At 55.1% G+C, this 68979-nt stretch overlaps 3 protein-coding genes across 5 annotated transcripts; 1 reads left to right on the plus strand and 2 right to left on the minus strand.

Annotated features, from left to right (window-relative positions):
- Positions 1-18693: 18693 nt before the first annotated feature.
- On the plus strand, positions 18694-32839 carry GALNT5 (polypeptide N-acetylgalactosaminyltransferase 5). 2 transcript variants are annotated; one of them, XM_086615793.1, is made up of 10 exons: positions 18694-19931; positions 22926-23092; positions 25257-25376; positions 25833-25968; positions 26346-26465; positions 26932-27049; positions 27215-27568; positions 30175-30255; positions 30966-31127; positions 32699-32839. In XM_086615793.1, exons 1-10 carry the CDS (start codon positions 18694-18696, stop codon positions 32837-32839), a joined length of 2637 nt encoding a protein of 878 aa, XP_086471919.1. The 2 variants fall into 2 exon arrangements, with proteins under 2 accessions (XP_086471919.1, XP_009980068.2); XM_009981766.2 differs by having other exon boundaries at positions 27215-27538.
- A 5815-nt stretch (positions 32840-38654) lies between these two features.
- Positions 38655-42151, minus strand: ERMN (ermin). 2 transcript variants are annotated; one of them, XM_086616019.1, is made up of 3 exons: positions 41890-42151; positions 41469-41572; positions 38655-39092 (listed from the first exon to the last, which is right to left on the minus strand). In XM_086616019.1, the coding sequence occupies exons 1-3, from the start codon at positions 42143-42145 to the stop codon at positions 38655-38657; spliced, it is 798 nt and encodes a 265-aa protein (XP_086472145.1). In that variant the 5' UTR covers positions 42146-42151. The 2 variants fall into 2 exon arrangements, with proteins under 2 accessions (XP_086472145.1, XP_086472144.1); XM_086616018.1 differs by having other exon boundaries at positions 38655-39106; positions 41486-41572; positions 41890-42133.
- A 7688-nt stretch (positions 42152-49839) lies between these two features.
- Positions 49840-60444, minus strand: CYTIP (cytohesin 1 interacting protein). The gene is made up of 8 exons (XM_086615803.1): positions 60289-60444; positions 57485-57534; positions 57099-57153; positions 54225-54327; positions 53998-54091; positions 53217-53286; positions 50838-50904; positions 49840-50312 (listed from the first exon to the last, which is right to left on the minus strand). The coding sequence occupies exons 1-8, from the start codon at positions 60442-60444 to the stop codon at positions 49840-49842; spliced, it is 1068 nt and encodes a 355-aa protein (XP_086471929.1).
- Between the last annotated feature and the right edge of the window lie 8535 nt (positions 60445-68979).

Consider the following 68979-nt stretch of genomic DNA (forward strand, 5'->3'; position numbering starts at 1 on the left):
AGGGGCTGCGCTGGTGGAGCAGCACCCAGAGCAGGGGCCAGGGGGTCCCACGGCTGTGCTGGTTTGCGGTGCAGGGTGCTTCCTGCTTTCAGGGCTGTGAAGGCGAGCTCCGGCTGCCTCTTCCTGCGCTAGCTGGGTTGCAAAGGGAAGAGGGGAATGCTGCAGCCATAACCAGTGACTGCAGCCCCTCGCACAGCACCGGCCGGGCACTGGGGTGCCCCGGACAAGCTGTGGCAGGTCGAGCCCTTGCCACCCACCGCACCCATACCAGGGCACCGGCATGTGCTGTGCAGCCTGGCACATCGCCATCAGCAGAAGCTGGTTTCTTCACAAATCAGACCTGTTGCCTTGGCCCAGGATGAAGGCAGAGCTAGGGACTGATTGAGATCCTGGAAGAGGGGCGGGCAGGTGGAAATCCACGGGAAACCAAAGTCATGGCTGCTGCAGGTGAGGGCTGTGGTGTGAGTCCTGCCGGGGGCTCTGCTCCTAGTGGGGGCTGCTCCTGATAGAAAAGCAGCTGCTACCTGCACTGACTTCATTTCTCAATGGTTTTAAGGTGTAGCCCCATGTCGAGCCTATGGCATTAATCTGTCCTTAATGGCCCTGCACACGCAGGCATTTCGTTAGTGCCTTCCTGTTATCTCTGTGACCGTGGTGGGTCTGAGAAACTTCTGTGAGAGCTGTCTGCCTCTCTCCGTGTGAAACACTGTCTATTTTCCAGCAGCTATTAGAAGCAAAGATTAAGGTCCAGGCTCGTGCTTTCCGCATTTCTCAGCGTTCCCAGAGCTGGGCTGTGCTGGGCTCAGCAGCAAGCTCAGCACTGGGTGGGACGGGAGGGTGTGGGGGGGGTTTCAAGGGGGTGGAGGGGATGAGCAGAGGACGGCTCAAGGTTAGGGGCTGCGAGGCGGCCTGGGCTGTAGCGGGGAGACAGGGAAGCCACATACTGCTCAGCTGCAGCCTCTGCCCACCCATCCTCCCCCAGCTTTGCTCTGCAGCCTCAGCTCTCCATGGCATCCATCCCACAGCCAGGACCCCCGGGGCTCCTGCAGCCCTGCTCTGCGCCAGAGCGAGCGAGGGGCTTGTGCAGCGCCGCAACCTTCCTGGCCACCCATATCCGTAGAGGAAAACAGGAACAGAATAATGCAGTTTGCTTAATTATCACATGGTGGGGTTAGAACACAAAAAAGTATGTCATCTTTTAACACACCTTCTGATGCTTTTAATTTCCCCTACTGATGTCAGTAATGTGCGCAAGGAATGACACTGCAGTCAGAGACTGCGGGGCTGCAGGAGATAAAGCCAGATGCCCTTTCAGAGGAGCCAAGCAAAACTGGCGTTAGAGGCCAGCTTGGCAGCTACAGACCCGGCAACGTCCCCACGGGCGGCGTCTGGAAGCACTCACCCCACGAGCGAAACACGATGGGCACCCAGTGTTCCTCTAAAAGAGGGGAACAAGTAAAGTTTTAATACTTCTTTCTTGAAGTCTGGATGCAGGTTACACTCAGGTCGCAGCATCACGCTGTTTCTCTCAGGCTCAAAGGGTGTCACTGGTTTGGCTGTAAGTGATTCTGTCGCTCGCGTGCATGAGGCACATCCACTTCCAGGGGCTGACGGCACCAAGAAGGCTTCAGTCAGCTGCCGGACCCCTTCCTAAACTAAAGTAAATACCTGGTTTGAGTCCCCAGGTGACACTGAAAGCACAGAGGAGCAATTGTGGCAGGCCAGCCAAGCGTGCCGGAGCTGGCGCTGCCACGTCCAACCACAGAGTGCCAGGGGAAATGCCTGGTCCAGCTCTGACTCCAGGGCAGTTGCGGTGCACTCAGTCAGTAGGGCCCAGGGTACACAGAGCAAGGAGGGAGGAGAGAGCGAAACGGAGTCACTGCCCATGGGGCACAGGGAGCAGGCAGGAGCCTGGCAGCACAGCAGACTTTACCCGACACACCAACCCTGTACAAGGGGTCAGGGTGAAACCTGGGTGCCCAGCCACCGCTCCAGCCCCTGTGGGGTCTCTGAGCACCTGCAGGGCGCGTTGGCAGCGCCAAGCGGAGGGACCGCAGACAGGGCCCGTGCCCCGCAGCCGGCAGCAACCCTGCTGGGTGAGAGCATCAGGGCCGCTTTCTCGGCACCAAGCCGGATGCATGGCGGCGCAAAATCCCAGCAGGGATGCTTCGGCTCCAGAGTCGCGTCAGAACCTGCGGAACCGGAGGGAGGAGGTGGGGAGTAGTGATGGGGTCTCAGTTTTGGACCATCCCCCTGCAATGGCCACTTTCACCGCCGTGTCCCCACGGCACGGCACTTACTGACGGGTTGTGACCCCGCTAAGGACGTGCACCAGTACGAGAGCAGACGAGGAGCCGTCGCCCACACCGTGCCCGCATGACGCTGGCAGCACCCCAGCTGCCCCAGGGCTGCATCTCTGTTCTGTTGTGGCCACACAGACTTTACACTGCCTTTACACAGGCCGTCCTCACCAAAGGAACATGCGTGCAGATACGTGCCGGGAAGTCTACGAAGAAAGAACGCAATTTTATACTAATTCCCTTAATTTATTCACATCAAATGTCAGTGCAGTGTCATATAAAAATCTTTAATGATTTTAAAACAAATGGTCCCTGAGGCAGGAAAATAGTTATAGTGCCATTTCTAAAATTAATTTAATTCCTGCGGAATAGAAATATAAAAAAAAAGCGCCTGCTCAGTTGCGTGTGCATTACAAATAGCATTAGGAAGTATCTGAAGAGTCTTTTCGCCTGATATCCCACAGGGTTTCCCAGCCTTTCAGCTGACTCTCTCGACATGCCGGTGTGGGGAGCACCTCGCTCTGCTGCCCTGCACCCTGGCACCGCGCCCAGGGCAGCCCTCTGCCCGCCGCACCCCTCCTCACCGCTCCCCGCAGCCAGAGAGAGCACCCACACTAATTAGTACCCGTTATTTTCTTTACACAGTAGCAGAACCTATTTTTATTCCGTTTCTCAATGACTCATGATAGTGTATCTTCTCTGCCATATGCGCACAGGCTCAGGACAGCATCGCACCGATATTCCGGGCCTGGAATCCTTCCTCCCGCAAGCTCATGGGATGATCATATACGGTCCCGCTTCGCTGCCCACCACCCCGCTCAGATGCTGTCATACCTACTCACCATATGGTACGTTGGTTTCACACTGGGACGCCGCTGGCAGCGGCTCCGATGGGCAGCCAGCACTGTCTCCGTGCCGCCGGCTGCCCCCGTCCTTCTGGCAGGGGGGGGCCACACTGCCGCCGCACCCCGCTCAGCTCTGCCCAGCCGTCTCCCAAGGGAGGTGGTGCGGAGCTGGCAGAGGGCAGCCAAAAAGCTGCTTAGGTCCCACGGCTCTGGACGCGATGTGCCAAACTCAGAGCCCAAGAAGCGGCATGAGCATCACTGTGCAGGGTGCCAGGCTGCCGCGGGGCCGGCGTGCTTGTCCCGGAGAGCCGGGGGCCCGCAGAGCCTGGCTGGTGGTGGGCAAAGAAGGTCTCAGCCCGTTTGTGTCAGGGACCATGTGCTTTCCAGAAGAAACCAGGTCAGTGGAGCAAATGTTGCTAAATTTAAGCTCAGCCCAAGAAATGGGCAGCAAATCCAGTAGCTCAGCCGGAGGTGCCACGGAGCAGAGGCTGGGCTGGGTCTGCACAACTCCACCTGACCAGCTGGGACCTCAGGGGCCACAGCAATAAATTGAGTGTAGGCATCAAACATCCAGGTCCGCCTCCGCCCCCAAGCCATGAGTTTGTCTCAGAAATCAAGCATTTTTATTTTAAGGATGATAGTGTGACATTGAATTTTCATCTGCGTTTTTAGATCATTTGTGTATCCCACCAAGTCTGAATTTGTTGCCAGACCTCCTAAGCACCCTGAATGAGATGAATATGGAGCCAGTAATCCTCCATGGTGCCTATTTGTACAAATTTCCTAGTCTCTCCCCAGACTTCCAGATCCTAACTACGGATCTTTCCCCTTCCCCAGCCCTGAAATGAGTTACGCGCCTCTGTGGTCCCTCACCAAGAGGCAAAGCAACTCTGATATTTCCAAAGTTTGAAGTGTTTGACTTTGCAACCTAAAAGAACTAATCTTCCGGGGAATGTGGGTCTCTGCTGGAGCGGCGTGGATGGTCCAGCAGCAGTGGGGATGTTGGTCTGCACCTTTTGTGCTGAAGTTGTAAAGGGATTTCCAGAATTTACGAGTTGTTTTGGCTCGTGAACCCACAGAGAAAATACAGAAAAGCAGCACCCAGCAAGGAGCCCCGCACTGAGAGGGGCTGTTGGGAGGCTGCTGGTGCACCCACCTCCCACTCCCCCGACCGATGAGTCAGTCGGGACATTGGGACTTGGATCGCAGCCTGAGATCCGGTCCTTGCACGACTAAGGAGAGGCTGGCGTGTTAGGGAAGGCAAAGGGAAGAGCTGCCCATAATAATTTTCAGCCCCTTGAATGAAGAAATGTGTTTGCCATTTGAAAAGCACTTTTGCTGAAAGGGTTTCTCAGTAATGCTGTGACCAACGACGTCGCTGGGATGTTGCTGTCTGCAGCTGGGATGACACAAATGTGCAGTGCTTCCTTCCAGGTGCAGAACAGCACCCTTACCCATCCTTTTATCTCTTGGACCTCTCGGACACTGAAGCCTTCGTGCACAGTTGCAGCGTAAGACCACCTGTATGAGGCAGACTAATATTAAATCCAGCAGCCTTTTTATGCAAAGGTGCCTGTGATTAATAAATCAGCCATTTGTTCTGTGATTTCCCCTTCTAAATAAACCCCGGGGAGGGCGCAGGGCCAGGCTACCCGGAGGACAAGTCTTGCCCAGCCTTGTGTCACGGCCGTGCTCAGCCCATGTCTGGGGCCAGGAGGGCAGGTGGGTAGCTGGCCACGGGCTGTGAAAGCCGGCTGGCAACTAACCCGTGCCTCCCAGTGACACTGGCGGCAGTGCTGGTGCCCAGAGGGGAGCGTGGGGAGGAGAACAAAGGTGGGAGATTTCCTGAAAATTGCCGTGTGGATAATTAAAATAAAACCCAAACACATGAAACTATGTTCAGTGACTCAGTCCACATACTCCCACTCTCCTCCCACACGCCTTCTGATGCTCGGGGAGAAATTAAGCACTTACGTTTTTTTCACGCTTTGTACTTATGGCTTCACATTTTCTCTCTCCTTCTGCCCATCTGAGGCCATCTCCAGTGTGATGGTGGGTTTCCAAACCTACCGGAGATGCCTTCAGCCATCCTGGCTAACCTGAAACCCTTCTGGAGAGAAAACTCAGAGCAGCACAGCTGCATTTTTAAGATAATTATTTTACATTACTTACAGTATTATTTAAAATACCCAATGGGTATAGGCTTCTTTAAAAAACTGAGAGATCATTTAATTACTGGGTTCAGGGTTCAGAGCAGAGCTCGAATTTATTGTGAATTATGCTCTTTATGATTCTGATGGACTTCTGTGGAATAATTGTGCATTCATTTTTCAGACCATCTCCCATCTGCGTGGTAGAAATTCACAAATCCCTCAGGTTTGTGCTGTCTGGCGCTGAACTGTTGGTTGGTGGAGCTGTTCACCTTCTCTTGGTTCTCCGGGAAAACCCCAGAAAATGACATGCAGCGATGTGACACGTGGATGTTCCGGCCGGCACGCAGAGCAGCCGTTCCCCCAGCTTCCACTGACTCCTCGGGGAGAGCGGGTGTGCTAAAAGCCAGGAACCCAGAGGAGGAGAAAAAGAGAAAAATGCTCTTAAATACCTCAGTTTAATTTCAGTTCTACTAAATCAATTACCATATAGGCAGACTCTACTACGGAGCTAACACTATGTCTAAAGGAAAACATTTCCAAAGGCATAAAAGGGAGCCAGGTGCCCAAACCACATTCGCTTTAATTAAGGAAGAGGTAAACAAATCTGTTTAAATGCATATAAAAAATCTGCTGTCAATAATTCAGTGCCCTTATTTCAGCACTGCCGTGAAGTAAGCTCAACACCACGGCTTTGAATTAGTGGCTGTGCTTAAGCTGAGGTGCCAGGTTCTAATTATTAACAGATTCGATAGCATCCACATGACAGTAGATTACATTTCAAATGAAGATTTGACATATTAATTTCAGCTGTGCCTTTAAATTTATTCAGGTGGAAAACAGAGCAAATGACCATCTCCAAATACATCGTTAAGCCACATGTTCTTAGCCTGACTCTCCTCTCCTTTTAGTTTAAAAACTGAGCTGAAATGCAGATGTACTCCAAAAAAGCTCCAGTCCCAGCCAGCTGAAATCACCCAAAGCAGCCACTCTGCCCGGCTCCTTACCAACGGACGTGAATTTCTGAACTTTCTGGAAGCCTGGGGAGAGAACAGAGGTGTTTGAACATGGCAGCACTTTGTATGGTGGGCACGTGTGGTACGGGCAGCCCTGAGCCGGGAGCTGAGTGTCTCGCACGCACTCAGCACCCCGCACGTCTCCTGCCTGCCCTCACCCTGCTCGCCAGCCCTGAGCACCCGCAACAGCACTGGTAACACCTGCCCAAATGAAGTTTCAAGCCACTTAAGGATCAAATCACTGTCAGGTCTTTGAGAAACCTGTCTGTGTAGGACGGGGCTTAGAGCCACAAACTCTTCCGACTCCTGAACCTCCATCGTGGTACCTGCTTATGCTCTGCAATATGCCTTGCAACAGGTCTTGTGTTCCAAGATCTTTCCAAGTATTTTAAAAGATCCGTCCTCAGGGTCATCAGCTTCTTTCACACCAGCTGACCTCTGGAGGATGGGAACCATTCTTTGGATGCGAACATCAGGAAGATTTGAACAAACAGCAGAAATCCTCAGCATCCTGGAGAGATGACTGAACATCATGTCCAAAGGCACCAGTTCCATCTGCAGGATGTGCAATTCAGGTAAATAACAGAGGAATAAGGGGTCAGGGTGTGAAGTGTGTATTAGCTGGAGACACATGGAGGGCCGACAACAGACTTTAACGTTGGGTTTGCATGTAAATAAGCTATTGCAGCTCCAGCCACACAGTCGCACACACCTTTAGCACTCAGATCTCTCTTGGAAGTAACTTTTGCAGGAACGATCTGATCCACTTTAACCCAACCACGGGAAAGTGGCACCAGCCATCACCTGGGAGAGCCCACAAATTGCCTCCTGGCAGAGCCAGAGCCCTCATAAATGAAATTATATTAAGCTCTTAGGAAAATTATAAAGATCGCTAAACTTGGGGCAAGGGGTAGGAGGAAAGCAGGTATCATTCCCACTCTGTTTAACATTTTTGGACAAAGCAAGCCAAACTGTGGAAGCTCATGGCCTGGCACCTCAGCCTCCACTCTACCATCACCCTTCTGAAGCCCCGTGGGGTGGGCACGGCGTCAGTTCGGTGCTCGGGGCAGGCGGGGAGGGGATGCTCCCACGGGGATTTCGGAGGGTTCCACCTCTCGCAGGGCGTGCGCCCGGTCCTGGTGCCCCCGGGTTGGGCGAGCGCTCGGTCCTGTGCCCGAGCGGGGCTGGGAAGGGCAGGAGCCGCCGGGGCGCGGGAGCGCGCCTCGGTGGATGCAACGCGGCTGGGACAGCTCAGGGAGAGCGGGACGGGAAACGGCAGCGCTCACGCCGACATTTACAACGCCCCCGCAGAAAGCGGGGGCTGCGAGGACGCGAAATCGCTTTGCTCGTCCTCGGGCACGCGGGGCGCGTCCCCGACACCCCCCCCCGAGGCGCGCGATCCGGTGGGCGAGAGCGCCACCCTGCGGCGGCGGCGGGGAAAGGCACCGCTGGGCGGGCGGCGGCGGCCGCCGCCGCCGCCGCCCGCCCAGCGGTGCCTTTCCCCGCCTCCTCCCGGCACCGGCAGCCGCCTCCTCCCCGCCGCCGCTTGCTGAACACCCCCGGTTGCTCCCCGTCGGAAACGGGGTGACCGTCACTGCCCCGCGGCTGCGCAGCGACCCCTGCGCCCTCCGAACCCCCCCCCCCCCCCTTGCAGATCCCGCCGGGGAATCCCGGTAAACGCCCCGCGGCACCGGCGGAGAAGCGGCCCGCTCCGCGCCGCTCCTCGCCCCCGCCGCGCCCGCGGAGCCTCTGGGCTGTGCGGGGAAACTGGTGGCGGTGGGTTCGCTGGGGGTGCTCTGATCTGCGGTTGTGTCTTTCTCCCCGAAACGGAGGCGGGCGGCGCGCCCGCGCGGCTGCCCCCCCGTCCCAAAAAAATCATAGAACCACAGAACGGTTTGGGTTGGAAGGGACCTCAAAAAACATCCAGTGCCAACCCCCCTGCCATGGGCAGGGACACCCTCCACTACACCAGGTTGCTCAAAGCCCCGTCCAACCTGGCCTTGAACACTTCCAGGGATGGGGCAGCCACAGCTTCTCTGGGCAACCTGTGCCAGTGCCTCACCACCCTCAGAGGGAAAAATTTCTTCCTTAGATCCAATGGAAATCTCCCCTCTTCCAGTTTAAAGCCTTTGCCCCGTGTCCTGTCACTACACACCCTTGTCCAAAGTCCCTCTCCAGCTTTCCTGTAGCCCCTTTAGGTACTGGAAGGCTGCTGGAAGGTCTCCCCGGAGCCTTCTCCTCTCCAGGCTGAACAGCCCCAACTCTCTCAGCCTGTCTCCGTAGCAGAGGTGCTCCAGCCCTCGGATCATCTTCCTCCTGCCTTACATCCACAGCCTGCGATTCCCTGCCCGACCTCGGTGGGAAGGGTCGGTTTCTCAGTTTGTTATCACCACTATAATGAAGAACAACTTTAAAATATCAACTCCTGGTTATTTGCTCTGTCCTGCCTATGCAGCAGGGCCAGCAGCAAAGGCCTGATGTGCCTGTTCCTACAGGCATCAGCGTGTGATGAGGAGGGACATTTGGGACTGGATTTTGGACACACCAGGAACAAGGCAAGGAATTCATCTTTAAATAAGCTGTGGGGTTTTGAAATTGCTTAGGAAACCACTTTGATTGGCAAGCCCAAAGAGGGTGCATTACACGTTACTGATTGCTCTCCCCGCTTGCAAGAGATTACTGATTATTTTTACTTTCTTATGCATCATGCGTGTGAGCTGCTCAGCGAGACAATGACAGACTGCCTTATGGCGCTCGTGCTGACTATCTTGACATGACATATGGTTCCATGGCTATCAAACTACCAAAACGTTGTCACTCATTCTCAGGACAGGACTGTCAAGCACAGTGACCCTCTGCTTACCTCGGATTTCATGGGAGTTTTTTTGGATTAATCCGTCTCTGTGATCACTCATGTTAGAATATTATATCAGGAATATACATTTGCTATTAGTTCCTTTACCAATTACAGTATTTTTTAAATACTAACGTATTGCATGAGCAATTGATGATACGGAGCACACACTGCCTGGTGTCTTCCAGGAGAGATGAAACAGATAACTCAAAGGGAAGAGTTAAATCAGTGGCGAAGGAGCCGGGGTCAGGTTGAGGCAGAGCAGCACTTGCTGTACCTGAGCAGACGTGCCCTGCCCTGCCCTGCCCTGCCCGCTGCGCTCAGGACAGCATCTCCTCCCACAGATAAGGATGCTCCCAGCACAAGTTGCTCCAAGTAATTGTGCGGGGCTCTGGTGTAACATTGAGGGTTTTCAAACATCTGCTCACCACCAGAGAGAGGGAAGTACTGAGGGAAAAGCATGCAAACCCAATCATTCCGGTTTTGTTAACGAGCCCTTTTGAACTCCCTGCTAGTTTTAATTTCTACCAATGTCCTAGTTGAAGAGATTAGCAAGTTCAATGACCGGAACATTTCAGGAGCATTTCCCAGAAATATGTATGGAGGTAAAAACCCTCCAAGTTCCTAACTATTCACTTTGCACTAGAAAGGAGATGCTGTGCAGAGAGAGAGGAGTGACCAGCCTTAGCCTTACACACCAACCTGCTTCACACACGAGTGGAAAGCTGCTCCTGCCACGCTGGGACGCAGGAGTTGGGAACAAACACACACCCACACACTGAAAAAAATGTCCCTTGTTTCTTAAAAGATTGTGTGCAGAAACTAATACAAGAAGTGATTCATTTTACTATATTTACTCAGCAGCTTTCGTTCCCAAACAGTAAGACATTCTCTCTCAAAGAGAGATGAAGGAGTAAACTGAGACTCAGAAGGGAGACTTTGATTTTACGCTGATAAAGATAAGCAGATGGGCTGCATCGGGGAGCAATCAGGCCTTTCTTCCCCACCTGCAGGAACTGCCCCAGACTTTATTTCCTATGTTACTCACACGCTTTTGCCAGTTTCATCCCACATCACTTGGATGTCAGGGAAATAATCAAAGAGTGGGAGCAGAATCGCTGCACACCAAACCAGCGGGCTCGTGGGGAGCGGGGCGCAGGCAGGAGAGCCCCTGCCAAGGCACTCCGCATCACTTCAGGTGCTGCACGGGCACGGAGCTGCGGCAGTGCCTGGGCAGGGCGGAGGGTGCCCGTGGCCAGCCAGCCACCCCGAAGCAGCACTGGAGACATGGGTCTCAGTTCCCACTGGCGATATAGGTCTGCCATGTGCCCATCCCCTGGTATCTGCTGTTCACTAACATGTGTGTGGCCAGTCCTGCTCAGGCAAATGTTAGAGGAAAGTTGTCGTTGGTGCTAAGGTCCACTGTCACGAGCAGACAGGTGCACACGATTGCACACCTGTGACTCATTCCATAGAACCAGCACTTGCCATCTCTTTATCAATGATTTTAGCCCTTCAGGCAGGAGACAGGGAAAATAATGTATAGCTGGGGTGAGCCATCAAGTATCTCAAATATTAAATAATTATTTTGAACAGGCTTCAAACCCCCTGCCCCGTGAGCTGAGCACATACAGAAGTATATATTTACGAAAATCTGGATGTGTCCATGCATTAATCAGGCTCAAAATGAAAGGTTGAACTCTCCTGCTAATGTATTCGTGGCGGGGCGGCTATCCTCAGCACGCAGGAGCATCCACCTCGAGCAAACGGCTGGTTCCCCCACACCACAGCCACCCCACCGGCAGGGCTGGGGGTCCCCCCACTCCACAGCCACTCTGCTGGCAGGGCTGGGGGTCCCCCCACTCCACAGCCACTCTGCTGGCAGGGCTGGGGGTCCCCCCACTCCACAGCCACTCTGCTGGCAGGGCTATTGTGGGGTACACCCTGCTGATGGAGTGTCAGAGAGCGGGATATGCAGAGAGCAGAAGGGCAGTGGGCAGCTGGTGGCTGCAGAGGCAGGCAGGGGGGGTCCTGGGCAAGGGGGGAAGGTTTTTACCCCTCTGGGAAGTCTAACAGGTGGCTGCTGGAAGGGCTGGGGCAAGGCCAGCTTCTCTTAACTGGCAGGCTGGGGTGGGAATAGCCCATGAAGGTCTTGCAGTGGGTGGGATGGAGAGGTGGGGAGCAGGGTCCACCCTGTCCTCTAGACGCTGTGCACATTTGCTAAAATTTAATGTAGAGAAAAAAAATGATATTATCAAAATTCACATGCTTGTGTCCTTGCTGTTGCAATGTTGTTTCTTTTCTAAATTTCCTCCTTTAATAATTCTGAAAGTAATTTATCCTATATTCTCTTGTATGAAATACCCTATTTTGAAGTGATTCTGTGATAATATTTTTCTGGAATTTTCTTGCAAATTTGGGCACTTTTGATAATAATTTGAGCTCAAAGCTGCTGAAGTCTCAAAATCCTCTGCAGAAGGTAACTTTCCCCTCTAGGAAGCTCTGCTGGTCTGGACAGGGAAAGGCCAGCCCTCACACAAGAGAAAAGCGAAATAATTACACCCCGGATAACACCTTAGCTGGGGGAAGAGGAGGAGTTCCCTCCTAGGGGTGTTACCCCAAGAAAGATAGCTGGACTGCAAGGACACAGCGAAGTTATGTGCTTTGTATTGCTTTGGATTTAGTCAGGTATAAAAGGAAAGAATTCAGGAAGCTTAAACAAAACGCTGCTGTAAATCTGTTTGCACCAGCAGAAATGCACTGCGTGTTTTTGGTGTCTGGGACCTACAGCAACGAAGTGTATTCAGTGCATTAATGCCACACTTGGGACTCCTCACTTGTCCTTACTCTCGCAGCAACACGTATAACCTATTTGTACAAATTTCTGTGGGATGGGTGGTCAGTGAAGCTTTCTAGCTCACAGCATGCAGTAAGGCAGGTAGCTGTCCTGCCTGAGCTCATGGCTCAGGGCTTTCTCTTCAAGCACCCCAGCAGACCTAGGCACTGCTTGTCTAGCACTCGGTTTTGTTTTTATCTTCCAAACTTTCTTTCACGGCTCCTGGTCCAAAAAAAAGAAAGGAAATGTCAGGGTTGTGTCAAGAAAGGAAGGAACCCAGCAGTGCGCTATGGGCTGGACAAAGAGGCTGCAAACCCATTTTGCATTGGTACTGCCAGGCGTTGGAAAAGCCACCTTCACATCACCGAGGTGCTTCTGCTTCTCCCCGAACAGATCTCCTCCTCGCTGCAGTGGGGCGAGTGGGAAAGTTGGAGCCTTTCCTGCTGAAGCTCAGCATCTGCACATCACCCTGCCAGGACTGCTGCTGTCAACGTGCTCGCCGAGTGCTGTCTATCGAGGCTGGTTTTCTTTGGAGAGAAGTGCAGACAACGCAGACGACCTCTGCCATCGCTGCCTGGTAGCACCCTTCTCTAGCAGGCATGTCCGTCTCTTCCCACACAGCTGAGCTGGGCATCTCCTTGCCCATTCCCTGCTGCTCCCAGCCTTCCACCCAGGCGAACCAAACCCCATGAGAGCTGCTGACCCCAGACCTGTCCCTGTGCGGTCCCGGGGCCATGTGTCCGGCAACGGCGAGGCTGCCCAGGGAAGACGCAGGAAACGATGCTCTGTAGGGCCATGAGGAGGAGGAGGCCGACCCGGGATGCAGGTGAGGGGCGAGGTTGGCAAGATCTGAGGTCTGCCAGGAGGTCCAGGGAGGGCACAGGGGCACTGGAGCCAGTGGAGGATGTCCAGAGGGCCCCTGTGTCCCACTGGGAGTTGGGGTTTGGAGCCACGGCGGTGGTGGCTCCAAACATCCCAGCACTTTGCCGACAATTCGACAAATTTAGTTTAACTATTTTGGTGTAATAATGTAATTAGGTAAAAGGGTTCAGCAACCAATTGCGTTTCACTAATTTCAACCATCTGCTTCGACATTTGTTCTTATGTGTACCAGATTTCTGAGTGTCTTTGCTCTAATAGTAATTAATGAAACTGTTAATAAGCTACATATATCATATTATGCTGCAATAATTTATCAAAGGATAATGTTATGAGACAAATTATATATAACAATTATAGAAAATGGCTTACATTACTAAATGTTGCACACTGCTAACTAGTTGCTTTACTCTTCTTAATGAATTCCCTAATTGATTTAATGCATACTTTATGCATTAATTTGAAATTTAAAAACATTGCTGGGTCAGGTTTTAACCATTCTCTTTTACATGCTGTCTGCTTCTACAAGACACGTATTAGCAAAACATGACCTCTATGCAAATTACTGAGCCCCGCTGCTATTTCCATTCCCAATCCGGGTGAAGACACTCCGGCACGCTCCCCCCGGCGTGTGTGGGTACCCCGACCACCCTCGACGGCACCTTCGTGCCCCTCGTGTGTTGCAGTGCATGTCACGGCGGCGTGTGTCACGTAACAGCGGCGTATTTCACGAGCCACAGTGAATCTAGGTCACTATTTATAACAAAAAATAAACATAAATGGCTGTTCTAATCTTTTATTACATAACCAGCTCCATTTTGGGGAAAGCTGCTCTCAATTGTACTTTGTGCAAACAGCCATCTAAAAATAGAGCTCTGCCGCCACTGTACACCGAAAATCACCCCGCCCCCAGAATAATGAGGTCAGCTTAAAAATCTGGAAACATTTAAAAATAGAAATGTAAACTTTAGTTTCTTCATCTTCAGATTTTTAAGTGTCCGACGCACAACTGCCCGCCATTCCCCAGTTTTCCACCACTACCGCTTTGCGGTTTTCCTGTGGAGCACGACCGTAAACTTTTCTTTCAAAGCCCAAGTTTCCATTCTCGTCTGACTGTATAATCGCTGTGTGTGGAGACGTCAGGAAAATCGCCAGATACCCCAGCAGCAGGGCTGAACTGCCAGGGTGCTTTAAGCTCAGCGTTTCCTAAGTTTTCACTGGCTGAATTTCCACAGTAAGAGAAACAAGATATCCCTCCGCGGAGGCTGCAGTTGGTGACTTACGGACCAGACTGTCAATGAAACGCACCGCGAAGGTGAAACTCCTCTCTCTGACATGAGAACCGAGTCTTAATTCAAGTTTTGAGGCTTGTCTGTGATTTGCCAACATACTCTAGGAGCCGTCTGTGTTTAGATAGTGCACATACCTACTACTTCATTACATTATCAACTTATATCTGGAAAGCGATTTAATGGAAGCTCATGAATTGTACCAAGGAGCAGGCTCTCAGCTCTGCAGATGGCAGGTGTTTGCTTCTGCAGCACGAGCGTTTGCTGACACACACATCATCGACTGCCCCGCACTGCAGGGCTAGCGTTTGACACGGGTCTTGCTGTCAAATTCAATTAAAGTTAATCAGCAGATTCAAAAGCCAGCAGGACCCCAGAAAGGACACACAGACACAGAGAGATGGAGAGAAGTATTTATCCTATCACTCTTACTTAATATAATTAATATCTTATGGAACTTAATATCTTAATGAAAAATCCTTCACAAATGATTCACTACTGCTCTAGTAGTTTATTAACATTTGGTGGGTATGGTTGTATTTCAGATACAAAACCATGATTTCATAACTGGAATGTGTACGAAGGCATGATGTGAACTAGATGGAAAGAGCCAGCGCTCTCAGACAGCTGTAACGTTTGAGATACCCGGGGTCCTGGGATGGGGAAGGGAAGGACCTGTCTCGGGGACCTGCGGAGCAGCTCTCCCAGCTCTGCAAGTGCCAGCTGGGCACAGCCCTGCCCACGAGGAGTCAAGCACCTCGCTGGGAAAGTCACAGCTGAGACCGGTGTTTTACAGGCAGAAACCCTCTCCTAACCCCTGCCACAGCCACAGACTGTCCCAGCTGGAGGGCCACGGACCTGATGACGTTTTAACCACCTTGATATGACGGACACCTCGATGCCTGCAGTGCATGGAGGCATCCTGCACCGCTGACCGCCCGGCACTGCACGAGCCCATGCAGATGTTCTCTGTGCAAGTCTCTTCTCTCCTCCTTGCTTGTCCTTCCATCAGGATTTCCTAGTTTGAATCTTCTGCTTTCATTAAGGATCATTTGCCAGATTTTGTTGAAACATCATGCCAGGCTGCAGAAGGAAGGAAGCATTAAAGTTAGGAAAAGTCAAACAAGGAACATCTAAACTACTGAGATGTATTTCATTTAAAATAGCAAAGGAAGGTATCCTGGGCCTCCAGCAGGTTACTACGAGTCAAATATCTGTCTATTCTAGTGTCACCTTCGCTATATTCATAGGTTATATTTTATACACATACACACAAATATATACACTGATTTCTGCGTAAGATCCTTAATTGTCAGGTCTTTCCTCCTTTGTGCTTAAACATGTCTCCCTTGCTGCTGTCCCCTTCTACGCACAAAGCAGGTTTCTTTAAGCAAATGTCTTTTTTAACACCATTTGCTTAACGCAGTGCCTGTGTCCGTATCCGTGTCGGTTTCCCACGAAGAGTACACTGTGATGCTCTATGATGGAGGAGTAATTAAGTAATCAAGTACTTAAGATATAGCAGATCCTGCCTTGTGGCAAGAAGAGGAGCTTGATGGCTTTTTGAGCTACTCATTTCCCCTATTTTCTGCTATTTTTGGTCAAAAGGGCCCTTGTGTTCTGCATGGTGGGATCAGCCACACACGTCTAATCTTGCCCTTTGTGGACCACTGTGTTGTCTTCCACTCTGCATGGTCTCTTATGGTCCAGAGAGGAAATACAGTTTATCAAGGCAACCAGGCTTTAGCAAGAGATCATTCCTTCCCAAATTCTCTTTGAACAATATTTTTTTATATTAATAAAATACTATATGGAAACCCAGAGTGACCTATTATCATGTTATCTCATCTTCTGGGACACTTATGGCTGGAAAAAACATTGAGTTTTCATCTTCAAGTTAGCTTGCTTCTGTGCTTTCCAATCTGACACTTCAGATTATTTTAATGATGGAGTAGCCTTGATTAAATTAATTCCTCTCTACAAAAGCAGCTGTCTTGTGTCAAGGAATCCGTTCAACTATCTGGAACGTTTATACTTGCCAAGGAGGAGAGCCAAAGCGCAGAGTTAGCAGAGGGAATGCCTGACCGTACCAAAACAGCGACGACTTTGTCGTAACTCGTAAGCGTGAAGCTGAAGCTCAGAGGAACATCTCGGGTCTCTCCCCCCGCCCTGAGCAGGGCTGGACCTCACCGGCGATGTGCCCAGCTATGAGGAAAGAGCCTGGCCGGCCTTTCCCATCTGCAGTGGAACATGCTTCCCCGCAGCTCCCGGGGACCGAGGTGCGGGGGGCTCAGTGCTCGCCGGCGTGCACTGCTGGGTCCCCCCGCAGAGCTGTGGCCGTGCCATGCCCCTGGGCTGGCTCCCGGCGGGGTTCGCACTGACCAAACGCCCAAAGTGCAGCCCTTGGGCACGGTGGCCAAGTCCCAGCGGTGGGGATGCCGGCCATGGCGGGCCATCACGCTGGAGCGGGCTCCTGAGTGTTCCTGCTGCTGGGCTGGACGGACAGGAGCAGCAGGGGAAGAAACTGATTCTGTAAGTCTATGAGACCAAAATAAAAATGAAAAAACGGTGCCAGTGTTGTGAATGAACCCACAGTTCAGGGTTTATCTTACATTTTTATTTCTAAACCAAACGTAGTATTTCATTGAAGTTTAATCTCAACAGCAAGCTTCCTTACTCTCAAACAGCTACTCAGTTTTTTTCCTCTTTTAACAGTCCTTTTGTAATCTTATCCCTCACTCCCTCCTACTGAAAGCCTTTAAGCATGCACCATCCACACACGCAAATCCTGCTGAAATCAGAACTGCCTGCCACGTCTGAGGGGAGTTTACTTTACACAGAAAAGCCTTGGAAAAACAACAAAATTGCCATTTCTTTTAAAAAGACATGCTTTGATCTCACCATATAACCATAGGCTGGACTTTGAAATTACTATTTTTGTAATGTATGAATATGAATGCAATTTTTTGCCCTTAGTTCTTTTCCTTTCAGTACTCACATGCTCTGCAGTGGGTTGGAGTCCTGTATTTAAAAAAAAAAAAAGTCTTGCTTTGTGATTTAGGATACCATGCATCACTTTAAAATTTATTGAGAGCTGCAAAATACTGACCAGCTCAGGCTTTTTCCTCTTTCACTTCAGCGCCCGTATCCTGAGTTTTCACAACTGATGCCCACATGTCACAACTGATCTTACAGCTCTTTAACCTGACTGTTCCCACAGGTGCAACGGATACCGTACCGACTGTGCAGTGGTGCACATGCCTTTGCACCGATTGTGCAACATCATCCCCACTTGCGGGCTGCACGGTGTTCATTAACGGAGGGAAGCTACGACGGGGACCCCAGCACAGGGAATCGAGTCTCCTGGACAGGGCAGTGGGCTGGTGCCCGGTGGTGACGGGGTCTCCGCTGCAAGGCTCCTGGCAGCAGTGGGATCGCAGAGACGCCCCGAGCTGTGGTTTTTCTCGGTGCAATCGTTGTGGGGGTCGTGTGTGACCACCCCAGCATGCAGAGCTCTCGGTGACCAGCACACCTTCACCCCGTGCAGAACCCCTGCTCAATAACCCAGCCCTGCACAGGCTGCCTGCAGGAACAGCTTCTACTGATGGTTCACCGGGTCTTACCCTTTGCGCAGCTGCACCCCGACACGGGGGACACGGGGGGTGTCGTGGGACACGGTCCCGCTGTCAGTGCACAACCTCAGCCATATAGACCCGACCAGGCGCGGTGGGGGTGCCCTGGGGGTGTTCCTTGGACTCCCTGAAACCCACCCGAGGGCACCCGAGGAGCCCTCCCCGCTGCCCGCAGGCAGCCCCAGCCCTCGCCCGCCGGCTCGGCCCGCCACGTCTCAGCCCCGGGAGGGGGGGGGGGGGCGGTCCCCGGCTCTGCTTTTAACCCCGCGTTGGCTCAGCCAGCGCCGCTCGGCCGCGGCTCCTGTGCTCCGTAGTCGAAGGGGGTATGTGAAACACTGCCACGTACTCAGCAGAGGCTTAACCTACACACTGCTGAGAACCGCCACGTAAACCGCTCACACGCGCCCTGCCCCGGCTCCGTGCGGTGCCCCTGTGAACCGCAGCCCTGTTCGCACCCGCATCCCCGCCCGGGCTGCACGGGGGCACACTGCCACCCGCCCGGGGACCTGCCACGCCACCGCAGACAGACACTCTGCAGCCTGTTCACCCCGCGATAACCCGTTCGAGCCTTTCGGTGTTTGCCCGCGGGCCAGCCCAGCGCGGGGCCGCGCACGCAGCACGGCCGGAGCGGCAGCACACCGCCGGGGCGGCCCGGCCGCGGTTCCGCGGAGCGCTGCGCTGCGCGAAGGGTTAAAGGCGTGAAGGTGAGCGCCGGCCGGGCCGGGCCGGGCGGGTTTCCTCCGGTGTTGGGTTACAGCGCGGGCTCCCGGCGCTGGGTGGGGCGAGCGGAGCCCCGGCCCGGCCCCGGCCCCGGTCCGCCTCTGCGCTCCCTCCGGGCACGGCGTGCGGCGGCCCGGCTGCTCTCTCCGCCCGCCCGGGGCGGCCTCCGGGGATGAGCGGGCTGCGGCGGCTCTGCCGCGGCAGCGGGCGAGCGCTGGCGTTCGTCTTCGCCGCCTCCGTCGTCTGGCTGCTCCTCGACATGGCCGCGCTCCGCCTCTCCCTCGGCGACGCCGGCGGGCGGCTGCTGAAGGAGGCGGCGGAGCGCGGGCCGGGGCCGGGGCGCGGGCAGGGGCAGCGGCAGGAGCGGGCGCGGCTGTGGCGCGGCCCCGAGGCGCCGGCGGGCAGCCCCCGGCCCGACCCCGCCGGGCTCCGCCGCGGGCGGCGCAGGGGCGGGGGGACCGCGGCCGCCCGGGCAGCCCGCCGGGAGCCCCCCCGGCCGCCGAGCCCCCCGCCCTCCGCCCGCGGGCAGCGGGGCAGGCACGCCGGGGAGCACCCCGCGGCTCCCCCGGGGGCTCGGCCGAGCCCGCCGCCGAGGCCGGTTGTGGACTCGAGAGGCGGCGGTGCGGGGGCGGCAGCGGCACCGGCGGCGGCCCCGGCGGCGAGCAGAGCCCTGTCGAAGGCAGCGGCGGAGTTCGTAGCAGCCCCCGCTGGAGGCAGAGCCGGGGTGCAGGAGGCATCGCCGTCCCGGGGGGACGCCCCGCGGCTTCCCCACAACCCCCCCGCCCCGCCGGCTCCCGCTGGGGTTGGGGTGACGGTGGTGACGGGACCTGGACACGCTGCCAACGGGAGTCGGCAGCGATCTGCCAGCACGCCGGGGAAAGCCAGCCTGCCCGGGCGGGAGGAAAGAAAAGTGGGAAAGAAGGAAAGTTCCTCTGAAAATCACTTCATCCTTATTAGCAAAGAGGGGATAAAACCCGGCAGCCCAGCAGCCCCGCATCCCGGGTCCGACTCCGCGGGAAACTTCACAAAAAGCCAAGAAAAGCAGAAAGAGCGGCAGCTCGGTAACGGCAACGGTGCCCATACTGCGAATGCCATCACCAGAGCTGTGGCACTGGATGGCTGGAGCCGGGCACTGGGTCCGACGCGAGGAGCAGCTCCTGGGGCACCGGTCACCAGCAAGGATGGGCACGAGCAGGTGGGCAGCAGCCCAGGAACGCACAAGGTCTTGTCTGTGGATGCAACGCTTGCCCCGAGAGACCCCCAAGCTCCTGGCCAGTTTGGGCACCCTGTTGCAGTCCCCACCGATAAACAGGAAGAAGCAAAAAGTAGATGGAAAGAAGGAAACTTTAATGTCTACCTCAGCGATTTGATCCCTGTAGACCGAGCCATAGCGGACACCAGGCCTGCCGGGTAAGATCTGCTTCCCTTGCACAAATACTGGTGCTGCACCCCTGGGAACCTGCCCGGTGGCTGCCAGGGAGGGCTGCTGGGCACAGCTTTTCCTGCTGCAAACGCCTCTCAGCCCCTTGGCAGGTGAGAGACCTGCCTCATGCAGAGACCCTCCCATGCCACTCTTCCCACGCTCACAGACCGCGGGTAGGGTGGGATGGGAGTCATGCCATGATTTGTCCCCATCCCACGGGACAACGTGCAGACATTCCCGTGGCGCCATCGGTGCTCGCCTGTGAGCTGAGGTGAGGCCCTGCGCGGGAAGGGACAAGGAGGGCAGGAGGGACACAACTAGGACTGCTTTCTGGTGGGCCGAGGATGCTGCTGCAGAAGCCACCTGCGCACAGAAAAAGCTGCGATGGCTCAAAGCCAGCACTGTGCTTTGGTTTTTGACAGCAAAGCCCTGGAGCTGTGGAGCAGAAACCACGTCCCAGGAGCGCCCGTAAGCGCAGCCCACCTGCCTCGGGCGAATCGTGCACCTGCCCGGGAGGAGATGACGTTGCCGTCCAAGTGTTGCAGGGAACGCCTTGGCCAAACAGGGGCGCGTCCCTGACGGTGCTCCTGGGGACGTGTGCTGCTGCGCCGGGGCACAGGGCCACGGGGAGCTCCCCTGGGCACCTGGCGCTGGCAGGAGCCTGTGCAGGCGCTGCCCGTAGCCTCTTGGCACGGTGGAAATCGAGCTGTAAGGGCCAGCTTGCAGCAATGACTGTTGGCTGCTCTCGGTGATCCAACAGCGCGTTACTTTTTTGCTGGATCCTCCTGGTCTCTTCCAGCAGACTCCAGTTCCTCTTGTGATCCTTGCTGGAGTGCTGGACTAGCTGAAATTTGGCCAACAGGAAACTTGTCCTGTTGCAGCCTTCAATCTGCCCGTCCGTGTGCGGCACTTGCTGCTTCCTGAGCTTTACTTACCGTGCCGGTGCTCGCTGAGCACCGTGCCTCTGCAGAGACACGTGCTGGAGGAGTCCCACCAGGGAAGAGCGAGACGCGTGAGCCACGTGGCTGCAGGCTGGGGTGGCCAGTAGGCTTGCAGGGACTGTTCCCTGCAGAGCCCGTGTCAGGAACCCCGCGCCCCGGTTCGGCCCAACACTGTGGCACTGGCAGCGAAGGTCCCTGGGACAATCAAGTTACCGTGTTTAGACAGGGACCCAGATTTCCTGGCCTGGCAAAAAAAAATGTTGTGCGCTGCATGACACGGTACGGTCTGGGTAAGTCAGCACCCATGCCAGCAGGCGCAGGGAGGGACCCCAGCTGCGCCTGCCAGCTGGGGGAGGTTGGCACTGGGCACCCCTGTGCTCGGGTCTTCAAAGCCAGGCTGCTTCCAGAGTCAGGGGCAGCAGATCTAAGGTGGCGTTTTCCCAGAGTAACTTTAGCAACTTAAGAGCCTATGTTTTGCTGACTTTCAGGGTGATGTCAGCAGAACATAAAGGCTTTGGGCTATTTTTGTTTAAAAACCTGTTTAAGGGAGGAATTTCAGAAGGATTTGACTTCTACTTAACATTAGTTATATATATTAAGTATTATATATGTGTGTATATATATGTGGATGTACGTATATGTGCATAGCTAGCAAAGAAATGGAGCCCAAGCTCACACAGGACATTGTGAACTATCTTTAGCTGGGAGTCAGCAATAACAAACCCATTGCTCTCTGCCTAGAAATTCTACTTTTTTAGGTAAGAAGTGAGAAAAGGATGTTGCTCAGTTTGAGATTTCTCATTGGCTTCGTGTGGACACTTTCTGGCTGCCCAGGGGCAGCATCTGAGCCGGCACCAGCCGAACCCGAGGGCCTGTTCATTGAGACAGAAGAACAAGAAGTCGGTTTTCTGTACGCTCCCATATACCTGTCCCTGTTTTCTGTCCGTTGTTGACACCAGAGCAAACAGTCTTTTCGTCACTGAGAAGTTCATCCGCAGATAGGCAGGTGCCCGTCCTGGCTGCAGGAGGTCCACTCTGGAAGGACACGAGAGGAGAACCTGCTATCAGACTGCAGCTTGTTGATGAGAGGGAGAAAGCAAGTCCCAGTGATTCGGGGGTATTCTGGGATAAGGCGGCCGGTCTGGGGGAGAGGAGCGCTCTGCCAGGTGTTCTGCAGCCTGGAGGTCTGCTCGGAGACCGAGCGGGTTTTGGCCGTCACAGAATCAGATGACAAACTCAGACATGGGAGAAATTTTATCGCTCTCTCGGATCCGCCGACGCGTGTCGCTGGCTGTTTGTGAGGGAAGCAGGTGCCGCTCGGAGCCCCTGCGCGTGGGCTCGGGGCACGGCTGGGCATCCCTGGGGAGGTGTGGGTGCTCAGGGGATGAGCTATGGGGTGCTCAGGGAGCAGACTCGCCAGCACCGTCTTATGTGAAATTTGGGTACTTGAATGTTGTCCCATCGTCCGCGGTGCCCTGAGTCAGGTGCAGAAGCTGGACTGGGCAGCTCTTCCTCACTGTCTGCGTGTTTGACAAGTTGTGTTGAGTAACCCCTCATGGAAATGGCCATTTCCCTGCATTTTGGCCATAATACCAATTCTTTTCTTCCGACGAGGCTGGCGCAGCCTGGGATCCCAAGCCCTGCAGGTGCTCGGAGCATTGCGGAGGGCACCCAATGCACGGGAATCCTTTCCCCGCAGCAGTCCCCGGGGCCAGTGGTGCAGAGCTGGGATCAGCCACGCTCCCTGGGGCCTGTGCACTGTTTGTGCACAGAAAGGAGATGCTGTCGCTGGGGGGTAGGGAGGGAAAAAGAGTTGCCTGTTAGAATGGAGTGAGTGCGTCCTGTCCCTGCAGGGCTGTGAGGAGCTCCCCCTGCACACCCCTCTGCTCCCTCTCCCCACAAAATCCCATTGCAGGCCTTTGCCTCTGTGTTTCCCGTTTGGTATTTCCCCCTCCCTGCGCGTTTTCCCACAGAACACTTGATCCGGGGTTTTCAGGAGTGCGACGGGCCATCGCCTGTGAGCCTGTGTCACCATTGCAGGTGCTCTGAGCAGCGGGTTCACGACGACCTCCCAACCACCACCATCATCATGTGCTTCGTGGATGAAGTGTGGTCCACCCTCCTGCGCTCCGTTCACAGCGTCCTCGGCAGATCTCCCCCACATCTGATTGAAGAAGTCATTTTGGTGGACGACTTCAGCACTAAAGGTAGGTGAAGCTTCTTCTACTTTTATGAAACCAATATAACTCGAGGCCAAAATACAATTTGTTCTCTGTAATTCAATTCTGAATAGTAGAGAGAAATCACATTTTCTCCTTTTGAAGTATTGAAGTGCATCCCTGGCCGGCGCTGTTATCATTCCGGATGAGGGGAATCAGAGGCCGGATGGGTGCCGGCGGGTGGCTGTGGTGGATCGAGCTGCAGCTCTTGCCTGACACCCTGCCAGACTTTATCACTCATGTCTGCCCCATCCCAGTTCGCTCACTTAAACAGCTCCTATGTTTACAGCCGAGCGTTGCTAAGTTTATGCTCGTGCGCTGCTGGGCACGTGTGCCGGAGGCTGGTGGAGGCACTTGGGGTCCGGGAGCACTGGGGAGCTCGGTCCTGCCCAGCCCATGCGTCTTCGGGGTGTCCTGGCTCAAGGGCTTGTGCGTTCATAAAGGCGCCGTCACCCTCCCCTGCGCAGTTTCCAGGCGAGCGCCCCGTGTTTCCAGTGCTGGCCGCAGGGGAGGAACGGCACGCGCTTCCCGGGGTGCTCGAAGAACAGGGTGGTTCCAGCGAAAGCAGCAGGGAGCCGGGCATCTGCGCCTGCACAGCGGCTTTGCACGCGTGCTCACAGGCGTTTCGGGTGATAGCGAACCTCTGCTTTGTGATGCTTTGGCTCTCTGCTGACTTCAGCCCTTAAAAATTTAGGAATGATGTAATTTTCCAACTGCTGGTTCTTCAGGGAAAGCGCTGTCTCGGACAAACCTCAGAGCCCATGCCACGCGTACAGAGCCTACGACATGACAAGACAACAGGTGTAAGGAAGAGGAAAACGACTCAGTTTGCTAATTTTTCAAATAATCATTGAAACGTATTCAAAGCATTTCGCCTCAAAAGCATCTTTTCAAGTTTCCTTTTTACTTTCTCCCTGTGGCTTCCCCTCGCATCTGCTCGTTAGCCAGCGAGCGTCTGAAGCGCTGGGTCTGCAACCGAAACCTGGCGAGTGGGGGTGAATTCCAGAGAGCCGTGCTTGGCACGGCTGGCATCCTCGTAGCAGCAGCAATCACCTACGGCAAGCGCGTCCACAAATGTCTCATCTTTGGAGCCTTTCAAAGCTTTTATCTGGCTTTTGAACCGCCGTTACATTCTCCTGGAGAAAACCGAAGAGGATCAATGGAGCCTGTTGGTGGGGAAGGTCGGGGTCCTTCCCCACGACGTGAGCGGGTGGCTGTCTCCAAACAAAGCGCGCGGAGCAGCAGCGGTGGCACAACTGGGCTCCTCTGCCAGAGGAGAGCTGCCTGGCACTCGAGTGCCCCAAAACCACCTTTCTCACACCCTCTTTTTCCTGAGAGTTTACCAGCAGCTGCCTCCACAGCCACGGGAATCCATGACAAAAGCAAGCTGGAAAGTAGAGATCCGCCACAGCAGCACCTCGTGCAGTTGAAACCTGGGCCGAGTCTTTAAATGTGGTGCTTAGTATCGAGGAATTTGTAGAGCCCATAAATTTATTTTATTTAGCTGAAGGAAAACAGTTCATAGCCGGATTTTAACTGCAATGATAGTGCAATGAAGAAAAAGAAATTAATTCTGGAGTCTTTGAGCGATCGTTTGATACCTGGTGTGGATCCTGAACTACCCAAGTCAAGCCCTGCGCTTGCTGCTCGCCGCTTTCCGTGTCTCCTGCGTGCAGCGAGTCGCTGCGCTCACCCAGCACCAGGTACGGGCCCACCTTTGCTGCATCCGCTGGGTTCGCGCCGCTGCAGAGCGGTGCCCGCTGTGCCGGGAGCAGGAGGTGATACCACCACCCGCAGCCCAGTCCTTTGTGGGGACAGATCCAGGGCAGCCCTTGGCAGCCCCCAGGACCACACACACTCCCGTCACAGAGCATCAGGACACACATCTCCAACAGAGATTTTTAACCTCATCATCTTTACCCTAAACCTGCTGGCACCAACTTGGCTGGGAGTTTCACTGGAGAGCAGGATCAGACCGTGAGGCTGTGCACCAGAAGACCTGCAGCTGTGCCCAGATGTTCAACCCCCAGACCCAAGGACCCTGGTGTGTCCTGGAGGTGCTTCCAGGGAAAATCTGCCCAACGCTATTCACCCCTGGAAGTAGGTGCGAAATGGTAAGTCAGCCTCACCCTCTCCTTCTCCTTCTCTGCAGAGTACCTCAAGGAGAAGCTGGACAAATACATGTCGCGATTCCCAAAAGTGAAGATCCTCCATCTCAAGGAGAGGCACGGTCTGATACGGGCCAGGCTGGCGGGAGCGGAGATGGCCAAAGGTAGGAGGAAAGCCCTTTTCCAGCCCTGTCTGGACCCCCCAGAGGTGCCAATAAGCCACCTCCAGCGCTGAGTTTTGGTCCCCTCCCAATGAACTAAGGGCATCTTTCTGGTGTGCAAAGCACGAGTCTGACAAGGGATGAGCTGTGGCTTGCCCGGCACCTCGGCACAGCCCTGGCAAGTGGCCGTTGGGATCTCCAGCCGTGCCGCCCTGGCTCCACGGCCAGCACCAGCCAGGCTGCATCAGCACCAAAATGGCCATTTCTGCTGGGAGTTGCCCAGCTGCACTCTGCGGGCCACGATAGCTGAGCCTGACGCTCTGGGCTACGGCTGGGAGGGTTTGGGGAGCTGTGGAGGGTGGTGGCACCATCAGCAGCATCCAGAGCCACGGGGACGCTGGTCGGCAGGGGGTGGGGATGGGCACCTGAGGTCTGACGCTGCCCCGGCCTCTGCTGCAGGCGCCGTCCTGACGTTCCTGGACTCGCATGTGGAGTGCAACGTGGGGTGGCTGGAGCCACTGCTGGAGAGGGTCCGTCTGAGCCGGGCCAAGGTCGCCTGCCCCGTCATCGAGGTCATCAGCGACAAGGACATGAGGTACGGCGGCTCGCGCCCCCGGGAAACCCAGCATCCATGCCAGCGGCTTGAGCAAAACCTCTTGCTGGGACCACCAGCATGTTAATTACAGGAAGACACAGGTCCAGACCTCCTAACTGGCCTTCAGCAGCGTTTCACAAAGGATACGTAACGTTGCTGTGCACCAGAAATTAACGTTAGCGGTGGATGTGGCTCCTTCATTTATTGCACACGCCTTTTCCCTTTTTCGTGATTTCAGTGCATGAAGAGGATTCCTGATGAAAGTTGTTAAAATCCTGTTTTAATTATGTACAGATATTCATCTTCGCTCATTAAGGGTGACATTTCAATCAGGAATGTGACTCAGAATTAGTCATCCAGATCCTTTCTCCATTTAGTTACATGACCGTGGACAACTTTCAGCGTGGGATTTTTACTTGGCCGATGAATTTTGGCTGGAGGCAGATTCCACAAGAGGTCATCGAGAAAAATAAAATCAAGGAAACTGATATAATAAGGTAAAAAAAAGCAAGTGTGAGATCTTTGTCAACCAAACTGTTCCTTTGCTAATAATTTAGCAACAAAGGCTCCTTGGAAGGAGGACAAAGGCACTGTGGGCAATCACACCATGAGACATGGGCAAAGCCCGGCAAGCCTTTCTCACCTGTCGCGGCACTGCTGGCATTTTACCAGTGCTGCCAGGACCGGGGGGACGTACCATTGCATGTTTCCCTTCCATGCCCCAGTGCAGCTTTTGGGCTGGGTAAAACCACCCCAATGCCATCTGTTTTAGTGATGCATCTGTCAGCCTGCAGCGAAGTGACAAATCGGGCGGCCCGCGCTGTCTCTGTAAGTGCAGGCTCAGGCACCATCCCCGGGCATTCAGTAGCCCACAGCTTCTCGACGATTCCCTCGCCAAAGCAAGGGGAAAGGGATGGGCACTTCCCGACCAGCTGACATGTCGTGCGGCTTCTCTGTTCCCAGGTGCCCAGTCATGGCGGGTGGCCTGTTTTCCATCGATAAGAAGTATTTTTTTGAGCTAGGAACGTACGACCCAGGACTGGATGTTTGGGGAGGTGAAAATATGGAGATATCATTCAAGGTACGTTGCTCTCGGCAGCGTGTCCTGCACGCCTGCATCCCCGCAGCCTGGATCGGGTGCTTGAGGCCCCGTCACTCCTGGCAATTTACTGCTTCTCTCTGGCTTCCACAAAGCTGGAGCCTGACATTTGCCCGTGTTTCTATCAAAGCAACCTCTGTTTCTCAGGTCTGGATGTGCGGAGGAGAGATTGAGATTGTTCCATGCTCCAGAGTGGGGCACATTTTCAGGAACGACAATCCTTATTCCTTCCCGAGAGATCGGGTGAGAACAGTGGAGAGGAACCTGGCCCGCGTTGCGGAGGTCTGGCTGGACGAGTACAAGGAGTTATTCTACGGCCACGCTTACCACTTAGTCTTGAAAAAGCTGGATGTCGGTGACCTGACCCAACAAATCCAACTGCGAAAGAAGCTTCAGTGCAAAAGTTTCCGGTGGTACCTGGAGAACGTCTACCCGGACCTGGAAGCTCCCCTGGTTAAAGCCAGCGGGCTGGTACGTACCCAGATGACTTGCTGTCCTTTGGTTAAACGTCTTTCCAGTGACTGGCTTAGGGATTTGGTCATATCCCAGTGCGCTGTCTCCAAGTTGCTTCCCTGGCATTTGGTAACGTTTTTGGATATTTAATGTGACGCGGCGGTCTGGAGTCCCAGTGGTTTTTATAAAGAAATTGACCACAATTCCAAGAGGCAGTTTCTCATCAAGGAGCCGGTTCAGTGTTGAACATGAGGTGAGATGCCCATGTGTCGGTCATGGCCCGGGGTATGCCCCATTGCCGGAGGTCCGGTGTCACCCCCGGCATGGCTCTGGCCACGGCAGGAGAGAGAAGTCCCTTCCTGAGCCAAGGAGCGGGGGCAGGACGGGCAGGGCAGGCAGCCGGGCACAGGCAGGGCAGGCAGCCCGGCACAGGCAGGGCAGGACGGGCAGGGTTGGACGGGCAGCCCGGGTAGGACGGGCAGGGTTGGACGGGCAGCCCGGGCAGGACGGGCAGGGTTGCGCCGTTGCTCTGCCGCCAGCAGAGCGCAGCAGAAACCGCTTTTCCTCCGCGCAGGCAGCGGCGCTGCCCGGGGACCTGTGCCCGGCCCTGCCCAGCGCTGCCCGCAGCCTGGAGGGTCCGGGTGTTTCTCGAGGGCTGGCGAAGCCTGGGTGTCGGGAGGGAGCGGTGGGTGATCAACTGCTGCTTTGAACATTCAGAAACCTCAAATTCTGCCCAGAAAACATAAAACATTGATTGCAAGCTAGTTACAATTGCAATTTTTTTAAAAAAAGTAAAATATCTAGTTTGCCAGAAAAATTGCAGCGACACCAGGAATGGAAACTAAAGGGTTTGCTGCCTTCCCCACTCATCCGCGTCTCCCAGTGCTGTGGCAGGAGCAACGCTTGCTGGGAGGAGGTGGCCAGGAGCTGGTGATGGCGAGGCTGGCACGGCTGGGGAGTGAGAACAAGAACTGCCCGTCCCCTCTGTCCCTGCTGAGGTGCTCGGCCTCTGGTTACTGCACTGGCCCTCTGGGAGCCAGGGAAAAGCTCCGCAACCATCTGGCTGCACTTCAGGCTTGTCTGTGGGCCAAGGGTGTAACATGGAGGTTCCCTGTCCCAGGGATCCCTTACGGATTGAGTCAGGCTCTCTGCCAGCCGCAGCCAGTGCGTTACTTTCGTGATCGAGCCGTGAAGGTGTGGGAGGGTGGCTCTGCAGAGAGCACGGGCGGGATGTCGTGCTGCCTCTGGGTGACCTCGTGGCACTCATGGAAAAGCTGTAGGAAACTGCTGGTTTCGGGCACCTCAGCGGATTATGAGCAGTGGATCCGTTCGGATGCGTCCGTCCATCTCGGTGTGATGGCAGCGGCCGGTCGCTGCCCTGAGCAGCTGCAAGCCCACCCTCTCCGAAACTCGTACGGCTGAAAGCCTGCATCCCTGGAAAGGGACGTCCCTGCTTTCCCTTCTGGAAAGCACCTTTGGATTAGACTGAAGGCTTCAGTGAAACGTCATCTTAAGTGACTTTATTTTAAAAAGAATTGGCAGTAATAGTCTTAAGAACATAAAACAATGGAAATTTCTTGAGAAATACTCACTTTTTCACCTCTTTTGTTTCATTTAGAGCGTTAAAACTTAATGTCAAATTCAGTGCAAAGCAGTTAGACCATATAGAGAGATCTCTGCTTCAACTGAACCAAAACCTCCACTTTTCAGAGGTGTTTGTGAGAATTTTCAAGATGTTGCCCTGCTCTGTCCCGATTCAGGCTCTTTTATCTTCATTCTCAAAATTTAATAGGGCAGAAAATCTGTTTTTCAGCTAACTCTGCAAATTCCAGCTGTGCTAAACACTATCCAAAGTTACTTGAGAACCGTTTGCTGAATAGCCTGTTTATTCACTGAGATTAATTCGTAAGTTGTTCAGAAATACTGAAAGAAGGAGAAGGAACGACATTTGCAAGGAATTGGAGATGTGAGCAGCCCTTACTGATGCACGCTTAGAGAAAGGTCTGGTCTGTGGTGCCCAGGCTGCAGTGCTCACTCGTCCTCCCTTTCTCCCCACCAGCAGCTTAGTTAAAAACTGTTTAATGAGGATGTTCCTACTGGGGTTCTCCAGTTCGGGGAACCTGGGGGTGAGACGCTGAGCACATCACAGATAATGATGGGGTCGTTCCCTGGGGCTGGCAACAGGGTCTGCCGTGGGCAGCCGGAGCCCAGGGCCCTGTGCTCCAGCTGGGATAGGACCACCGGACACTTGCATCGTCTGGGGACAGTGACTGCTTGCCTCCTTCACCGTGTAGCAACGGGAAGGGATTCTGCAGTTGTTGGGAGCTGTAGTTTTGTGGATTTGCAGAACAGGAACATGAGCTATGTCTGGGGAGGAAAAAAAAAAAAAAAAAAAAAAAGCTTGTGTCTCATCCAGCCTTGAATATTTCTGGAAAGAGTTAGTTTCAAGCTTCTCTCAGTAGAAAAACATACGTAGTGGACTAGTTGTGCATTTACACACCCCTCCGAGGGCTATGACACATCCCCTCTGCTTCCCTCGGTTAAGTGGACAGTATTAATCAGTGTCCTGTGAATCCAGCAGGTTAACTGCAGTGTAACAGCCTCTCCTTCTTGGGAATTTATGTCTAAATTTGCATTTTGGTGCTGTTTTCTAGCTTGTCAACGTAGCCATGGCAAGATGCATCACTGTGGAGAACACCACTCTAGCTTTCGAGCCGTGCGATGTTAACAGCGAGGTAAGGATACCGGCAGGCAGAGTGTGTCATACTGGTTTTGGGGCACGGCATGGAGCTGCCGTACCTCCCCACGCCCCCGGGAGCTAACGCAGCCCTTCCCACGGCAGGATGGGACGTGGCCAAACGGTGCCTGGGAGCAGTGAGGGGCAGGAATTGCCTCTCTTTGCAAAGCCTGTAGCCAAGAACCCCAGAACCAGCAAACTGGGCTGGAATGGGAGAGCTCGATAAAGCCATGAGCCTGCACGTGGAAGTGAGGGGAGATACGAGGCCGGGGTGTGTGTGCTGCTGCGGAACACCGGGTGCACTCTGTCGCTGGGTGGGAAGCAGCCGCTGTGGACAGCCTTTCCCTTCCTTTACAGGCAGCATTTCTGAGGCAGTTCCCTGCTGATTGCTCACCACTGGCACAGGCTGGTGCGCGGATCGGCCCCGTTGTGTGCCAGGGTTTATCCGTTTTCAGCCCCAGGGCAGGTGGCAGGGCAGAGGAGCGCCCAGAAATCGGGTCCGGGCTCCCGGAGCCTGTGCCGGGGCTGTCCTGAGCTTTTTAGCTCTGCAAATCCGTAGGAAAGGTCTTCCCATGGATCGCAGCTTTCCTCATCCTGCGGTCCTGGGTGAGGGCAGGAGGAAGGCAAGGAGACCCTCTGCCAGCTGCTTGCCAGCCCCTTCAAGGGAGGGCGAGTGGGGTCACAGCTCTCCCTGGTCTCTCCCCACAGCACCAGAAGTTCAACTACACGTGGCTGAGGCTGATCCAGCACGGAGAGCTCTGCGTCGTGCCGGCCGGCGCTGCGGGAGCGCTGGCACTGCGCCACTGCCAGGACGGGAGCCGCAGCCTGACCTGGCTGCACCGGTCGCTGGCCGCCTTCCAGCCCGAGCTGGTAAGTGAAGCACTGGCGAGAGCAGCCCCCGCCACGGCCCGTGCTCCCCGGTTGGGGTCAGCGTGCCGGGGTGCAACCGGCTGTTCCCCGGCCCCCTGCTCCTGGCTTTCCCAAAGCCGCCCTTCCACCTGCCGTTGCGCGCTGGTGCCCCGGTGCCACTGCCTTCGCCCCAGGGTAGCGGTGCATGCCCTGCCGTCGTGCTGCATCGGTCCCAGTGATGGGCAGCCGGACACCGCGTGCCCAGGGCTGGGGACACGCTGGCAGTGCCCCAGTGCTCGCAAAACGTCTCGGCTGTACATAGAACCCGTCGATAGCACTTACACAGAGATTATTTGATATTGATTGGCATTCAGCTCGCAGGGGTTTTTAAAAGAAAAGCATTTAGGAAAAGAATGGGTACTTGCATTTATCACCTGCACCGCAAAAAGTGAGAGTCGCGACTGTGTCTTGGTCAGCCTGGTGTTAAGTAGTTGCCAAAAATGCTCTGAAATTGGATACTTTGTAGTTAAGAAAGAAATACTCTTAATTTAAGAAAGAAAAAATGTAGCTAAATTGTACTCTCATCATATCAACAAGCTCCCAATCCTCTTTAGTCCGAAAAAAATGTGACTTTCAAAGGCAGAACGCCGCAGCGCCAAGGCTTACAAAGCCCAGGGTGTTTTGTGAAAAATACATGAAAATTGTCATCCGCTTGGGAGTCCAGACAGCGCTGTCAGTGCACGGGCAGTTTTTGTCACCTCTTCCAGCCCGAGCTCGCCTCGAGCTGTGAGTTAGATGTATTTGGTGGTCCCCACTGGGACAGGGGGGTGGGCACGGCCGCAGGAGGGGACGGGTCTGGCTGCCCCAAGTCTCAGGCACCGGCACGCTCCCCGGTTCACTATACACACAAAGATCCAACTTTTGCCCAGACGCCACTCTACGTGTCGTTTCGGGAGTGTTTCATCCACGTCTGAACCAACTGATCCTACGAAATGCTGCGGTGCCAGGTGGTGACACGGAAGTGTCCCTCACCTTTGGCAGCACGCGCAGCATTGCCTTAGCGGCCACGTGGGTTAAGCAGATAAAGCCGAGCAGATGTGAAAGCAAAAGGATGGAGATCAGACACTTCATTCTTTCATAATCCAATTTACTGCCCCAGCACTTGAACTGCGGCGCTGCGTTACCTAACGTCCTTTTCAGCACAGCAAATGTGCTTTGAGGTCATCAGCCAAGAAACTCCAAAATACTAAAATCAGTCTCCTGCCCTTCGTTCCCCTCTGTTGCAAATACCACCTGGAGCGATTTCCTTTGCATGGGAATTACTGCTCGGACAGCAAGAGAACTAATTTTTCCATTTCCAGTGAAGGCAAAGCCACGAGGCTCAGCAGGTGAGGTATGATCCTGGCTCAGCAACAGGTGCAGGCTTTGGATCCCACCCAAAAGTCCCTGTAAGTCAGCAAAGAGCTCTTAGGTATTAGGGAAACGCAAAAAAAGGGCACTCCATAAAGAGTCAGGCTTTCTCTGGGGAAAAGCAGAGCTGCCACTGCATGAGTCCCACTACCTAAAGCCCCCCCCTTCTCTCTTCCCCACAGACGGACCACCTCATCTCAGAGCACCTCCAGCAGCCAGCGTGCCTGGAAGTGGATCCCTCTCACAAAGCCCTGAGGGTCAATGCCTGTGACTCTGCAAATCCTTATCAGAAGTGGCAGTTTGGCAATTACTACGCAGACTGAAGGGAACACAGTTGAACCAGAGACACTGTGTTTTCCTCTTGTGACTTCAGCAAGGACGTCTGTGCGACTTGTGACAGCAACCACAAAACTGGACGTTCGTTTCCAAATGGTCTTTGAAATCCGTAATTTAAACCAGCGCATCGAGAGGTCAGGGTGCCAAGGGTGGCACATCTGGTTTAGCGACGTCTGAAACAGGTAGGCGGGTTTTTCCCTCACTGCGAGAGACTTTGGCAAAAACTCAAATAATTTTCCATATTATTAAATAGAAATATTTTCTGAAGTCCTCCGTCCTACCGTAAGCAAACCTTCGTCATTTCCCCCTAGACAGCAGCATAAGCTACAGAAATACTTCTAAGGCTCTGTAGTCTGTAACCAGCAACTTGGGCTGCTTATTCCTCCGCAGAAAATGGGAAGCTCATTGACCAATGCATTAAAAAAATCCATCCGACATGCCCATGCTGGGTCTGGCCGCAGGATCTTGCCCTGTGGGACCGGTGGCCTCTGACAGATAAATGTCAGGGTCCCATTAGGAATCGATTGCTTATTGAAAAAGCCGCCTTTAATAATGAGAGGAAAAGGTGGCTCACCCTGCTCCTGCCAGGGCTTCCCCCAGGGAAGCTTTATCCGCCGGCAGCACAGGCCGGGCAGCTCTCCCTGTCACAGCATCCCCCCACCGCGGGCAGAGGGAGGGCAGAGACCCCCAGCAAGATGTCTCACAACCCAAATTCTTCCTGCCGGTGCTCGGGAGGGTGAAAACACCCTCTGAAGCCAGTGAGGGCTTTTCCTCAAAGGGCTGCAGAGCACAGGGGGCTGTGCGTGCATGCACATTTCACAGCAGCCGTGGCAGAGGTGAACGTGGCACGACAAGACCTTGCCTGGTGCCAGCTGCCACGTGACCCGGGCTGTGTGGGGTGGCCACGCTCCACATGCCAAAATTCCCTCTGAACTTACCATCACGGGCATGTTTTTTCTTACTGTGAAACTTTATTATCTCCGAAAGCTGTCACCAGTTTTCGAATGGACAGATTTGATAGGATAATAAATTGTGCTGTGGCAGGACAGTGAGATGCTCAATTTAAAAAAATTTTTTTTAGATTGAATTTAAGAAAGAAATTTTTCACTCTGAGTGTGGTGAGGCACTGGCACAGGTTGCCCAGAGAAACTGTGGCTGCCCCATCCCTGGAATTGTTCAAGGCCAGGTTGGATGAGGCTTTGGGCAACCTGGTGTAGTGGAGGGTGTCCCTGCCCATGGCAGGGGGGTTGGAACTGGATGATCTTTGAGGTCCCTTCCAACCCAAACCATTCTATGATTCTATGCAGGATCTGTAGCACCAATGTGTCCCAGGCAGGATTCCTGTCCCCATTGCTGTTTGGGAGCTCCTGCCGTGGGGGGCTGCTCCCTGCACAGCCGTGGCGGCTCCGGGGAAAGCAGCGCTTGCCCTGCCCTGCTGCCCCGCTGCCCTGTGCGGGCTGAGGGGCTTCTCGGCATGAGCCTGTGGGGGTACACGGGGCTGAGCATCGCGCCCCTTTCTCACACCGCTGTTGACCATGGCCAAGCCACGGCTCGGGGTGCGCAGAACCCCTCCTACCCCTCCTTTGATTTTTCAGAGGGCCCCAACACACTGTTACCTCTCACATGGGAGATGGGTGCTGACAGCATCTGACAGCCCGAGTCTGCCGAAATATCGACTGGCCCAACAGATTTTCCCAGTTGGCTCCTATTCCAGCTGTCTGCCCGATTTTCTCTCCCTCCTTTGGTGCAGCTAGCCTGCAGTCACCGTCAGAAAAATGACACAGATGTTTGTGCAGTCATCCCTTGTCAGGAGCATGGATTTCATCAATGTTTGCTGACATTCAATCACTTGTCACTGAGCAGGCACCGAACGGTCGTATGTCACGGTCACATCCCATCGCCAGCCCTGTCACTTGCGCTCCGCTGCCCCGTCTGTGTAAGTGCTCACTTCCATGCTGCCATCTTTTGCGTAAAGACCGGAGCGTGCCTTCGGGGCCGCTGGCGGCGAGCTGAGGCCCTGCTCTTACACCATATTGGCGAGCGTTCGGATCGCACCGCTCAGCCTGGCCTGCCAGAAACGAGAGCGTTTTTTCTGGCGTGCTCAGCAGACATGGGGGGCACGAGCCGGCCCATCCCTGGTGCCGCCGGGCACCGTGCCCCTCCTGGGTGGAACACGGCAATAGACATCTCGCTCGTTCCCGGCGAGCTGCCGCTCCTTTTGCGATTACCACCGATGGCGCTCGGGTGAGCGTGGCGCTCGGAGGCTTTGTGAGCGATGGGGAAAGGGAGGAAGGCTCCAGGGGTGGGAAGGACCATGGCTCAAGCTGGGAGCTGCCATCGTTCCCCGTGTCAGCAGCGGGAAACACGCGGCTTCTCCAAACCAGGGCAGATGCCCCCTGCGCTGTCGGGGAGGGACGCGGCACGTCGGGCTGTGCTTCCGTCAGCAAGTGCCTTGGATCAAAGCGGCCACGGTTCGGGGCCCTGTTTGGTTTGTTTAAAAAAAAAAATTAAAAAAAGGGAATAAATGATAATAGATGGAGCTTCTTGCTCTGAGCCCTGTGTGTTAACTCTGTTCCCTACTGACTCAGACCCTTTTCAGGGACTGTCCTGCCCGAGTTACTGCCAGGCTGAACCGCAAAACGTCTCCCCTGAAAGAACCTCTAAACCACCGATTTCCCCTGATTTATGGCTGTGCTTTGGATTCCTGCTCAGTGCTGTCTCCGCGCAGGCGACTGTGTGCCGCAGCTGCCACAGATGTTGTGCCAACCGGCAAGTTCCCACTGGAGTGGTTTAATTCCCGTTCAAGTTCAGCGCGCAGCACTGCTAGAAACATCTCGGAGGTGAGCCAGCCCCAGCGGCAGTATCCGAGGGGTGGAACGGTCCCGACCCTCCAAAGGCCTCAGTCCGCCTCTTACTTACCTCATCTGGGACTGTGGGAATGGAGAGGAATTCTTTCCAGGCCAGGGCCGGCTCTATAGCCACTGTGTCCCAGCACTCCAGGTCCTGACCACCCTCCCCACTCGCTTTTCTGCCTGAAAGCACCTCTGCTCTGAGGGGCAAATTTTCAGGGCTTTGGGTGTCCTTTCTCCCCACACATCAAGTGGACAGCTCCCTGCCCGGCTCCTCTGTGTGTCCCGGAGGCATTCATCTAGTTCATCATCTTGTTCCACCCACCTGCCATGGGCAGAGACACCCTCCACTACACCAGGTTGCTCAAAGCCCCATCCAACCTGGCCTTGAACATTTCCAGGGATGGGGCAGCCACAGCTTCTCTGGGCAACCTGTGCCAGTGCCTCACCACCCTCCGAGTGAAAAATTTCTTCCTTAGATCTAATCTAAATCTCCCCTCTTTCAGTTTAAAGCCATTGCCCCGTGTCCTGTCACTACATGCCCTTGCAAAAAGCCCCTCTCCAGCTTTCCTGTAGCCCCTTTAGGTACTGGAAGGCTGCAATAAGATCAGCCCGGAGCCTTCTCTTCTCCAGGCTGAACAGCCCCAACTCTCTCAGCCTGTCTCCATAGCAGAGGTGCTCCAGCCCTTGGATCATCTTCATGGCCTCCTCTGGACTTGCTCCAGTAGCTCCATGTCCTTCTATGTTGAGGACCCCAGAGCTGAACGCAGTATTCCAGGTGGGATCACAAGAGCAAAGCAGAAGGACTCTTCCTGGCATCTCATGCTGCCAAAGCCAGCTGTGTCATCAGCACTGCCGGGCACTCACATCCCGCCTGTCTGGCCTCGGCCGCTTCTCCAGAGCCGGGCACAAGCACCCGCATGCCCTGGGGACCCCAACAGAGACAGGGACGGGCAGACGCCTCCTGTCAGCTTTACAGGCGTCCGTAAAAACTCCGGCTTCGCAGCAGCACCCAGAGGCACTGGCTTTACCTCTGGCTGATGTTTCACTGGGGGGTTTTGATGTTTTCTTCCCTATTGCATTTTTTTACCTGCAGTAACGCACATTTGTTAGTGACGGTCTGAAGCACAAACAGGGCCGGAGGGCATGGCGGGAGGAGGGGGGTCACCAGCCACACCTCGGTGGCCACCGAAAGCCATGGCTCTGAGCCGTGTGGCTCCTGCAGGGACCCCTGTGAGAGAAGGTGGGGGGGGTGGGGGGGGGCAGCTGCCAGCAGACAAACAAACCCACAGTATAAGTTCGCACAAGCGAACCTCTGAACTTAGGCAGCCCAAAGTGCGAATAAACAAGGCTGAATGGCACAATGGGGCTGTGTCTGCTGGGCACAATGCAGAATCGCTGCTTAGCAGCGTCACGCCGCCGATAAATAATTGCCTTTATGCAGGACAAGAAGAGTCAAACCGATACTGCGTGCTGCTGGAGATGCAAAACTGGTCCTCAGAACAGCGCGGATGGCTGAAGGAGGAGGGCACTGCGGCTGAAGTCGGAGTCTGACTTCGTTCTCACCTCCTCTGCCTTTGCCAGCTGCTCTCAGCTCTCCCAGCTGCTTTCTGGGATGGCGTTTGCAAAGCTCAGGCCCAGCTCAAGACAAATCTGCCAGTAAAATAGTTTAGAAAAACTGCGTCAACAATACTATAGTTTCACAAAGGTTTTTAAAAGTGGAGAAAGGTCATGTTCAGGTGACACAAAACCAAATTATGCATAAAACTTGCCTGGCTTTGCCAAAAAACAAAAATCTTTAAACTTTGCATCTAAACTTAGCGTGAAAATTGAGAAGACATGTAAGAGAGTCCAGTCTGGTGGTATTTGGAAAATAAGGTTTCTGGCAGTGGCCGGTTTTACCAGGTGAATGCTGACACAGGAGCTGGCACGTGCCCTGCGGCATGTGCAGCGTGTGAGCTGCTGCTCTCTGGGCTGGCTCAGAGTGCGGTTGTGCTGATGGGGACCAGCCGCCTCCCAGGGCACCGCTGCCCCGGGCCGGTGGGGCTGGTCACTGTGGCCGGCCACCACTGCCGGCGATGCCCAGGGCACAGGGGTCAGCTGGGACTAGCTGCAGCCATGGTTTCACACCCCCAGCCAGAGCAGATGGTCTGGAGGGCAGTGCTGCGTGAGCCCGGCGGTGCCCGCGGTGCAGACTGTGGCACGTGGGCAACATCACGCGTAAAGACACCCGTGCTGGCAGCGGGGCCAGCAGACCATACCAATCCTGTCTGGAGCTGACTGCGGTGCTGCATAAGGAGCCCAGCTACCCACATGCAGTGTTAGGGGTGGCAGTGGGGCAACAGGGGCCTTGATACCTTCTCACCTTCTTTAATTCCTGCACATCTGCACCTACCCGTGAATCAGGTGCCCCTCCATCCCACTGGCACGAGGTGGAAACGGACGGTCGCTAGCAGGAGTGGCTGTCGGTGCGCTGTGAGACCCCAGCACGGACGGACAGCAAAACAGAGCGCTGTGGTTGCAAACAGTCGTCTCTTTTATTATTCACGCTGCCCTGGCCACTGTTACTGGGCTGCCGCGCTGCCAACTCATTACCGGCACGGCTGATGGCACGGATCACGTGCACGCCAGCAGCTCGAGAAGCCCTGGCCAGTTGAAGACATCCTATTGTTTGAATATGGTTACAAAAGTTGGATAGAAAATAAGAGGATAAACTTTAAATCAAATGGTATTATATTTAGCAAACTGATTATTTATTTTCCTGCGCTATGGATGCCCCTGCCCGCTGTCAAAGTGAGGATGTTAAATTTTCACAGTGTATTATGAAATCATATACAAAAGGGAAAATAGCAGTGACCTCACGTTGCGTGAAGAGACACGTCTTGGGGGAGACAAAAAGAAAAACAAAAACCAGAGTGAACGCTCGTCTCGTTAAGCAATTCTCCACCTCAGTCTATAAGTGCATCATGGATTCAAACTCATCGATTCGTTGTTTGGTGTTTCCTTTTCTGATCCTCCGGTAGGAGATTGTGTTGTATCTGGAGTAGCTGTGTCTGGAGATGTCATTTTTTTTCCCCAGGCTGGACTGCTCCCCTGGTTTCTCCGCTTGGGCGTTGCAGTCGGGGCTGGGTGGGGGAGACGCCTCCTTGCCGCTGCCCGGCTGCTTTAGGCAGGACGCCTCGCCGTTCTCCTTCTTCATTTCAATCACCTGAACTTCATCCTCTTCGGTGTCCTCCTCCAACTCCTCTGCCTCTTCTTCCTCCTCCTCCTCCTCCTCCTCCTCGTCTGCAGTCCCCCTTCTGCCAGTGCTGGCTGCAAGGGTCCCCACCGCCGCCCCGCCGGGGCTGCCTGCCGTCCCCGGCTCTCGCTGCCCGCTGCCCATGGGCATCCCCTCGCTGCCCGGCCCTGTGGCGACACAGAGGAGCGTGGCTGAGGACAGGCTCCACACCCTCTCCGTGCCCCATCGTACGTGCCCTTAGGGTAGCATCACTCCTGGTGACTCACCAGCTCCTGCCGCCCCGTCTGCCCGGGTGAGGAGTGACCCCCATCTCCAGGCTGAACCCCCACCACTGTGGGTGCTGCGTTATCAAAGAATCACAGAACGGTTTGGGTTGGAAGGGACCTCAAAGACCATCCAGTTCCAACCCCCCTGCCATGGGCAGGGACACCCTCCACTACACCAGGTTGCTCAAAGCCCCATCCAACCCCTGGAGCATCGCTTTAGGGAGGCTCCATGTGTTCTCACACTCACTGCTGAAGCTGTCTGCCCATCATTCCCACTGCCCATCCCTTCCCTACCACCTTCCCCACGGAGCCCTCCCCACTTTCTGCCCTCCTTCAAAAGCAGAGGTGATGCAGGTGCCAGCGGCTGAGCCCCGAGGAGGATCAAGTGGCACTGCATGCCCCCACACCCCAGGCCCTGCCACGGTGCCCGGCCAGAACACTGCCCCGGAGCTCTCCCTTGTCACCTTGCGCAGGTGCCACGCTCTGGAGTTCCAATTAGCCAAACTGCCCATGTCCTGGAGCCACTGCCCCCTCCCCAGCGGGCAGACCCCACTGCAGCACCGGAGGGTCCTGTCTCCCTATGGCTTAGGGCTCAGTGCCGGCTCTGCCGCCCATATGGGAGGGTAAGGGGATGGGAAGGGGATGGGGAAGGAGAAGGGGAAGTGGAAAGAGAAGGGGAAGGGGCCATTCTACATGCAGCACCCAGGCACACCGGTGATGCAGTGGGACCCCAGCACAGCCCTGCTGGCACAGCCCTGCTGGGACACGTCCCTCCTCCGGCGGTGGCCGAGCAGGCTGAGGACCATCGCCTGCTCGTCCTGTTTGGCACGTCTCTGCGCTAAATGATGCTTTAGTGTCGCAACAAATGGTCTATTCAACATTTTGCCTGTGGGGTCCTGCGTATTAATTAGACTAAATTGGTTAGGTACTAAAAAGCTGCCTGCAATTTAGAGATAAAGTGCTTGTGGCTGGGGGGGAGCACGGGGGGGCTGTGCGAGATCGTTTAATAGGTTTTATTGAGCGCCCATAAAGCAGCACAGCTGGAATATGGATGTCAGCTCTGAGTGGGAAAGGCTCCATCATGATTCACCTCCTTGAAACCTTTGCAGCTGCTATGAAGTATTATTTTGCCCATGACAAATGTTCAGATATTTTTTCCCTTTTGTAATCAAAGTAAAGTTTCTGCCTACAAGGCACGGCCCATACATCTTTTAGAGCTCCATTCAACGGTGCCAGCTTTGCCAGCACCACCACAGCGACTCTGGGCTGTTAATCTCTCTTCTCTGAGCAGGGGTTACATATTTATGTGGCAGCTGACATACAGAAAATACCAACTCACTGCGGCCGGGCGGGTGTGTGGATGGCACGAGGGACCCCGCACGGGGGGTGCTGGGGGCTGGGGCAGAGCTGCCAGCCCTGCGCCCCGACCCCTGCCAGGGCGGGTGCAGGGGCACGTCCTCAGCAGCCCCCAGCCCAGCCAGCTCTCGTCCCTCGGCTGCCAAAGGCGACGGGCTGGGCAAGAGCCCGTGGGTGGGAAAGGGGGGAGGGCAGCAATGCCCAAAGCCCACCCTCGAGGGACGCAGCTTTCCTCCTCTGATAACACCCGGTGAGACAGTGCCGTTCGGAGGAGGGGCTGCATTTGGATGGTATAATTAAATGTTCAGCGGGGGGGGGGGGGAGGGGGTGTATTCACTACGTTCTCCCCTGCTGCGGGGTCGGGCAGTGAGCACCCCCCGCAGCCCCGCTCCCCGCAGCAGCCAGGCGTGACCCCCGCCCCGTGCTCCCACTGGTTTTGACCGTGTTCACCCAGGAACGAGCAGAGAGACCCAGGAGCAGACACTTGGGACAGCAGACAGTTTTCTGCTAAATACTTGGGATCTGGGGGATTCAGACACCTGTGAATCAGGCGGGAGAAGAGTCTGGGCTCCGAGGCCGCACACCCCTGGCCGATAGCCTGCTGAGGCTGCCTCGACCCCTGCCCGGAGCGGAAGGAAAGCCTCGCCAGCCCCACGGGCTGTCAGGGAGCTCCTGGTCGAGCCCCCCCGGTGCTGTGATGGCCCGTGGGAACGGAGAGACGCGCAGACCTCGGGAACACCGACACCAGCCAGCCGTGCGCTCGGGGGTGCGGCAGCTCTGCCGATGGGAAACGAGCCACTGCTCTCCGGAGCATAAGGGTCTGACCGCGTTCGAGAGACAAGAACCACCTGCACGTCCTTGTCTGTGCACGCTACTCACTGCTGGGCTTTGGGGAGCCTCACCTCACCCAGAATTTCCCATTACCTTCCTCCGATTCCTGGCCGTCGGTGTCCGCGTCCTGGGTATCAGCTGATCCCTGCTGTAGCATCCCATCGCTTTCCTCCCGCTTTTCTTTAGGAAATACAAAGCGCAAGAAATGGACTGATGGAGCAGTTAATGACGATAATTAAGTTTTAATGGCTGCAGATTGGCAGCAGATTTTCAGAGCAGATCAAAAAATTGCTTCTTTAGTCACATGCTTTTCATTGCATCCTGTGCAACCACTGTCTCAAATTCATCCCTGAACTCTGAATTACTCTGGGTCATTGTTACAACCACCATAGGATAGGGGTTTTGACTGACACGCATAGTACATTCTGTCATTCATAAGGCTATACATAAAATAGAGCTTTTCTTTCCAAACAAAGAAAGGCAGCCTTGTACTTTACCTTCACGTTGGTTCCCTCCATCAAAATCCCCACGTATGACATCCTCTGCCAACGAATTTTGATATTCCTCTTGATTTTCTTTTGCAGGTGCAGCGTCAGGGCTCGTTTCTGCATTGGCGTAAGGAACCATCCCGACGGATTTTGCTATTTCATCAGTGACGCTGATGACCTGGAGCGGGCCCTTCTCCAGGGATACGCTCCCGTTGCACTCCGGCATGCTGGATGCTGCTGGGACTTCTGTCATGCTTCGGGCCATGCCGTGCCGTGCCGTGCCCACCAACCGGGGCTGCGCACCGCCGGGGGCCCGTTCCTGCACCCCGGGGTGGGGAGAGCTCACCTCACCCCTGTGCCCCTGTTCTGATGGTCACCGCGTGTCTCGTCTCCTGCCGCACCAGAGCAGAGCTGGGTCCGCGGTGGCACCATCAGCTGTGCGGAGGGCTCACCCGCGGGCTCTGGCCGGGGTGGGGGGGGAGGGGGGGGGGGTCCAATCAGCACCTCCCTTCTTGCTGAGGCTCGTCCCGTTGCATAATTAAATGCACCATTTTGATTTACATAAACAAACAACCTGAAGCAAGAAGCTTTTGTGCTGGCGCTGCGAGCGGCTCCATCAGCGTGTCAGCCCTGCCAGAACAAATGGGTTTTGTGCTCTGGGCACAACGGCCCTTTGTGCCTCCGCCGGGTCACAGGGACGGCGATTGTTCCGGCCACTAATCCCCGGAGGGTGACCACCTTCTGCAGCGCTGCTTCCACCTAACCCGCTTAACATTCCCCATCGGGTTTGGGTGCCGATGAACCTCGCTGTGCCGCGGGCCGGACAATGAACACGTTCTGCGCTCGTCAGGGACCGGGCAGGCAGGCAGGAGGGCACATGCCCTGCTCACAGTGCTCGCCGTGCCGCTCTGCCGCACGGCCGTGGCCCGGTGGGCAGGGCTGTGTCCTGCCAGATGCCAAACATCTGCAGTTACCTGCCAGGGAAACACATCTGGAGGGCTCAGCCCTCCAGGAGCAGAACTGGAAGATGAAAACCCAAAGCACAGCGGCCAAGGTGACGTTCTGTGACGGGACGCGAACCGAGGCGGCAGGTCCCTGGGGCCGAGGCAGCCTGGTGATGGACGCTCGCTGCCGCCGATGCCGCGGCAGCAGCCCCCAGCGCGTGCGGCCCCTCCTGCTGCACACTCCCCTTTTGCAGAAGCAGCTTCTGGCCCCACCAGTAGAGACTCCCTTTAAAGGAATAGCAGCGGGGCAAGGGGTGGGCTTAGCACTCACGTCAGGAATGATCAGCCAGACCTAGACCTAGTCGGAGCGAGAGAGGAACGTTTTATGGAGGGACACAGAAGCATCGTCCGAGCAGCACCACGGCGTTTTCTGACTGCAGCTGAACTCGTCTCAACCCTGGCGCCCAAAGCCAGGTTTACGTAAGAGGGTAATTCCTGCTGTGAATAACTTCTTGTGTTCGTACAATGCAACAGTTTTGACATCTTTGGGCTTTAGGATTTGGAAATCCTCTTGTCGAGTTCAGACCTTGATTAGAAATGGTCCCAAAGCCTTTCCACTGGTTTCGTTCCTCTGCGAGCTTGTGTCTTTAAATCAACAATTTGTCATCATTGTTACAAGATTAGGCTGGTGTTTAGAAAGTGAGTCGACAACAGCGAGCAGCAGGTGCCCTCGGAAGGAAAGGCTGGTCCCTGGCACGGGCTGAGGGCAAGAGGCTGGTCCCCAGCACGGGCACTGCACAGATCCGGCACGAATCCTGCACCGGGGCTCGAGCATGGGGAAACTCCTGGCCAGGCTTGAAATTTGAAAACACCCAAAGCTGAAAACATGGCACCAGGCTTGGCAAGCGGGGAGCCCTGCTGTCCCTGGGAGCTGTGTCACTCCGCGGGGACAGGGACCTGCCTGCCTGACTTCTTGGTTGCAAAAACTTACTGAAACCATTTTAGGAATTTCCTGGTGCCATCTATTGGTTTCACAACCCATTCTCCACAATTCACATTTTCCCAAATCAGCGCCTCGTGGTCGAAACACGATTTGCATGAATCTATTCTAAATCACTTTCCGTGTGACCTTTTGGGCAGGAAGTTTCAGTTCAAGCTGACCTTTGCTAAACTTTCAGAAATAGCACCTGGGATTTCAGAGAGGTTGGGGCACAACGGATGAGGTCAATCATTAGACACAGCAATTCCAATTCATTCCAGAAATAGGAAGAGGCTGCTGCAGCAGGGTGTTCGCCGGGTGTTCGCCAGGTGTTTGCAGGGTGTTTGCAGGGTGTTCGCTGGGTGTTCGCTGGGTGTTTGCAGGGTGTTTGCAGGGCTCTGTAGGCTCCTCTGTCATTAACTCTCTGTTCCTCAATTTCTGCACCAGTCCCAGGTGTCCGGGAGCAGCTCGGGCACGCAGCTGGCTGCCCGGGGGGCACATGCACCGCGCACAGTTGCTGGAGTAGCAATAGATCAGAAACCACATAACCCAGAGTCACATGGGAGATGCAACATCACCCGAAAGCCAGGGCAGGAGGACAGGCACGGTGGCACTGGAAACAAATGTTCCCACTGCTGCAGACAGCCAGGAGGGATTACACTTCGCCTGCACACCCAGAGAAAAACTCCTGTGGATCGCGCCAACAAACTACAATGGAGCATTTCCATTTTGTCAGCAAGATAAATACCTTACGTTTATGAAAAAACATACCTTGGGGTTCCTCTTCTGTAGAAAATTTCAGAATTTTAACTTTTCGCCCCACGCAGGAATGACAGGAAAAGCGGAAACACGTGTGTTCCCTGGGCAGAGCTGTGCTGGCATCAGCCCACCCAGTGCGTCCTCAGGGCCGGGATGCTGCTGCCTCATCTGTCGCCACCCCGATGCTCCCGCAGGTCACCCCTGGCTGCGGAGAGGCAGCTGCAGAGCAGCAGCGTGTTCCCTCTGAAAAACAGGGATACACGCCAGAGCGACGCAGCACGGGCACACTAGTTACAAACCACGGGCACAAGCAGAGGAATTCCACTTTTGACAGTGTTAAAAACAGGCACCTGCTGCTTTCTGCTGGCCAACACCATGCAAGGAGCCCGACAGGATCCCGATGGGGGACAGCGGCTCCTGCCTGCTTGCGGGCGTTTGCCCACGCAGGTCATGCTCCCCAGCACCGCAACGAGCTCCTGGCTTTACGTGCACGTAAGGAGTGCTTCCCTGTGCCTGCAGGAGGGATCAGCCACCCGCTGCGACTGCGTGTCACCCTCGTCCTTCCGACGCTCCGCAAGCAGCAGAACACCCGCGAGCAGCCGCGGGAGAGAGGGAACGGCGCTGCGGAAGCAGGAATCGGCGGAGCAGAACCACGCGCGAAGGCACCAACGCGGCCGTCCCTGCAAAGCCAGCGGAAAAGCGGCCGCCGGAGGGACAGTCACCGCTCCGAGCACCACTGGAGTGGGGCAAAACCCAGGGCACGGGGAAACACGGGTCGGGCAGAGAAACACGGGAATTCCTCACGTCCTTCAGCAGCTTCCAATGCCAGACCTTCAATCTGCTGGGGCAGAGGTTTTGCGGGATAGCACAGCCTCGAAGCCAGAATGATTTTCCACTGGGTTTGAAATGTTCCCAGCAGAAATCACAGCCTGTTTCATGGTTTTGTGGAAAAAAATGGGCCAAGAAAGCCCAGGAAAAAAACAAATAAGCGATTGCATGAAAAAAAGGCAAGGCTGGCTAGTGAGCTGCGAGCCAGCACGGATGAGGTGGACGGGTCCAGGGGGACAGAAGAGGCACTTCAGGCCCTTGGGACTTCACTGTGACGCCCTGTGCTGGGTGCTGGAGCCACAGGAACCAGCACCTTTAGCAGGGGGCCGTGCCTGCGCCCCAGCAGCCACCAATGCCCCCCCCACCCCTGCCCCGTCACGGGGCACAGCCAGCATGGCTACAGCAAATCAGCTCTGCCAGCTCTGCACTGGAGATGTCTCAGTTCATGGTGCTAAATCAAGCCAAAAGATTTAGGACCTGAACATTGCCCTCACCTCGAGTGGGTTTTCTGCCCATTCACTGCCAGCCTAGAGACTGAGCGTCACAAAAGTGTGGTGCCCACAGCTGATGCAGGAGTTTGAGCTCAGGGAGGGGCTGCCTAGCTCTGGGCACCAGGCTTGGCACAGTTAAGCGGTTAAGAGCCCACACCAGGTCAGGCTTGGTTGCATTCAGCAAACCAATTATAGTTTTGAGTTCAAAAAAGAATTGCATTCTTCAGAGCAGCCGCACTTCTTTCTGCAGTAAACTGGAGTTGCCCCTTCATCCGCAGGGGATAAGAGGAGAAAAGGCAATCTGGGCTGTTAGGAAATCAAAAAACCCTGGAGCGACCCCGCGATGGGTGAGAGCCTCTCCTCTGCGGACAGTCCGGAACGCAGAGCCCAGCCCATGGCCCGCGCCCCGCACGGCGGTGCCAGTATGCCCATGTGGCTGCCTCCTGCCCCGGCCCCGGCGGGAGCGCAGGGGCCCTTCCAGATCACTCCTGCAAGCAGAAACGCCATTTTAAGCAGCTTTCTCCTTCGTTTTGCCCTCCAAACTCTCTGGGTTGCCCGTGAGCTCCCTCCCCGCGCAGCTGGGTGCCGCGGGTGTCGACGCCCGCCTGCCGCCCACATCCTGTTTTCGATCGTGCCGTGAACATGTCAGGTTGTCACAACCAAAGTGCTCTCTCACCGCTGCTGGAAGAGCATCACCTGTTTGGTCTTTCTGAAGGTCTCTTAAGCTGGCTGGGTGTCGAGGCTCGTTCAGCCTTGCCACTCTACAAGCAAGCACACGTCTGCCAAGGAATGTCCAATTAACTTTCCATACCAGAAGGAATCACCGCTTTGGCCCGTAAAGCTGCACTAATTTCCACCAGAGATGCAGCCTTAGGGAGTAGGGTTTATACAGTGTTTTAAATACCATTTTTATCCCTCTCTAAACCAAGGTGGATCCCCCTGCCCAGCCCCACCACCAGCTTGCTGCACACCAGCCACAACGAAGGCAAGAGGGGGCTTTAATTCAGGGCTTGTTTCTAAGGAGCCGGAGGGGGGAGCGGAGCAGACCCCGCTCAGGCTGACGTATTCCATCGCTCTCCGCAGGGCGGTCAGCCCACGCTCTCCAGGGCGCAGAGCTCTGGCCTGGCTTTGGGCGGGCACTGATCTGCACCCAAGGGAAAGGGTCTGTAGTACCAGTGGGCTAAGCCAGACACGTCGGGCAGGAGTATTTTGTGTTCTGACACAGACGTGTGCAAGAGCCATGGCTCCGAGTACGGCTTGGCTGGGTGGAGAGGAGCGCTCTGGCCGCTGAGGATCCAGGCACCGCCGGCACCACCAGCCACACACAGCCATGCACCAGGCTAAGAGCAGCTGGAAACATCTGCATGCCAGCAGGTTCTGCAGGCGGCTCTCCCCTCCACTCCTGGCCTGGCACCTGCAGCCACGTGTCCGAACGGCAAAGCGTGGCTGAGCGGAAGGTCCCTTCCCAAGTGCCAGAGCCGTTTGATCTCTTTGGGGCGCTGAGACAGCCGTCACCAGGTTTGCTGGTTATTGTGCCCACAGTTGCTTTCGGACACCCCTATATCTGCCTGTAGCTCCAGTGTGTCCCAGTAGAAATAATCGCTACTTTTTCCTCTCCTTTCAGCTGCTGTTATTGACAAAGAAAAGTAAAACTCTGTCTTGAGATGGCAAATCACAGGCAAAGAACTCGATGTCCAGCAACAAGCTCCAGAGCCCAGACCAGCACTCGAATGCCCCAGCCTGGGCTGAGGGATCGGCTTTGCCTCCGTGCGGGTGTCAGCCCAAAATGCAGCCCCGGGCCCGGGGGGGGCAGGATGCACGGAGGGCAGAGGGGCTCACGGGCCGAACCACAGCTGTTCGGTTCAGCAGCGCAGACAGAACATCATCCCCGTACGCAAAAACGCCGTCAGCTGCTCTCCTGGCTGCCCTCCAGCTCTCCCGGAGACCTCCCGTATTACCATCCACTTAGTCCTTGTAAGAGAAATGGCAGATGCCAGTACAGACTGCTGGCTTAGCAGCGATCATTAATTAAAGGAGTACTAGGAACGAGTTGGGTTTATTTGGGGTTCATCTGGGAGGGGAGCTGTTGGGTTTAGCTCTGAAAAGGCCAGGAAATCCTGCCCCAGCAGTGCCCGAGTGGTAAACAACCACGTGGGCTGCGCCGTCAAACAGCGAATGAGTCACACAAGGTATCTAAATTATGTTTTGTGTTCTTCTAATTCTATTTGAAAAACACAATTATGTTGCTCGGGCTGAAGGAATAGCCTATTTCTGCGTCACCTGAGAGGGAAATAAAATTTCCCTTTTTCTTCACATCTATGCCCATATTTATCAAATCACTTCATACAAGCTACCACGTTAATCTTAGTGCCCAAAGTCTCTGCTCCTAAAGAAATGGGAAGAGCTAACAATCTTCCTGCTCGACGAGCAGTGGGAACACCAGCCCAAGGGGCATCTCCTGCAGCCCCTGGCACCGCAGCGGGACAGGGTCCTGGGCACAGCCCTTTCCGAGGTCCCCAGTGTGTGACTCACCACCGCACCCAAGCACAGAACAATCCCGCCCATCCCTGCAGGACCATCCTCTGCTTTACTTCTCTCACCTTAAAGAGGTCAAAGCGAGCTGACCTCTATAGTTACATCATTGTAAGCAGAAGAGTATTGTCTCAGATCTGGTAAAATCCCGTCTGTGACCGGAGCACAGTGCCCACCAGGGGTGCGGTGGGACTCCCGCGCCCCAGTGACTCTTGCCCAGCTGATGCTGTGCAGAAGATGCCATCTCCAGCACGGCGCTGCAGCGGAGAGCCCTGACTCCAGCAGGGCACCGCAGAGCCGTGCCGGGAAGCAGAAGAGGCACAGAGACCCACCGCCCTGCGCCAGCTCCTGCTGCCCGACGGCTGTGCCGTCCCTGGGCACCAGTCCTCGCCTCCCTCCCAGCACACCGAGCTGCGCAGGGCAGCGAGCGCACGGACACCGGCCACCCGTGCGCTGGCACAGCGAAAGAGCCAGGGGCTGCGTGTGTGCTCAGGAGGGTCCTCGCTACTCCAGATGCCCTGGAATCAGACAGGTTTGGCAGGACATAGGTCATGGGCTGCTGGCAGAGATGGCAGCTGGCCAGATGCCAGCCGACAGCCTGGGTTGTTGCAGGTTTATGTGACGGCTGCTACAAGATGCAGCAGTGACGGCAGCCGGTGTTGGCTTTGCAGATCTGCCTCCCAACGCCATCAGCGACCAGCTGACCCGGGGAACCGATCCCTGCTTTGGAGACTGGGAGTCGGACTGGGGAGTTCACCCTTTCTTCTTCTGATGTGCACATCGAGCGTGCACGTCCTCGAGCAGCAGCAGCGTCCCAGGCAGTGGCCTTGCACAGGCAGCAGGAGCTGGCACAGGCAGCCCCACAGTGGAGCGGCCGGCATGGGCTCTGACGGCCGCGCACGTGCCAGGGTAGGTGCCAGCATGCTCCCGGCCCGCTCCAGCACACCCATGTACATCACCCCCCCGCAGACCGCGGGTCAACGTCTGCTCCTCGTTGGAAATGTTACTGCCCGGGGTCTCTCTCTGCCGTGCGCTCTGGGCTCCATCCGCTTTCCAACGGGACTTTCTCACCGGTTTCAGTAGAAGCTCTTGCTTTATTACAGACCTTCGGAAGACTGCGACTTGGGTAACAGGAAATAAATAGCTAACAATTTTGCATTCAATTAAAACCTGCTATGAACACTAAAGTATGCTGAGGAAGTTCTGCCAAGGTTCTTCACATTTCAGAGTCAGTCATTTTTCACGTTAATGAAGAGGTCCGCAGTGCGCTCTGATTAAAAATTAAAATAATTAAAAAACCCAGAGCTTTTTAAATATCATCAGTCCTGTTGTGAGGGGGGAAAAATGCAGTGCCACAGTGTCTCACCCACCTTGTGCTTCAGCCCCATGTGCCGAGCCCTGGGCACCAAGAACAACCCATGTGACGTCAGACCCGGCTTTCTTCCTCTTCCACCGCCCGGTGAAGGCCTGGGATGAATTTTGAAAGATGCTTTCGGACACTCGCTCTCCTGCTTTTCCGCGGGAGGGTCCCAAAACTGCTGGAGCAGCTGCTTCCCTCCCAGAGCGGGGACATGGACCCGCTGCTGGCCAGGCTGATGCTGCGGTTCCTCCGCAGGCAGGACCTGCCGGCAGCGCCGTCGCCGTCCCTGGGGAAGAAGCAGTCGTCGTCCATGCTCGACTGGCGGCTCAGGCTCTCTGTGGCCGAGTCCTCGAAGGCACCGCCCTGGTAGAAGCTGTCCTCGCTGTCCACGGTCATGGAGCTCAGCCGGCTGCGGGAGCTGCTCTCGCTGGAGAAGCGAGGCTTCGTTGGAAAGAGGGCTCCCGGAATGCTGCAGCCACCAAGCGAGCCGGACACCTCCAGCTCCAGTGCGCCCAGCACAGCGTTGTCATTCACCTCCCCTGGAAGCAGAAGCCAAGGAGAAGTGTTTAGGTATCGACAGCCACTCGGGGCCAGAGCGCAGGACGGCTGTGCCGTGGTGGCACAGGGACACGTCCTGCCTGGCACCTCTGCGCAGGGAGCTGCCCCTCTCCCCTGGGGAAGCCGTTGCCTGGCTGTGGGATGCTCCCTGCCCCAGCCTTCCCCCACCTGCAGCATCAAAGCTGCTCCTTGGGCGACCCATAAAAAACCAACCGAACAAAACCCTCCCTTGGTAAGTCCAAAATAAGAATGGAAAAAACCATTGCAACCCACATCAGCTCCTTTCCCAGAACTCGTGCAAAAGAGCCTTTGGTCTGCATTAGGCACATCCAAGTGCGTTAGTCCCAGGGAAAAAAGCTTTCCCAGGGCCAGCCCCGTGCCTTCACGCACAGGGCAAAAGGAAAGCAAACGACAATCAGATGAGAGAGTTGCTTTTTGCTGATGAGGGGCGTTTTGGCGGCAGCACGCGCAGCGCTGCGGTTTCCTACCCGGAATCGCGGCCGTGCGCTGCAGCAGGCGCCGCTCCTGGGCCAGCAGCGAGCGCAGCTCCACCCATCTCTGCTGCAGGGTTTGCTGCGGGGGAGAGAGGCCTTCGTCACTCGCAGCTTTCGCAGAAGTGAGAAACGCTTGTAGAGAAAACGGCGCGTTCAGAAAGTACCGATCACCCCCGGGAAGCACCGCGGGTCCCTCTTCTTACCGAGACACTCTTCCCGGCGCTGCGCAGAGTTCTTCCAGAAAGCCCAGCCCTGCGGCGTCCCTGAGGCCACGGCCCCGCACACGTCCCATGTGAGGAGCAGAAGCCCGAATCTGGCGAGCACCGCGCCGCTCGCCCCCAGCCCGCCGCGGCGACGCTGGCTCTGCCGCCCCCAGCCCCACCGACCCTGACCCATCGCCAGCATCCCGCTCCTCACCCCTGCGTCCTGCTGCGTGGCGCAGGGCTGGCACGGCTGCCCACCCCTCACCCCAGTAAAGACCCTGACCACCTCTAAGCGCTACACGCAGCCGACAGTGAGCTGTGCTTTTCTTTCCCTCTGTGGCAGGTCAGCTTTGGGTGTGAAAATAAACTATTGCTCAGTTGATTCAAAAGAAAAAGAAACCAACAGGTCAACAAAAGATTTTCTGTATCCCTACCCCGACCCAACTAGAAGAGTGACCACCTCCTACTCCTGGTTTCGCCCATCTAATTAAAGTGCACCAGTGGCGGGGCTGTCAGCATAACCGACGCTCAGAGCGGGTATCCAGGACGCCGTTCCAGTGGCACAGTGGCAGTGGGTGCTGTGGGGCACGTGTCACGGCTGCGGTGCCCCACACAACCGCACGTCCAACACGTCCCAATCTGTGCCCCTTGGTGCTCACGGGCACAGCCCCGTCTTGCTGCGGTCATGGTGATTGGCAGCGACGGAGCACACCCTTCAGCAAGGCACCGGAGACAGTCACAAAGAGAATCGGGTTCTTTCTGCAGCAGCCACCCTGGCATGCGGGCACAGGGTCAGGCACACACCCGTGTTTTACCCTGTAACGATGCTTGTCACAGAGGTTGGGCACTTCTGGGAAACAGCTGTTACCGAAAAACTCCCTTCTTGAAACACAGCATTTCACAGCAGATTTTTGAGATTTTGGCTTTATAATTTCCCTGGAAAGGGACAGGGTTGGGGCGGGTGGCCCATTTCTGATGACTTTACCGGTTGTTTCACCCAGATTTCTAAGGGACCAGAGCAAACAGCTTGCCATGGAGCACTGGCCATGGCTGGGATGAAAGCATCCTGCTGCTGCCTTCCCAGTAACACAGCGACGAACTCTCTGGCTCTGGGGACCAACACTATTCCCATCCCAGCTATTTCCAAAAGCATCCTCCATAGCCCCCATCAGTCTAACAAGCCTTGGAGGGGAAACTGAGCTCACGGAGGTCTCGCCCTGGTCTCCTCCCTGCTGCCCATCTTCTAGGCTGAAGAGATGCAGACCAAGATACAGCCCAGCCAGCCAGACACTGCCCTTGGCACCCCCAGCCAGACTGACTCGTGGCCACCGGTCACATCCTGCACAGCATCGATGTCGTGCAGCAGATTACGACACCACGTGCTGTACTCTTATAAACGCAGCACAAACCAAATTAAATAAACATTGCTTTAAACATGCCAAATACTAAAGAAGAAACGGCCCCCGTGGCAGGACTTACATTTCATGGGCAATGGCACATATGGCAAACCCGGTCCCTGCAGCTCAGCTCTGGCACACCTGACCCATTTGGCACGCGGTTTATTCCAGCCAGATGAATCTCAACACACTTTTTAAAGCACCATACTCCTGCGCGGAGGTTTTCAGCACAGAGTTGCTGTACGGAAAAACCCCTCACTCAGGTCGACCGAGCCCCGCTGTCGGAAAGCCCCAGTCCTTGTGGCACCTGGGGCGAGTGGAGAGGCACGGCGGGGTGCTGGCACCCAAAAACCAGCTCCTGGCCCGACTGGCTGGGCTCTGCCAGGCGAACAGCAGCTCTGCAAGCCGGAGCTGCTGCCAGCACGCTATCCCTCTGCACGCCGTCCCTCTGCGTGCCATCCCCGCGAGCCCGAGCTCTGCTCACGAGAGCCTGCCTTGCCCGCTTGCTGAACACAGAGTGCATCAGCCAGGCTGCTGTGTTTGACAGAGAGGACTGCCTGCCAGCTGGGCACTGCTGAGATGGAACGGAAACATTGAGAGAGTTACAGAAACCATTGTGGGGAAAATATTATTAAAAAAAATTACAGAGAATATTAGCGGGACTGTGGGTGGGGGTGCTGGTGGCAGAGGACACACGGGTGTCTGCCCCTGCCAGGACACCCACCTACCCCCATTAGCAAAGAATCCATAACAGCCCTCTGCGTTTGACGAAGGATTAACTAATTCATTACCTTCAGTAACTGCAGCTTGGTCTCCAGCTCCATTTTCCTCCGAAACATGGCCCCATTGACAGTCTCTAACCTGAAAAGAACAGATGATGTTGACATCAAAGTGGAGAGGAGTGCTGAGCGCTGCAAGGGCTGCCGGACCCTGCATCACATCCTACCACATCGCGTTGCACCGCATCACACTGCACCGCATCACATTGCACCGCATCACACTGCACCACATCACATCACACTGCACCACATCACACTGCATCACACCATATCGCATCACATCGTACCACATCGCATCACACCGCATCACACTGCACCGCATCGCATTGCACCGCATCACATCGCATCACACTGCGCCGCACCACACTGCATCGCACCGTATCGCATCACATCGCACCGCATCACATCACACTGCATCACATCACACCGCAGCACGTGGTGCTGCGGGGTCCATGGGGAGCAGTCGCGCACAGGGAACGGGGACCACGCCGTCCATCCAACCCCTCTCCACCATGGCTGCCTTCAGCCACAACGGTGCTGGTGCAAGAGGAGCAAACATGTGGCAGGGGTGAGAGAAAAAAGACCGGGGAGAGGCAACTCTGGGGCACCTTCCCTGACCCCCCCCTCCCTCCCAAGCCCTCCCCTGCAGCAGGAGCATGGTGTTGCACCCCCAGACCCACGGGGCTTTCTGCCCCAGAGGCACCCCAGGACCGCATGGAAGCACCAGAAGCTTTCTTGGCTTCCAGCGGGAGAGACTGCTGGGCTAAAAACCACGGGAAGGAGGGACGCCTACCTTAGATAGTTCCCCGAAGACTTTATCAAGTCTACTATTTGCTTGTGACTAAAGCCGTCGGTGTTCACGCCGTTGATGCTGGAGAGGATGTCGCCTGTTAGAGGTACGCAGAGGCGACAATGAGCATCTGCAGCGCACGTGTGCCTTACACATGCTCTCCAATAAAGGTATTTGGGAGAAAAGCAAGGTAAGGCCACCCACAGCAGGGAACAACCAGGAGCAGTTACCAGTTTGAAGGCCAGAAAGATGGGCAGGACTTTCTTCTTGAACTTTGCAGACGCAAGTGCACACCTCCAGGGAGTAATCATTTTGGTGCGGAAATCTGATAGTCTGTGAACGCCAAAGTGACAGCATTACTGGCACTAAACCCATGAAAACAATTTAAAAACTCATAGTCTTTTTACACATTTTTTAAATGAGAAGGCTGCGATGAGCAGGGTATATTATCATGAATATGAGAACACCAAAACTTTATGATCTAACAACTAGAAATTGCATTCTTACGATAGAGAACAGCAGACACCTGGCAGATACCTGTACGTTGCTTTTACAAAAAAAAAACTTGGTTTTTAAGCAAGCTGGTTATTCATTATCAAAAACTCGGTAACTTGAGTCAAGAACATCTTGATGGATGTGGATTGCTTTCTGGAAGGTGCTTCATGTTCCCAGGCACAGCACGGCAGGGAGTGACCGCGGCCTCTCAAGTGACCAACTCCCACTCGCCATGAGTGCTGCGTGACGTCAGCTGGTGCTGCGTGATGTCAGCTGGTGCTGCATGACGTCAGCTGGTGCTGCACGACATCAGCTGGTGCTGCGTGATGTCAGCTGGTGCTGCCGAGCCCATCAGTTCACAACAAGAACTGCAAAGCAGGAAGAGCAGAACCTACTTTTGCTCTTTCGGTCTCTTAGACTCATTATCCACACACGTCCCTGTGTCCCCTCGAAAGTGCTTCTTCTTCTTGACTTATCCATTAAGTAATTCTGCATATAAATCCCTCGTGTGACCGTCAGTGCTGACACGTATTCAGAGAAACGCCAAAGCAGCGACGCAACCCGACCACATCTCGCAGCCACAGGAAACGTCTTCTCGGTGACACACAAATATCAGTGTTTAGCCGCATCCTCCTACCAAAAATTGAGACTGAAGCTGAACTTCCTGAAAACCTATGACAGCCACATCTAACCCAGCCGTAAGAACTCTTGTTAGATTCCCAAGTTTCTCAGTCAGTGTGGAACTAATAGGGATGAAGAACAGGGTGAGTTCAGAGCTTACTGGACCAAATCACACTGGTGCAGTGATCTCAGCCAACAGCAGACCAACAGTAAAAGTTTCAGCTAAACTAAGAGTGCCAAGTGAAGCGTGAGGGTCTTGGAGGACGTGCCACTGCAGATCACGCTTGTCTTTTTTTCTTTGGCCTATTTCAGAAACTGAAAGGTTGGGCCAGCTTGAGCAATGCAAGCTGGACAAACAGGATGGGATTCATCACTCCCAGCTGGAGCCACCTGGATGTAGGCGTCTCGACGTCCCCACCATAGTCACCGGGACAGGCAGACATCTCCAGGGCTGGTGGCCCCAAGAGAAGCACTTCCTACTGGAAGGATGGACTTCCCTCCCCTGCACCACCTTCCCCTCACGGACTGCAGAGGACAGATGGGCCATGGTCTTGGAGGGGACACCTAGCTTTAGGTGGCTGCAGGGAGGGGAGAGACGTGCTACAGGGCAGCTGCTCTGCAAAGACCTCGGCATGCTGAGAGCCGCTCAGCATCCGTCTCGGCCCCAGGCTCCGACCCGCGGGTGGGAAGTAGGAGAAGCAGCAGCAGCACGCGAGAAGCTCTGGCGTTCAGCCATTGCTGCAGTTCTCATGAGCTCCCTGCAGATGACAGACCTCGAGTTTCACATCATCTTATTCTGGTTTGCCTAAATTTAACCGGCAGTAATGAAACTACAGCTTCTAAATAATGGTTTATCCTTAGTATCAGGCAGGTGCTGCCTTCCCGTAGCCCGGACTTTCTAGTGAAGTGCTCACGCTGAATGTACGTTCAGGAAGAAAATACGCCACGAACAATTATTTTTAATCAGAATGTCACATACAATGAAAATCTGCCCTGGCAATTTATATAAAAGCCCAATAATTGACTCAATTATCCTCCCTTCTGAAAGCTCTCCACTGTTCACGAGCTGAACGCTCACCCGCTCATTAGTCACAGAACCAAATCTGGGGAAGTTAAGCTCTGCCTAATACACCAATTTAACTGGAAACACTATTTTCCCTTTGTGCACAGATACTGGCAAGTGCTTTGGCGCGGCAGGGAAGGAAACAGAGCGGCGACGTGGGAGGGTCTGGCGGGCGCTGGCTCACGGCACGGGCTCCTGCCCGCGGGTCCCGCCGGCAGGTGTGCCACAACCCCCTGCTCCCAAAACTACATCTTGTAGTACTGGGAGTATTTTTTATCTACAGCCAAGATTTTAGCCAGCCTACTGATGTCACAGAAATATGCAGAACAAAATATCTTCTGTTAGCAGGACTCCTGATAAGATTCTGAGTTTCCTATTTGATGATTTACTGACTTCTACATCTAACAGAATTTCTTCCTATATGATTTAGCCTCTCCAAAGTCATGCTTAGCAGTTATTTATTTAAAAACATACAAACAGTGTACATCTACTTCAAAAATACATATGTCTGTATATGTTAAAGGAGGCAGTAAAATGCTAGCATAAGGGTTTTTTTGGAGAGAGAGGTTTTTTGGAAAGAGTTTTTTTGGAGAGAGCGTTTTTTGATCTCTCTCTTTTTATATGAAAATATCCTTATAACCAGTTCTCCCAAAAAATACTCACTTATGGAAGTAAGAAGGCATTGCGGTTGCCTCATATTTGGATTTGGATGAGATTTCTCCTACATTCAATGCTCTGACTTGTAAGAAGGCCAGAATTTCTCATCTGTGACCTTCTCTATGAAAAAATCCTTGGAAATGCATCCTATTTCTGTATCATCACTGACAAATACCTTTCTCTGTGCTCTATGCTGTCTTAACCTAATTTGGAGGATGTGACACCATATTTTATTTTTAAATGAATCAACTTGTCATTAAAGTCTTACCTGGATTTCAAACCCAAACGTCTCTTTATCTTCTTTTAATATAGCGACAAGGTGTCTGTAAGAAGAATACACAGAATTCCATGTGAGCACTAGGGTACGGAGCTTCGTGCACTCCACATTTCTAACAAAACCCATCGTGTCCCCGTTGTTGCTGCCCCCCATGCTAGCAGGGTGCCAGCACACCTTCCCTGCAATGCTGCAGTGCTGGTGCTTGATCTTTCCTTACTCAAGTTAATGTCACAATTTCACCTGCACGTCCCGGGTGTTGGGTACCACTCTGCCTCGCATCCTTATCCCACCAGGGCTGCTAAACAGGAAGGTTCCCAGGACACACGTTTCATGCAGAATAAGTAAATAACAGTGATGATAGAAGACTGTATCCCTACCTTTGTGGCCTGGAGGAGTCACCCAAGGAGCTGGATCTGGTTAAGGCAAGCTGCAACCAGAAACGGGAGTAAAAAAGGGTCAGTAGGTTCATGGTTCTTCGAGGCACATGGCTAAAATCAGCCATTTGGAGAAAAACTAAAACAGCTGGTGGCACCCCACCCCCACCTTGCACCAATGCAGCCTTCTCCCTCAGTCAGCCGAGAACTTAAACTTCCAGAGCACGAGGAAGCACAGTCAGGTCCAGGACACAAGACAACTCATGGTCCCATTCAAAGCCACCTTTTGGATGGTGACAGCGAGCCCAGCTGGGCACAAGCAGTCAGCTGCCAACAGCAACGACCTCTGGGCACGCGGACTGCTGCCGGCAGAGCCTGGAGAAGGTGCTCCCTCCTGCCCAGGCAGTCTCCCTCCCCATGCCGCCCCTCCGCCCTACGGCTCCTTTCCAAGGAGTAATTTGGCACAGTAACAGGTCTGATACCAACGCCCGGGGGGGATGTCCAACGGGCATCGCTGCGAGACGAAGCGTCGGCTGCGACACGACACGTTCTGTTGTGAAGGATGGCATCGACCCGCGAGGGGCGGCTGTTGAAGGAATGCGTGTTTGTTTCTATTATGTTGGCAATTAAGCCCTGGAAAACTGGCTATACATCAGCCCTTCCATTTTTCCAAACCTTTTAAATATGAAATTGAGTATTTGCAAATAAATGGAGTATTTCCAAAATAAAATAAAAAAAAAACCCAAACATGGGTACTCTTAGGACATCAAAACGTTGTTTCAGTCGTTCACCTCCAGAAAACGCCTGGGCATCCTCATTGGGACAGGGTGATGTGGTACCTGTTCCAACTTTAGCTGAAGAAACTGGCCACCCGCCAGCTATCCGATCTTCCCTGCAGTGAGTTAAAATTGAGAGCTGAGCTACCACCAGCCAATATACAATGAAGCAACGCAAGGCTTTTTTTGTGCAGGGGTGAAAATTTGAAATCTTCACAATTAGCTTCCAGAAACTCCCAAAGACCTACTTTGGAAAGGGAGAGGTCTGGAACCAGCAGCAACTCTGCTGGGAGACCCCCACAGTAATCCCAGCTGGAAGACCCTGCAGTGGGAAGGTGCTATTTAGGGTGGTAGAGGTTGCTGTGAAAAAGCATGAGAACAAGTGGGAAAATTCAGGTTGAATCCCAAGAAAAATTTTCTGATGGTAAAAGTGCTTGGAGCAGGGAACTGTTCCCGAAACCGCTGGAGGTGTATTTCTGAGGACAGCAGAAATGGGGAAGACAAGAGGCACGACCACTCAAGCAGAACCCACATCCAAGAGGGCAGCAGCAGTGGCACTCCCTCCAGTCCTTCCAGCCTCCACCATCCTCTTCTCTTGTTTTGCATAATTAAAAAAGCCACCAACCCTCCACGGCAGCCTTGAGTTTTCAAATAAGAGAAGGAATTCTCCTTCTTTGCAGGTCACTTTGCTTTATTGCGGTCGCTGTGGGAGCGAGGGGCCAGCGGGGCCGCAGCTCGTGCCACGGCTGCGGGGGGGCTGCTCCTCCTCGGGATGTGCAGGGCGAGGGGCTGGTGGGCACAGGGCACCAGGGCACCTCTCTGACAGTGGGGACCCTTCAAAACGCTAAAATGGGTGAGGGTCTAAGATTTCGAAGGCCAGGGATTGCCGTCATTCCCATTAACCTCTATTATTGCTAATATCACTGTCAGATGATAATGTGTCTCAAACATTCGCTATTCAGGCTTCTCCCTCTTGGACAAATAGACCAAAGCTGGAATTGCTCAGCTGGGAATTTACAGCAACAGCAAGAGAGAGCTCTGATCAAACCATAGAATGGTTTGGGCTGGAAGGGACCTTCAAGACCATCCAGTTCCAACCCCACTGCCAGGGGCAGGGACACCCTCCAGTACACCAGGTTGCTCAAAGCCCCATCCAGCCTGGCCTTGAACACTTCCAGGGATGGGGCAGCCACAACTTCTCAGAGGGAAGAATTTCTTCCTTAGATCTCATCTAAATCTGCCCTCTTTCAGTTTAAAGCCATTGCCCCATGTCCCGTCACTCCACACCCTTGTCCAAAGCCCCTCTCCAGCTTTTCTGTAGCCCCTTTAGGTACTGGAAGGTGCTGGAAGGTCTCCCTGGAGCCTTCTCTTCTCCAGGCTGAACAGCCCCAACTCTCCCAGCCTGTCTCCATAGCAGAGGTGCTCCAGCCCTCAGATCATCTTCACAGGAATCCAGTTGCAAACAGCAGAAATGCGCACAAATGTGCTGTGCAGTTCTGGGAGAAAAGCCCAGATGAGAGAGACAGCCCAACCAGCCCCGATGGCAAAATACTCCAAAATCCACATGGAAATCACTCACGGTAGGTGCTTTCTGTCAGCACTGCAGAACAAAGGCCAGTGCACTGAGGCCACTACACCGAAGTAAGTGCAAGTTCAAAGGAACACCCAGCCAGCCAGAGCCTCCTTTGGCTCACAGCACTGCTGCGAACGGAGAAGAAACGCCGCCGGGGCAGGAGCTTGGCTGCAAAAGTGCTTCATGCAGAAGCCCCTGGACGAACGCCCTTCTGCTCGCTCCCCTCGGGAGCTTCCCGGGCTGCAGCACTTGCAGAGTCCGTTGCAGTCCCCAACCCAGCCAGGCTAAAGGCGCCCGGCAGCAGTCCTGCTAGCACCCTGAGACCAGGAACCGCACGGCTCCACGGAGAACCAGCACCATCACCAGGGGAAACTTGGCCGTTCCCACTGGGACCTGCGGATGTGGGCAGCTCTCCGGGCAGAAAGAAGCTGTCAACCTCCTGGAGCTCGACCCCGTACCTGCTTGTGCCCGCGGGGCAGCGTCCCCACCGTGTTGGCCAGGTGCTGGATCCTCCTGGTGTCCATCGGCAGAGCCTGCTCCTGCCCAGCGGAGCCAGCACTGAAGCCCACGAGGTTGGCGTTGTGGTTCTGCTGGATGAGCCGTCTCAGAGCCATGCCGGCGGGGCGTTACACCAGCCGCGCTGGAAGCTGTGTGTGGCCGAGGAAGCTGCAGAACCCTCACCCCTGTGAGCGAGGAGAACGTAGGAGCCCGGAAAGCCGGGCACGTGACCTGTGGTTTAGGTGCACGTTACATAAATCTCTCGGAGCCACTCACCGGGGCACTCGCTGTGTGTCGTGCTCACAGCAGAGTTAAGAACGAGGCTGAGCAATTACAGAAATCTGCTTAATTTCTCCATTCCTGCACACAACAACTCTCACTGAGCTGATTCTTCTCTCTGCAGTAGTTTGTCCTCAAAGCACAGCTCACTTCAGACATTTGCCTGAATTCAGCTCGTCTGCCCCCTCACCCACACAGCATCCCTGGTGCTGCCCAAACTGTCATTTGGCAGGGCCGGGGAAACACCGCTTCCTCTGGGTGATGGTGCCAGTGCGTGACTTGCAGCCAGAGGGAAGCGAGAACCGAAGGGCACAGGCTGAGAGCAGGAGCCAAAACCACAGCAGAGCGCGGGCAGAGCAATGCCCTCTGCACCGCGTCTGCCCTTGGGTAGGGAGCAAGGCTGCCCCGCATAGCAGCTTTGGGAGGGACATGGGGGCTGCCCCAGCAGAGCCAGAGCAGGCACGGTACCGGGAGAGCCTTGGCCAAACATCAGCCTTGCACCTTCCTGGGCCGGAGGAAGATGGTGGGGCTGCAGCCAAGCACAGAGGAAGGCAGTCATGCCGTGTCTGGCCAGGCACCATGCACCAAGCCCACCCAGCCAGGCAGGTGGGGTGGTCACAATGCCAGTAGCACCCCAGGTGCCCTGTGGACCCTCCCAAGGTGTTGGCTTTACACACTCACCCAACACACTGTGCCAGCAGCCACAGTCCCTCTGGAGGAGCTGAGTCATCGATCCACTTGGGAGCAGAGTGATCCCAACCAGGATCTTGCCCTGGTCTGCATTGGCCAGAGCATGGACTGTCCCGTGCGGCCAGCTGCCACTCTAAAATCAAGTTTTCCAGGGGGGGTCCTTTGTTCCAAAGGTTTTTGTCCAAGCAGCAACCGAATTTGGGAGGATTCATGACACTGGGAATTCGGGACTGGTTCAGTTTTTCATTCTAATTATCATCTGACCTGTTGTCAGTTCAGCCTCTGGGCTTTGATAACCCCCAGGCAGGTTACTAGCTCCTGGATCTCCTGGAAGTGGGGAAGCAGCCCCGGGTGCAGGTGGGCAGCAGGGCTGTCTGTCCCCACATCCCCTTGGCCATATGGGAGCCGTGCAACAGAGGAAAGGCATTCTGCCAGCGAGCCTCAGCCCTGGGCCCCAGCAAGTCCCAAACATACAAGGAGGAGCAGCCACCCCCCTGCTGCCGCGCAGCTCTGCAGCTGATGGCTGGAGCCCCATGTCCAGCCAGCTGGCACTGCCAGCCGCCGGTGGCCAGGAGCAGCTGCTGGTTGCCATCCAGGCTGGACATCCCGATGGGACTCATCTGAAACACATTCATTTTCAGTTGAGATGGCTGGACAAGTACCAGCGATGATGACTTTAGGCAGGAACCAGAGTTCATCACAATTAACCCTGGCCAGCATTCAAGCCTTGCGAGGGAAAAGTGGGGCTATTGCTGTAAAACAGAGAAGCAATAAAAACGTACAAGTTATGGTCGCTTTTCTCAGTAGACACTTGTTTTGCACCTTTACAAAGTATTGCTACATGTGCCTTGGACACCGAGCTCCCGGAACAAAGACCTGCAGAGGTGCAGGCAGGGGTGCAGGCAGCATGGGGTGCAGGCAGCGTGGGGTGCAGGCAGGGGAGGAGGTGGGCAGCCAGCACTGCTGGGCACAGCACGCGGTGTGGAGCAAAGGCCACTGGGTTCGTCCCTGCTAATCTTGTGGCAGCCCGGCACAGCCTGGTACATGCTGTCACAGCAGTTTAATTCAGAGTGGATTCGTGCCCCTTTATAACAGCTCTGCGCTGGCAGCAGCGGTGGGGGTGGCACAGGGGTGGGTGTCCGGCTGCAGCCCAGAGCGCCCACCCGCAGGAAGGTAACAGCTCCTAAGTAAGGGATTGCAAAAGAAGCAGGATGAGTTTCTTGAAATGAGCATCATCTAAAAAAAGAACCGTGTCTCCTCTTACGCTGGAGCCAGGCCGGGTTTGGGGCTGCAGGGCACTGGGCAGCACATCAGCGTCCGGCCGAAACTCGGGCTGAGCACACCCGACTAACAGATGTGTAAAGCCGAACCCCTGGCGCAGGAGGGCTTTGGTCCCTTTTTTTGCACGGCTGATTTTAACACTGTTTCTGACACACAAAGTTTATTTTTTTCCTCCCACTTGCCCAGCCCCTGGCTGCGCCCCGACCTGCCCCACTCCTGCACCGCCCTCAGCACCCGCCCAGTGATGGCACCGTCACTGGCGAGCCCCCGCACCACCGGGAACCATGTCCAGCTGTCCGTCCGTCCGTCCATCCCCCGTCCCGTCCCTCCAGGTGCTCCGCCGCGCCCAGAGGACAACCGGGAACTCTCCGCACGCATTTCCAGGGACCTGAGCCTGCCGCTGGGTGCGGAGCGCCCTCGGTTCTTTGTAACCCCGCGACACCTCATCTCGCCAGAACCCCCGGTAACTGTAGGAGCGAAGCGAAACATTCCACGGGAACGACGGCGAACGGGACACGCCTCGCTACTGAAAACCGCATCGCTTCAGAAACAGCCGGTGCCGGGAGGAAACCCGACGGGCCCCGGCGAAGGAGCGGAGCCACCCCTGCACACCCCCCACCCCGCGGCCCCGGTGCCGCACGGCGCCGCCCCCGCCCCGTCCGGGGCCCGCAGGTCCCGGCGACCGGAAAGAGAGGCGGGACCCTCCCCGCGAAGGGCGGGAGTCGGCCCCGGGGCCGGCCGAGCTCCGTGCCCACGGCCGCCCTCCGCAGCGCCCGCCCGCGCCGGGGCTGCCCGGAGCCCCGGGGGCGCGTCCGACTGCCCGGGGCCGGGGCCGGGGCCGGGGCCGGGGCCGGGGCCGGGGCCGGGGCCGGGGCCGCCGCTGCAGACGCGCTGCGGGCGGGATGGGTGAAATGGGGCAAAAAGCGGGGCCGGGCTGCGCGCGGGCTGGGAGCAGTCGGATCTGGAAAGTGCTTCCCCTGGCAAGGCAGGCAGTCGTGCCTGGACAAGGGGATTTTCCATCTAGTGAGAATTAAAGAATTTTTTCCACGTTGTTGTCATCTCACAAAAGATTTAAAAAAAAAAAATGAAATCGCAAATTTTCACCGGAATTTTCGCGGAATTGGTCTAGCAGCAATCGCCACTGGCACGCTGTCGAGGGACCCCGTCTTGGGTGCGGTTTCAGCACTGCCAGGGAGACCAACCACTCGCCTTCCAAAGCAGCCAAAGCACAGACCCGGACCGGGACAGACGTGTGTACAGCTGTGTGTCACAGCAGCACAACAGGGATGATTTTAGATCTGTCCTTCACCTCCGAGAAGTGGAATGAGACAGGGAACCCCTCCAGGTTAAGGGGGCACTGACCCTGCTCACAGTTTATGTCTCTCACCTCCTCCGTGGTGGCCGTTCAGAAAAAAAAAAAAAATTAAAAAAGCAATGTACGACAGGGGAAAAGCTCTTCTTTTTCCTGAGAAAAGTAACCCATATGTCAGGGATGGTGTGTGCTTACTGCTAAAGCACACCCAGTAACGCGGGGAGCGCGGGGACGCAAAGCCTCTTCCCCTTCTCCTGCTCACAATCACCCTGCCAAGTGCCTTTGAAAACAAACACAACGCGTTTCAGTTCCTCAGGCAACCCACTTTTACGTTTCTGAAACCCAGTGACTCATCTCCAAACAAGCTGAGAGGAGAAACAAATAAAATCTCCCATCAGAGCAAACAGGAGACCCTGGTCCCAACTGCCCCAGCAGCCGGATACCACCCTCCGCAGCGGGTACCACCCTCCGCAGCAGTGCAAGGGGCGATGCCATGTGCCCCTGCACCAGCCACGCACCCCACAGCCCTCACATGCACCCCGTCCGTCCCAGACCGCGGCTGCCTCGCTGGCCAGACCCGAAGCCACACAAGGGCAGCACGAGGCAGGCCCTGCTGCCCACGGTGGCCGCCCATGCGTGTTCGGGGAGGTCACAAAGGATGCTCCGCTCCAGCCCCCACCCCACACGGCCCTGGCTCTGCACTGGGGCCGGAGCGATGGGCAGCCTCGTGCCCTCTCCAGGAGCAGGCAGGAGCCCTGGGATGGTGCTGTGGAGAGGTTGTTTCTGATGCCCTGGTGAGGAACGTGCACCAGCCCCACTCTCGGTGCTGCCCACCGCCGGCACAGAGCCTCTGCCGCCCCTCAGCCGAGTCCCGCTCAGTGCTGAACTCCCAAGCAAAGTGCGCACAGTGGCGTTCAGGTGCCCAGCTGTGCTGCCAGATAACGTTTATCCCGAACTTCAAACCTCCCCGAGACGCCGTCGCTGCTGGCAGATGAGCAATACGGTGCTACAGACACACCATCCTTCCATCCCTCGTCTCCTCCAATGCGCCCACAGTGCTGACACGTTCTGGGCAGACACCCGGCACTGGTTGCTCCGTGCTGACTGTCATCAGCCTGGGGAGAGCTGATGGGAAAGGGAAGAGCAAAGAGCACACTTTGGCAGCGCTCTCCTTTTCTCCTGCTGGTTTCTGTGGAGGGAAAGCAGAAAATCCTCATCTTTCTTACATCCTCAGACCCCAGAGAGCTGCTTCTTTGCTTCTCCATGGGGATCTAGTCCTTGGTCAATCCTCATCTCTGCCTCTCCAGTCCCAGAGCTTCTCATGTCTTTACAGGCACCCCAATTCCCAAAATTACCTCCAGCACTACTGTCTGCAGAGGGACTCTCTGCCGCACATCCGAGGAGTCCCGGCCTCTCTGGCACTTCCCCGAAGCAGCACTGGTCCGTAGCAGAGCTCAGGGACTGCTGGCACTGCTGGCTCTGCACGTCCCCACTGCCCTGCAGCAGCTCTGACTCCTGCCCTCGGCCCTGGATTCAGGGCACAGCACCATCCTGAAGGACCACAACCCTGAGACGCCTTTGGGATCACTCGTTCATGACGAGTAGCTGCTGCTTGATTGCAACATGACCTGTCAAATCAACCTGGCTGCTTTCTCGGCGTCCCTATCTCCATGGGTTGGGCTTGGCTTCCCCATGGATGCTCAGACCCTGTGCTTCCTTGCAGACATTCAAGCTCTGCTCCATCCGTTTCTCCTTCCTTCATACAGCTTCTCTGAGCTACAAGTTTCTAGCTGTTTGGAAAGGAAACCAAAACTGTCGTAACATTAAGGGACTGATTTTACATTAAAGTAATTGGATGGACAACCCCAGGCTGAGGAGGGATTTGTGCGCATTTAATGGAAAGAGAACTGGCTGCTTACGTGACTCTGCTGAAAAGGCAACATGAGGATGTTCCCGCGAGTTGTTTGATCGGAATAACTTCATACGTTGTGATTCGGACTCGTTCTGTGAGAGCGTGCAAACCCTCCTCGAGACCGTGCTGAAATCTGCTGCGTGATCTCCAACAGCCTCTCTCCGTGTTTTTCGAATAAGGTTTCGTATTGTCACCCTTCAGCACACAGGCAAACCACAGGAGCTATTTTAAGTAGTTAGTGCTTTGTACCACCAAGTTTTCCGTTCGACAAGTACCTGGTAAACGATGGAATGACTCAGAATAACGGTTTGAGTACCCAAATGAGTATCATCCTCATGTCTTTCCGCATAGCTGCTCATCTCTTCTCTGCTTTCCTCACCAAAATACACATTTTTCAGAATACAGAGGATGTGAAGCATACAGCTGATTTTGAAGAAGCCTTGAACAACACGCCTCTTGCTGAGGGTTGGAATTGTCCTGAAAGTTTAGATTCCTGTGCTCTACATAAGCTTAGCTTTTTTTACTTTTATATTAGATTTTCGAACACTTGCAGAAGATAACAATCCCAAGCAATATAGCCAGTAAATTACCAGCACCTGTCATTTAACTTGCCGATGAAATCTGAAAGGTGTGTTACACCGAGTCAAACATGAGCAGCAATCCAGAAATACGCCAAATACCTGTACAGTTCATTTTTAAACAAAAACATACCAAGGATCTCAGTAGTACATTTAAGGAAAATAAATGTTGGAGGGAAAAGAAGTCCAAGAACCCCCTCTGTTTTTATTTAGAGACGTGTATGTTTCTGTAGAATGCAGCTGAGCAGGCGTGTCTGTGCATAAACACCTACAGGGAGACTCTGTGTCCACACAAGAAGACCCCGAGACACCGGTGTCCTCCCAGCGAGGCCACAGAGCTGTGCCCATTCGTGGCAGGACAGGTCCCCAAAGGCAGCACCCGAGGGCTCACAGGCACCCAGGGGTACCCCAGGGCTGCGGGCGCCCTCTGCACAGCTGTGCCCCCCGCACCGCGGCTGGCTGTTGCAGAAGGAGAACACCAGGTTGGTGATATCAGCATGTTTCACAGCAAAACCAGCACGTTAAAGGGGATTTCTGCCACCTGTTACTGGAGTAGATGTGGGGCACCCAGCCTGGCAGCTCTGCCCCATGCAGGAGCAGGAAAAGGGTGCTCCGCTGCAGGGACGCACCAGCACGTAACTGCTTGTCTGTAACAGAAGATGCTCAGAAAACTGCAGTGCCCCCATGTTGTCGCATCCTGTTTGCATTTCTGTCTCATTAAAAGATAATTTTCATCTGTCTTCATCTTATTTGCTCTTCAAAATAACCTCAGAAGGTTTAAAAGACAGTAGACTCTAGTATTACAGTTGCTCCCCACTATGAAAACTCAGCTGAGTATCAATTTCATATCAAACTTGCCAATAATTTTGTGAGTACCGGAATGACAAAGAGTGCAATTAAATTAGTACCAAATAATTAAGAGGTCATCAAACACTTCACGAAAGAGGAAGGGATCCTGCCTCTGCAGCATAATGCTGCAGCCTATTGACTAGAGATTGGTTATTTTTGCTCTTTTCTCCCCTTTTGTTTTCTTTTTGGACTACCTACACACTTCTGGGCTCTCGTGAACTCACACACTTCCCAAATTCCCACAGTCCAGCAGAGCCAGGAAAGAATTAACAAAATATTTGAAAGAAAACGAGATGCTACAGCTTTCCAAAATCCACAATCATTTGCCGAGGGGATCGTGCCGTGCCCACAGCTGGGAACTAACCTGTGCACGGAGCAGGCAGCGAGCGGGCGGGTGCAGACGTGCACCTCCGGGTGCGCACGCGTGCAGCTCTTCGTACCGATTAGTGCACGTGTGTGCACCCCCCGCAGCCGCTCAGAAAACTCACCTAGAGAGTTGAACTTCATAACCATTTCCCTTACAAACCAACGCGCCTCCGTGCCGCGTGCCAAGCGACAGCGGGACCCGTCTGCCGTTGGTGCGAGCGCAGCCCACGGCCCGACAAGCAGCGGCAGGAAACGCCAGCCGCAGGGCTGGGAGGGGACGTGCCTCCGCACCAGCAGAAGAGCAGCGGTTGGGTTCGTGTCCCAGCGAGGCTCCATGTTCCAGCTCCCTGTTAGCCGCACAGACAGCGGTGGGAAGCTTTCCAAGGAGCAGAGCTCCCCGCTTCCAAAGCATCCCTCCCTGTAAGGCTGAGCTGCCCGCTGGGTCGCTGCCCACGCTCATGTCACCAGGGCAGAAGGAAGGAACGAGGAGTCATCTCTGCAGGACACCAACCTGCTCCATCAGGGGCTCCCGAGCTGGCTCTTCTCTGGTACCAGGTTTGCACCGATGGCTCCAGGGGACTCCTGTGGAGCTGGCTCCCCTAACAGCAAGGAAACGAAGAATTAGCCCTTTCTCTTAGACTCAAGTCCTCCCTCGAGCACTTTCTCACGAACGCCTCTCCCCACGTGGAAGCCCTCGGCGTTTCACTGGCATGCCATGTGCCAGCCTGCCACCGAGCCAGGATGCAGCGGATGGGGCCGGACCATGCAGGATAGCGCCCATCTGGCTAATAGGGCATGCGTACTGGAAACGGGATCTTCGAGGAAGCAGGAATCTCTCAGGCTGCTGGGGTGCAGCATTTTGCCCTCCCGGGCGATGGCACTGGTCAGCGATGTCAGCCAACGCTCGCGGGTGAGCCATGGGCTGCTGCTGGGGACCCGCTTTGGAGCCACCGCTTGCCTTACAGCAACTGGAACCTGCCCGTCACAGCCAGCATCGACCCGGCCACTCAAACCTTGAAACGTGGAGGTACCAGCAAGTGAGAGGGCACTTACCGTCCCGCTGCCTGTTGGGAAGGACCAAACTCACAGTAACTGCCTATAATACAACCGTCTTTTTAAGAAAAAAAAAAAATAAAGGCCCACAGTATCCTTCAAAAACCATGGAAGTCCTGACACTCTTGGGTGATAGCGTGGTGGATTTAATTTTGACATGCCTTAAATTTGAACAAAGCCTGACTTAAACCCCTAGCGTACGGTTACATTAGGGGCATTTTCAAGCAAGCAAAGACTTTCGAGCGGGTCTCGCTCAGATTTATGCCACTGAAAGCCCAAGTAGCTGGAAGGGTGGGATCCAGGGATGGCCGTGACAGGGAGCTCAGCCAGC

The sequence above is a fragment of the Tauraco erythrolophus genome, chromosome 8 (assembly GCF_009769465.1).
Source record: "Tauraco erythrolophus isolate bTauEry1 chromosome 8, bTauEry1.pri, whole genome shotgun sequence".
Lineage (NCBI taxonomy): Eukaryota > Metazoa > Chordata > Aves > Musophagiformes > Musophagidae > Tauraco > Tauraco erythrolophus.

Bases quoted from the DNA above. Each gene is read 5' to 3' on its own strand.
- GALNT5 (XM_086615793.1), top strand. From the start codon at position 18,694: ATGAGCGGGCTGCGGCGGCTCTGCCGCGGCAGCGGGCGAGCGCTGGCG. The intron at 26,466-26,931 runs GTAAAAAAAAGC...CTCTGTTCCCAG, and splicing joins AAGGAAACTGATATAATAAG to GTGCCCAGTCATGGCGGGTG. The intron at 27,569-30,174 runs GTTAAACGTCTT...GCTGTTTTCTAG, and splicing joins AGATGACTTGCTGTCCTTTG to CTTGTCAACGTAGCCATGGC.
- ERMN (XM_086616019.1), bottom strand. From the start codon at position 42,145: ATGGCCCGAAGCATGACAGAAGTCCCAGCAGCATCCAGCATGCCGGAG. The intron at 41,573-41,889 runs GTAAAGTACAAG...TATTTCCTAAAG, and splicing joins TGGAGGGAACCAACGTGAAG to AAAAGCGGGAGGAAAGCGAT. The intron at 39,093-41,468 runs GTGAGGTGAGGC...CCGGGCAGCGAG, and splicing joins AAGGTAATGGGAAATTCTGG to GGGATGCCCATGGGCAGCGG.
- CYTIP (XM_086615803.1), bottom strand. From the start codon at position 60,444: ATGGCTCTGAGACGGCTCATCCAGCAGAACCACAACGCCAACCTCGTG. The intron at 54,328-57,098 runs GTAAGACTTTAA...TGGCGTTCACAG, and splicing joins CGTTTGGGTTTGAAATCCAG to ACTATCAGATTTCCGCACCA. The intron at 54,092-54,224 runs GTAACTGCTCCT...TACCTCTAACAG, and splicing joins TCTTTCTGGCCTTCAAACTG to GCGACATCCTCTCCAGCATC.